The sequence below is a fragment of the Arachis ipaensis genome, chromosome B4 (assembly GCF_059453495.1).
Source record: "Arachis ipaensis isolate K30076 ecotype BB chromosome B4, ASM5945349v1, whole genome shotgun sequence".
Taxonomy (NCBI): domain Eukaryota; kingdom Viridiplantae; phylum Streptophyta; class Magnoliopsida; order Fabales; family Fabaceae; genus Arachis; species Arachis ipaensis.
Window position 1 is genome coordinate 17,052,333 of NC_142439.1, and position 72,089 is coordinate 17,124,421.

General features: G+C 33.4%; 1 protein-coding gene, 1 long non-coding RNA gene, 1 other non-coding gene and 1 pseudogene across 3 annotated transcripts; 2 read left to right on the plus strand and 2 right to left on the minus strand.

Annotated features, from left to right (window-relative positions):
* The first annotated feature begins 9,282 nt into the window (after positions 1–9,282).
* Positions 9,283–9,888, plus strand: LOC148566788 (uncharacterized). The gene is made up of 2 exons (XM_088484431.1): positions 9,283–9,684; positions 9,781–9,888. The coding sequence occupies exons 1-2, from the start codon at positions 9,283–9,285 to the stop codon at positions 9,886–9,888; spliced, it is 510 nt and encodes a 169-aa protein (XP_088340557.1).
* Positions 9,889–36,133: 26,245 nt separating this feature from the next.
* LOC148566789 (small nucleolar RNA R71) lies at positions 36,134–36,241 on the minus strand. Its single transcript, XR_015882471.1, has one exon. It is a non-coding gene; the product is annotated as a small nucleolar RNA R71 (small nucleolar RNA).
* Positions 36,242–40,462: 4,221 nt separating this feature from the next.
* Positions 40,463–45,519, plus strand: LOC107639025 (S-adenosylmethionine carrier 1, chloroplastic/mitochondrial-like; annotated as a pseudogene).
* Positions 45,520–65,777: 20,258 nt separating this feature from the next.
* LOC107637631 (uncharacterized) lies at positions 65,778–68,452 on the minus strand. The gene is made up of 4 exons (XR_001619433.3): positions 68,313–68,452; positions 68,166–68,219; positions 67,932–68,088; positions 65,778–65,796 (listed from the first exon to the last, which is right to left on the minus strand). It is a non-coding gene; the product is annotated as an uncharacterized LOC107637631 (long non-coding RNA).
* Between the last annotated feature and the right edge of the window lie 3,637 nt (positions 68,453–72,089).

Here is a 72,089-nt window from a genome sequence, read left to right on the forward strand (position 1 = left end):
CTTTAATCACTGCTGTTGTCCTATCTCTCCTCTGCGTCTCTGATATGAATTTTGGAGAAGAAAAACAAGTCAACGATGTTCAATCAAGCTCAAGTTTTGGAAGCTTTACTCTTCTTTAAAAAGGGTAAACAAACAGAAATTAAACCAAGGAGAGTGAGCACACTGTTTGAAACTTTATAGCTTTCAAGTTATCCCTTCTTCTCCTTCATGACTTTACAATGAATATTTTGTTCTTTAGTTTTATCTTTCTTTGTTTCTTATCAATAGAAAAATGACATTATGTGAGGTATTAAAAAAAGTCATTGAGAGAAAAGGCAAAGAGAGTAATCTTGGAGAAAAGTCATAAAATTATTTCAAATTCTTTTGTTTATATTTCTGTTTTGTATTCATGATTCTGAGAAGATTTTTTTGCTAAGTTGGGTGAGCACTTAGTGGTTGAAAGTTTAGGGAGTGAACCTAGCCAAATCAAGGTTGGGTAATTTGTCCCAGATAGGATTGGGTAGAATCCTAGAAAATTGATGATTGTAATCTTCGTGAAAGATAGTAAAAATTTCACCACAATTGTGGTGGAGACTGGATATAGGCAACATTATATATGGTGGTTGAATCAGGATATATAGCTGTGTCATTTTCTCTTTGTATACTCAAAAGTAATGTGTTTTTTCTATTCTGTTTCTGGTTTTATTCAATATGAGACAAAATAAAATTATTTTCTGCAATATTACAGACTCAACATCAACACTGAGATTGAAGTTAAAGTGTACAAATTTTAAAAGAACTCATAAATTTAACCTCTTTTCTTTAGGCCATAGAGAACTTTTATACATAAAAGTTTTTAAATCATTAAAGTTAAATACTCTAGTAATCCCTACAATTACGCTGAATTTATAATTATATTTTTATATTTTAAAAGTTTTTAATATGATCTCTACAATAAATTTAAATTTGTAATTACATTCTTATCGTTCTAAAAATGTTTAACTTAAGGAAAAATGTTGAGACATATTTGCTAATGGTGTAAGATAAATGAAAATAATAAATAACGTTTTGTATTAATAGAGATCTAATTATAAATTTAAAATCAGAATAAATGGTCAAATTAGTCCCGTAAAGATCACTCATTCTTCAAATTAGTCTTTGAAATATTTTTTTAATCAAATTCATCATTCAAATATTTTTAGTTTAGTCATTTTAGTCTTTTGGTCACTTTCGTTACTAATGGAATCAAAAATTTGTTAATATGACACGTTAAGGAACACCACAACACACACTTAATAGTCTTAATTAATTAGTGATTAATATGATAAATTTATGAAATTAGATCAAATCAACTCTAAATTAAGAAATTCTAATGATTAAGTTCTTCTCTCAATTAGGTTTTGATATGATCTAATTTCATAAACTTATCATACTAATAATCAATTAAAATTTCTATGTGTGTTGTAATATCACTTAACGTGCCACTTAATAAATTTTGGCACCATCAACAAAGAAAATGACAGAAAGATTAATGTGATTAATTTAAAATCTTTAAGGGATAAATTTGATTAAAAAAAATTTTGATGACTAATTTGAAGAACAAGTGGTCTTTTAGAGACAAATTTGACGATTTATCCTTTAAGATTAGTATAAAAATTTAAATTTTTAAAATATAAAAACTAAAAAAGTAAGTTAACGAATCATTAATTATTTAATATCATATAGTGAATTAGTGATTACTATCTTCAGTGAACTGAAAAGAGTGATAATGATCTTAAACCAACTAAGCTCACGAATTAACTGTAATGAGTTTGAATAATGAGTGCGTCTTCACTTCTTAGTTCTTAATATCCAAGTTTTTTATCTAGGTTCAAGTCAACATATTTAAAGAACAAGATGCAGTCATTGTTACGTATTTTATGTCTCTTTTTATTTTTAGAAAAAATCTAGGGGCCAGCAATTTTTGTGTTTTCTGGTCAGCACTTAACCATCAAAATAAAAGTGAGTGATCTCCCACTATTAGATATAATCTCACACCATTAAAAATATTATTGATGGCCAATTGATGGTTATAAAATACCAAAATTGCTGGCTCCTAGCATTTCTCTTATTTTTATTTTATTATAAAGGAATTTTTATTTTTGATTGAAATTGTAAAATAATTAAGATAACTTATGAAAAAAACTAGTCCATACGTACTCTTTTTTTCTATTGGATATCATAAAATTATCATGTCCAAAGCAAAAATAATAAAATAATAAAATCATCTTAATACAAATAATAATAATAATCATAATTATAATAAAGAAAAAGATATACTCACGAACTAAACTGGCCATATAACTAGCCGACTAAAAAGGAAAAGGGAGGTTAATTTATGCAAATAAAAAAAAATTATATAGCAAATTTCATAGTTAGTTTAAAAAGAAAAAATTCAACAAATAAAGTAGAGTAAAGAGACAAAATAAAAATCATAAAATAAGATAAAAACACCAATTTTTTTTTATCTTTTATATTACCATCAATAATTAAAAGAATCAGTATAATTCCAATTTCTGTAATTTCTGTCTAAAGATACAATAGTTTCAGCAATACTTAGCACCTTATTCTAAAATTTTTTTGTTGATTTTTTTTAACCAAATATTCTAAATAATATAATAGAATAAATTGATCACAAGCTATCCAAGCAGGGGCGGAGACTCACTATGGAAAAGGGAATAACGGTCTCCCTAAATTTTAATTTTTTTTCATATAATTATATATAAATTTTAATTTATCTCTCCTAAAATTTTTATTTTAGTTTTATTTTATTATAAAATTATCTCCTTTTTAATGTTCGATCTAGTTCTACCCCTGTATCCAAGTCTCAAAATTCAAGGACGCCGGCTTTAGAGGCCAAACAATACCACACATGCCAAGATAATACTCACAAGTAACAAACAATTACCGAATATTTTTAACATTTTTACTACATAATACACATACATAAGTTGTCATTAAGAATAAAAAACATTCAATCTACTCAACTTATTCTTAGTATTAATTCTATTAATTAAGACAAATTAAACCAAATAAAAATTTCAATTCAAAATGTAACTATTCTTTTTCAAATGATTTTAGTAAAATTATAACTTGATATATCTTTTAGAACTGTTTCTACTTGTAAAATCTGCATAAAATAATTAATAATAAAAATTTTATTTTTATCAAATTTTTATACAAGTCTTTTTTTTCTCGTGTCAATTTAGTTAATTGTAATACACTACGAAATGAACTCAACAATTCTAATTTTCATTTATAGAAATCTTTCTTTCGTTAAAAATTTCAAAACCACTCTAATTGATCTCAAAATTTACATTTTTGTACGGTTGATTTTTTTGGTTTGAAACTAAAAAAAACCTTTAAAGAATACATTGTAACTAATTATCCTTCTAAAATAGGGGCGTTCTAGCGTACAGACGCAAGTTGGGGAAGGTGTACAGAGAATTTGTTTTTTGTGCTGGAAAGAGGACGCGTGTGAGGTTGGATTTTGTAACGGAAAAGAGTTCGACGGTGCGGGATTTGATGTTGGCTTAGAAGGCTTACAAGAGGTGAGCCTAGCCGATGCTATTAATTAAAGAGGGATATGGAATCAGGAATGGATTGATGGGTGGGTCATTCTGGATGTGGGCTTTGGGAGAAAAATAATTTTGGGTCAATTTCGGAAGAAAAAAAAATTGAGTTAGGGTGGGAAAAGGGAAACAGTATGCAGGAGTAGTTTCCTAACCAAAGTCCCACCCACTTTCTCCGTTGCAAAGGTGGATGTGGCCAATGCTTCCCTGATTTGAAGAGTGGTCGTCCCCGGCGGCACTTGCGCAGGTCTGGGCACCGTGTTAGGGTCGCAGCGCAGGCATGAGGTTGTGTTCGAGTCGTTGTCTCCAGTGCTGAACGCGGCTCCCCACGCTGAAGGATGGAGTGAGCCGTACTTCGCACCGGCTGATTTTAATAAATAGTTGTCGTATATATTAGTATAATAGATATAAATTTATTAATAAATTATTAAAATTTGAGAATAATTATTACTTTAACATAAAGATAAAATAAAATATTTATGATAGAGTAAAATTAACATAATACTTATTATTCCTGTTTCATATTATTTTAGAATAACTGGATATTCTTAAATTGTTAGTAAAAATATGCATTTTAAATTTTAATTTTAATTTTTTTACTTTTTTTTATTTCTTATTTACATAGAACCGGGTTAACCAGTTCAATCAGTTATCCACCAGTTCAATGAATAATCCAGTAACCTACTAAATTAGTAGGTTTGATCACCAGTTCGGTTCTGACAACTATGATCAATAGAACTCGATTTTACCCCATGGGTGTTATATTTTTGGAAGAGTCAGAGACGCAGGAGGAGTGGATTAGAACTGGTTCTAACAGTGATAGCGAAGAAAGATAAAGGTCATTTCAGAAACCCAAATTCTTGGACTTCCACAATCATTATTTTTCCTTAAAATCGCTCGACGGAAAACTGCCGAACTAGGCCAGGAATCGGCCAGTTGGGCCATACCTGCCGATAAAGTCCCGGCTGGGCCGAGCCGGTAGCCTGCCGGTTAGGATATAACTACGTTGTTTGGTAATTTGAAGAAAAAAAAAAAAGAGAAAACGTATCCACTCGTGAACCAACCCCGCTCTTCCCCCAATCATTCACTCATTTGTCACTACTCACTCCCTGCACTGGACAACTCTGATAGCAAAGGAAAACCCTACCCCTTCATCGCCGCCGCTGTCCCCAGGTCCTCAGCGTCGCCGCTTCTACCTCTTCCCCGTGTGGTTTTAATCTTGGCTGGCACATCATTTTCATCTTCCTCTTTCCCGGGTAGTTCGGCACGTCGTGTTTTTCTTCGCTGGCTTCTCGGTACGGATTCTAACTTAGTGGCACTGCTTTCAATTCTTCGCCTCCGCTTCTTCCTTCTACTTTCTAAATGTTCGGTCTTCTTCTTCGTCGGAAGTTCAGAAATTATTGTACAACTTTTGTTCCATTTCTCCTTTAATGTTTTGTGTTTGGCTAATTTTTCTCTCTACAAACAGAAAAGTGATTTTGTTCATAAAACCACTTTTACAACAAGCAATAATTTCTAGCTTCTCCGTTGCACTAACGTGCGTCTAACCACTACCTTCAACATTTATGTTTGTTATACCCTACTTTCTCCTTTATACAAGATATTGCATTATTTATAGAATTCTTATTATTTTTCTCTAACTGAAATCTTTTTTTATTATTTATTATTTATATTTTTTGTTAATTTTTTTATTTGACATTATATATTTTTAAAGTTATAATCTTTGTGTATTATATTTATTATTATCTTTTTATAATACAATTTATTGATCTCATTAGGTCAATTAAATTAAGCAAAAAAATTTAACCATAAAAAGTTAGTAAATGGGAGTTTGCGTAAAATTGATTTTGCAAACTTGATTTTGATAAAAATAGTTACTTTGTGTTAAAGTGATTTATGTTTGGTAATTTTTGTATCAAATTGATTATAGTAAAATAAATGTTATTTGGCTTATACCATTGCAAATCACTTTTAGATAAAAATTTCCTAAAATAGATCTCAACTTAAATAATTTTTTTATATTATCCTATCATTCTAATTTACATATTTAAATAGATCTTATTAATTAATTTTATAATCGAATTTGTATTTACTTACTAAAATAAAAATAATATATAAAAATAGATAAAATATATTTAAAAATAAAAATAAAACAATATTAATTTTAGATATATAAATTTTAAAACAATATATTTTTATTTTATTTTTTTATAAGAATCATAATCTATGTTATAAAAAATTACACTAACACATAGTATATGAGAATTACAATTATAAAAGAGAGTACTAAAAATAATAAAAAAAATTAAATTTTTACTTTATAGTAACTGAAACAACTCTGAAAATTTTTTATGATCTTTTTATATAGTATATTTTAAGTATTTTTAATATGCTATAATTTTTTACTATTTTTATTATTTATAGTTAATTTTTTGTTTAATTTACTTTACCTAATAGAATCAACAAATCATATCATACAAACATAATACACAAAATTCAGAATTATAAAAGTGTATAATATCAAACAAACAGTTAAAAAAAATAAGAATAATAAATAATAAAAAAATAGAGCTCCTATAAATAGAAATAAAACGAATTTTATAAATAATATAACAACATACATGAAGGATGAAGTTGGTAAAAGATAAATAAATAGTTAGTATCCATAGCTAAAAACTCGTTAGGAATAGTTGCTTCTTGTAAACTTCGATTTTGGTAGCAAAATCACTTCTGCCTTCATGAAAAAAATTTTACCAAACCAAAAATTAAAGCTTTTAAAAAGTCTAAACGTGTTTCTTCTCTTCCAACAACTTCTCAAAACACACCCTATCTTCAGTGTTAAAAAAATAATTAGTGTGATTGCATTCCTTCTTTCACTTCCTTAATTTTGTTCGACTTTATTTGGGTCATACAAAGTTTTCTTTTGTTTGGTCAACCTTCAAACAACACAAGTAATTAATGTTCCAATATGCTTGTAACTCATGCCACCCTTACAAAAATGATGACACCACGGCCCACCCATATCCAAGGCCACACATGGAGCCCATCCAAGCACGGCCCAATGCTCCACATCTTACCGCAGCTACTTCTACCCAAACGGAGCCAATTCTCTTCCCTCACATCAGCTAATCGGCTACATGGTGGCTTCACATTACACCGTTTTCCATGGACACCTGTCAGCACCACATAGTCCCAAAAGGAATATCTGTATCCTCACATCTGTATACTATAACCCGCCTCTAGAATATGAAAATTACTTCTAATGATTAAAAATAAGAGATACTATGTATCACATCATTTAACTTACACCAAAATTAAAGTTAATGAATTTACGACCCTTTAGTTTATAGACCCGCAAGCATTAACAATAATTAGATTTTTTAATTTATAATATCAACATATATTCTTAAGATACAAGATAAATAAGATTTATTAATAATTATCCTTTTTAAAAGAAGTTAATGTATGTTGACCTCTTAATAACAATCTCAACAAATATGAAACCTATAAACTTAGGCATCTCTCCTATAAAAATGATAAAAAGTAATTTTTCTAAAGTTGTTTTTCTGGTCACATTTAAAAAATATACTCTAAAAGCCGTAAATTAATAATAAAAATATAAATTATGAATAAAATTAAAGATGTAAGAGAAAAATAATTATATTAATAATTTTAACTAATATTAATTTAAATGATACTAATTTTTTTAAAATAATACAAAATAATTTTTTCAAAATCTTAATTTCATAATAATATCAATATATATTCTTAGAACACAGGATAAATAAATTTTATTAATAATTCTTCTTTTTTCAATATTTGACGTAGTATTACGTTAAATATTTTTGAGATAATACTCAATTTGGTCCCTAAACTTACACGCGAGTCTCAATTTAATCCATGAAGTTTCAATTGCTTCTATTTAGTCTCTAAACTTTGTGAACATAACTCATGTTAGTCCTTGAAACAATTTTCAACGTACAAACGTTAACAAAACACTGTCGTGACAGCTGGATGCCACACTAAACTTTGTAAAATGATGTCGTTTTGGTTTTGGCACTCAAATAACCTAAAAACAACATCCTAAATGGTGTTTATTAAAATTTTACCTAACAAAATAAGTAATACGATGCCGTTTTGAGCTATTTAAATGTCAAAACCAAAATTGCATCATTTTACAAGTTTTAACGTGACATGTGATAGTCTACAACAGCACTCTATTAACGTTTTTATACTAAAAATAGTCTCAGGGACTAATATGAGGCACATTTATAAACTTTAGAGACTAAATAGAGATAATTGAAACCTCAGAAACTAAATTAAAACTCACATGTAAGTTCAGGACCAAATTAAGTATTATCTCAATATTTTTTCTTTCACTTATATTAATTCCTTTAAAAGACGTGAATGAATTGTATCCCTTAATAAAAATATCAACAAATGTGAAACCTATAAATTTAGGGCATCACTCATATGAACATGGCAAAAATAACTTTTTTTTAAAATTGTTTATTGGATCACACTTAAAAAATTACTCTAAAAAATGTAAATTAATAATTAAAGTATAAATTATTAATAAAGTTGAAGATGTAAGAACAAAAATAATTATATTAACCATTTTAACTAATATTAATTCAAACGATACTAAATTTTTAAATTAATATAAAATATTTTTTTAAAATTTTAATTTTACAATAAATTTATTGGGTGATGATTGAGAGTTTTTAATTTATTCTCTTAATATTTAAATAGATAAAAATTTAAATATATGTGTTATTTTTAAAATATTAAAATGCAAAAAATTTAAAATATTTTATTTAGAAATTAAAAAGATAATTATTAGGAGAATGATTTAGAAATCTTAATTGATTTTCAAACTTATATATGTGCGAAATAACACATGTAAATATAATAAGTACATAGTGATTAATTTTGGTATTAATAAAATATTTTTTATTATCTAATATTTATTTTTATCATTATTTATTTTTATTTTATGTGTCAATCTTAAATTGTTTTTTATTTGATTTTAAAATAAAAATTAAAATTAACAAAGTGAAATATTTACTGATTTATAATAGAGTGTTAGTGGTACTCCTTCAAAAACTTATTAAGCGAAAAGATAAATAGTGCCAAGAAAGAGCAAGGATTTTTCTATTAAAAGTAAATCTAACATTGAGATATTTTCATTTGTGATATTTTAATAACATTATTTTTCTCCTTTTATTTATACATAATTGTTTTTAAATCATTAAAGTTAAATATTCTGTTAATCCCTATATATAATTACATAAAATTTATAATTATATTTTATATTTTAAAAAATTTTAGTTGGATTTGTACATTAGTTTAAAATTTGTAATGACATTCTGGTCGTTCCAAAAATATTTAACTTAACAGAAAGTATTGAGACATATTCACTAATAGTGTAAAATAAATAAAAATGATAAATAATATTTTTTATTAATAAAGATCTAACTATAAAATTAAAATTGTTAACTCGACAGGAGTGGCAGGAGGACTTGTGCTAGTTTGGAAGGATAGTATCAATGTTCAAATTATTAGCAGTGAAAAATTTTTTGTGGCAGTCGAAATTAAGGAAGTCGGAAGCAGTGAGGTATGGACGTTCATTGGTGTCCATTTGAGTTGTTCGGAACAAATTTGATCCTTACAGTTTGAGGAGCTTACAACAATGAGCCAACACCTGGAAGGAAAAGTGATAATAGCAGGCGATTTTAATGCTATAACAAGCCAAGCGAAAAAGGAGGGTGGAGGCCAAAAATCAGCAACCACCATTGCAACATTCACTAATTTTATTGACAGTAACGAATTAGTGGATATTGGAATGGTGGGGCGCCCTTTCACGTGGACAAATCGAAGACAAGGAGAGGATTTGGTGAAGGAGAAGCTTGACCGCTATTTAGTTGGGATGAAATGGAAGTTGAAGTTTCCGAATGCAGTGGTGCACAGGCTCACAGAGTCAGGCTCGGATCATGCTCCAATTTTGATGGAAACCGAACCTCAATTCTGGCAAAGTAAAAGGCGGTTTAAATACCAGGAATGTTGGTGTGGAGAAGAGGATGTCAAGAGAATTGTCAGTGAAGTGTGGAGAATGGAAGTTATAGGCTCGGCTATGTTTTCCTTGGCCCAAAAGTTAAAAGTTTGTAGACATAGACTAGTTTAATGGCAGAAAACTCACAAAGCAAACTCCGGGAAAGAAATTGAGGATCTTCAAGCTAAACTAGAGGAGTTGCGGGTGGCTGGAATCAATGGGGGAGAGGAGGTTACCAGTTTATAGGAGAAGTTGGAGCTGGCATATTTGAAAGAAGAGAGCTATTGGCGAGAAAAATCTAGAGTCAAGTGGTTAAAAGAAGGAGATCAGAACACTAGATTCTTTCACCAGAAATTTCAATCAAGGATGCGAAGGAACAGAATTTGGAGATTAGTGGGGAGGGACAATGAGATTGCATCGAAACCGGAGGATATTGCAAAGGTAGCTGAAGACTACTTTTGCGATATTTTTACTTCTTCTTATTCGGCTGATCCGAATCCATACTTAGAGGATTTGGAGCCTAAGGTTACAGCTTCCATGAACCGTAGGCTCCAAAGGCCAGTAACTATGGACGAGGTCAAAAGAGCTACATTTAGTGTTTATGCTTAGAGTGCTCCTGGTGATGACGGGTTTACAGCTAAGTTTTTTCACTTTTTCTGGGATATAGTTGGAGGTGATGTTTTTAAGGCAGTGAGAAGTTTCTTTCACAGTGGTAGAATTTTAAAAAGCTTCAATCATACTCAAATTTGTTTGATTCCAAAGGTGCCAGATGCTAGTGACATGACTCAGGTACGACCGATCAGTTTGTCTTCAGTTATGTATAAAATTATTTCTAAAGTTATGGTGCACCGATTACAAGGTATTATGAATAAAATTATAAGCCCAAATCAGAGTGCGTTTCTCAAAGGTAGACTCATTTCAGATAATATTCTAATTGCCCACAAATGTATGCACTATTTGAAAAATAAGAGAAGTGGGGCAGAGCATGAGATGGCTATTAAACTAGACATGAGCAAGGCTTATGATATGGTTGAATGGCATTTTTTATGGTATATTATGGATAAGTTGGGGTTTGATGCTAAATGGATTAACTGGACTAAGGAATTGGTAACGACTGTTTCTTACTCTGTCGTTGTGGAAGGTCAACCTTTTGGCTATTTTAGGCCAAATAGGAGCATCCGACAGGGTAACCCCCTATCTCCATATCTCTTTCTTTTTTGTGCAGAAGGGCTTTCCTTCTTGCTACACAAGGCAGAGCAAAACAGATTAATTTAAGGAGTTCAAGTTAATCGGAGATGCCAAACAGTTAATCACCTTTTGTTTGCTGATGATTCAATCCTTTTTTGCAAGAGCGCACCTAATACAAGCCAAAGTATTCTAGAATTGCTAGAGATCTATGAGGGTTTCAGTGGGCAAAAAGTCAATTTGAATAAGTCGGCTATCTTTTTCAGTCACAACACACCTCAGAACACAAGACTAGCAGTTGCTCAGACACTAAATATTGAACATATCGGAGCACAAGACAAATACCTGGGACTGCCCTCTATAGTTCAAAAATCAAAGAAAGCAACCTTTGGAGCTATCAAGGATAAAGTTCAGAAGAGGATTATGGGTTGGAAAAGAAGTCTATTGTCATCAGGTGGCATGCACACGCTATTGAGAGCGGTGGGAGAGGCGATTCCTATTTATACACTCTCTTGTTTCAAGCTCCCGGACATGCTGTTGACTGAGATTCATAGCATGCTCTCGCAATTTTGGTGGGGTCAAAAAGGCGCAGAACGAAGAATGGTTTGGATTAAATGGGACACAATGACGAGACCGAAGAAAGATGGAGGGCTGGGGATCAAGGACCTAAGGGCGCAAAATTTGGCTTTATTGGGCAAGCAATGTTGGCATCTAATGAAATACCCTAATTCTACTCTATCAAGAATGATCAAAGCTAAATATTTCAGATATACAGATTTTCTACATACAGAGATAGGAAGCGTACCGTCGTGGGGCTGGAGAAGTGTCCTTGAAGGGCGTAAGGTGATCGAGAAAGGCTTGTTATGGAAAATAGGCTCTGGCACTAATGTTCGCATCCTCCATGACCCCTAGCTCCCACCACCAGTGCCCCTTAATGTCCCTCAAAATGCACTTACAATCCCGCCAAATCTGTAAGTGTATTACGTTAGTGTGTTACTAAATCCTGATAGAAACTGGAATAGAAATCTGATTGAGTCGATTTTTTCAGTTGATATATGCAATAAAATTTTTTCAATCAAACCAACAGAGGAGGAGGATGAAGTTAATTGGTGTTGGACAAAATTTGGTATATATGAAGTTGGGTCAGGATACAAAATTGCTTATAGATTTTTTCATTTTCCTACTTCATTGAGGCCCCAGAACATACACAACAGAGTCTGGAATAGCATTTGGGAGTTAAAATTACCACATAAAATTAAAATTTTTCTATAGAAAAGTCTTCATGAAAAGCTTCCGGTGTTGCAATAAGTTCACAGCCGGTTCGCATCCACTCCTGCCACTTGTCCAAGATGCATGTTGAAGGCTGAATAAATTTCTCATGCTTTGTTCCAATGCCCCTGTCTTCAATAATATGGAGCCTAAACTTAATAACCCCTGACCTATGGATGAGAGAAGAAGAAACTTTTTTCAATTGGTGGCAATGAGGCTTATCCTGAGCAGCGGCTCAATTCGATGGTAGACAAAAGACCCTCCTCATAGCGGCGCTGTGTTGGAGCACTTGGAAAGCGAGGAATCGGTGTGTTTTTGAGAAGGTAATAAGCCCGGCACCAGAGATAGTGAAAGAAGCCAGCAATTTAGTGCGTGAACTCGTGAGCCATACTTGATAGATGCTATTAATTTTCTTTACTCTTACTTTACTCTTCTTTAAACTCTTAGTCTTTCAGTCACAATTAGTGATAAATAAAAATACTCAATTCTTTTGTACTTCCTTATGGAAACACTTTTATTTTATATTAATAAAATAACATTTATCTTTAAAAAAATTATAAAATTAAAATTAATATAAAAATTTAATTAAAAATTTTTAAAATATAAGAGCCTATTTATAAATTTTAAAAAATATAGAAAATAAAAAAATTTAACTAATCATTAATTATTTAATATCATATAATAAATTAGTGATTAGTACAATAATATTCTACAATCAACAGAAAAGAGTTTGAATAATGAGTTCGTCTTCACTTCTTAATTCTTAATATCCAGGTTTTACTTTTAGGTTATAGCCAAGCCAACATATTCAGAGAACAAGACACAACTATTGTCACACTCTTTTGTTTTCTGTTTTATTATAAAAAAGTTTTATGGTATGGATAGCATTAAATATCTACACCTATAAATATTATGTGGATATCGTAATTGATGAATACGTTTGGGGTTGTCTATATTTATAGGTTCAGTTGATAAGACAACATATCAAGCACTATCAGTATTTTTACAGATTTACTGCACAATATACGAAAAATTAATAAGACTAATGAGATGCTAATTATTTTTGACAAGTTAAAACTAATGAACAAGTTGTATTTTTTTTTTTTTTTGTCTATGTGACTATGACTGGTTTTTAAGTTTGGATCACCATATTTGGTGCAGTTGTGCAAAAATTGTTGGGTTTTTTTCTCTTCTTTGTGAAGCTCAAGCGCAACATTTTGAGGGTGTCTCTTGCACCTATTGTGCCACAACCCTAGTTCAGATTTTTGGGGGTCATTGAGAGTAAGAGAGAGTAGCCACCAAGTGAGAGAGAAAGGGAAAAACAGAATTTCCGTTTTTGCCCAAAGTAGTAAATTTCAAATGTCAGTTTCTTAGTTGTTCACCGTTGGATCGGCTTTAAATTTAAACTGCATGTTCTTATCATATTGTTCTTCATTTTGGTCAGTGGAGATGTTGATTGGAGATTTGCAGTGAGAGAAATTGGCTTCGCAAGAGAGAAATTAGGTTTCCCGTTTTTACACAGAGCAGCAATTTTGGAACGACAGTTTCTCATTTTTTCACCGTTGGATCGACGTGAAATTTGAACTGTAGATTCTTCACATCTTGTTCTTCATTTTGGACGGTGGAGATTTTAATTGGAGATCTGCAGAGGGAGAAATTGGCTTCGACAGTAGCTCTGTTTTTTGGGTATATTTCATCTTCTTGCTTTTCATTTGTGAGCTTTGGTGCTTTGATGTTTTGGCTGGTTATATGCACATTTTTGTGCTTTGTTTGAGACTCTCTTGTACCTCATTTGATTATAGTGGAGCTATTTCATTGGTCTGGACGACTCGTGGTTTTTACCTCTCACATTGAGGGGGTTTTCCACGTTAAAATCTTGGTGTGTTCTTATTATTGCTTTACTTGCTATATTTGCTTGTTATAGTTGCTGCCATATTGTGTTGTGAGTGCTTCCATATTGTTCTTGTGTTGGACATTTGTGTCGTTTCCGCTGCTAGGCTCTTTCATACTGGCATCAGAGCTTGTTGGTATTTTTCTGGGCTTGTGATTTTGTGAACAATGAAAGCTAATACTAATACTAGTAGGATGATCACTCTTAATGGTCCTAATTATGATTTGTGGAAGTCAAAAATGGAAGATTTGCTTTATGTCAAGAATTTTTATCAACCAGTTTTTGGTACAGAGAAGCCTAATGATAAATCTGATGATGATTGGACTTTGTTGCATAGACAAGTCTGTGGATATATTAGGCAGTGGGTTGACGATAATGTGTTGAACCATATTATTGGAGAGACACATGCTCGGACTCTTTGGATTAAGCTTGAACAGTTGTATGCTCGAAAAACTGGGAATAACAAGATGTTTTTGATCAAGCAGTTGTTGGCTTTGAAGTATACAGATGGGACATCAATGACAGATCACTTGAATAATTTCCAAGGAATTATGAATCAGTTATCTTCCATGGGTATCAAGTTTGATGAAGAGGTTCAAGGATTGTTACTTCTTGGCTCCTTACCAGACTCGTGGGAAATTCTCAGAATGTCATTGTCCAATTCTGCTCCTGATGGTGTAATCTCTATGGATCTTGCCAAGAGCAGTGTTTTGAATGAAGAGATGAGAAGAAAGTCACAAGGTACATCGACTATACATTCAGATGTTCTTGTTTCTGAGTCTAGGGGGAGAAGCAAAAGTCGAGGTCCTAAAGGTAGAGATCAAAGCAGAAGCAAGTCTCGAGGAAAGTATAAGAATATTGAGTGTCATCATCGTGGTCAAAAGGGACATGTGAAGAAATTTTGTTGGCAGCTAAAGAAGGAGAAAGCCAAGGCAAGTAAAGACAAGAGCACAAATAAAGATGATGGTAGCAAGGAAGGCAAGGTTAATGTAACTCATGATGATTTTCTTGTTGTTGAGGAGTTTGAATCTGTTAACCTTGTTGATAATAGCACTAGTTGGGTGATTGATAGCGGTGCTTCTATTCATGTTACATCTAGGAGGGATTTGTTTACGTCCTATACTCCTGGTGATTTTGGTGATGTAAAAATGGCTCATCAAGGTGTTGCAAAATGTGCCGGTGTTGGACAGGTTTGCTTGGAAACCTCCAACGGTACCAAGTTGACTTTGAAGCGTGTGAAGCATGTTCCAGATATTCGGTTGAACTTACTTTCTGTTGGTAAGTTGTGTGATGAAGACTTGGATAGCTCATTCTCTCGTGATAGTTGGAAGCTCACCAAGGGTTCCATGGTTGTTGCTAGAGGTACTCGACACTCTACTCTTTATTTAACTCAAGCAAAGATTGTGAAAGATGTTGTTAATGCTGCTGAGTTTGTTGATGAAACTGATTTATGGCATAAGAGACTATGTCATATGAGTGAGAAGGGCATGAATATGTTATCCAAGAGGAATCTTTTATCTGGTTGTAAGGTTTCTTTGCAAAAGTGCAACCATTGCTTTGCTGGGAAACAAAACAGGGTTTCTTTCAAGAGCCACCCACCTTCAAGGAAGTCAGAGATACTTGACTTGGTGCATTCTGATGTATGTGGGCCGATGAAGACAAGAACACTTGGAGGGTCTATCTATTTTGTAACCTTTATTGATGATAATTCTAGGAAATTATGGGTTTACACTTTGAAGACCAAAGATCAAGTTTTGAATGTGTTCAAGCAATTTCAAGCTTCTGTTGAAAGAGAAACTGGGAAGAAGTTGAAATGCATTCGTACTGACAATGGTGGTGAGTACTCAGGTCCATTTGATGCTTATTGTAAAGAGCATGGTATAAGACATCAGAAGACTCCTCCGAAGAGTCCTCAGTTGAATGGCTTGGCTGAAAGGATGAACAGAACATTGGTTGAAAGAGTTAGGTGCTTATTGTCACAGTCTGGATTGGCAAAATCCTTTTGGGGTGAAGCTTTGAGCACTGTTGTTCATGTCTTGAACTGGACACCGTGTGTTCCCTTGCAATTTGAAGTGCCAGAGAAGGTATGGTCAGGTAAAGATGTTTCTTATGATCATTTAAGAGTCTTTGGATGTAAAGCTTTTGTTCATATTCCTAAAGATGAGAGATCTAAGCTTGATGTAAAAACTAGGCAATGGATTTTTATTGGCTATGGCATGGATGAGTTTGGTTACAGGTTTTATGATCCTGTTAACAAGAAGGTGATTCGGAGTAGAGATGTTGTCTTTGTTGAAGACCAAACATTGAAGGATGTTGATAATGCGGAAAAGCCAATGGTTCAGCCTAGTGATGCTTTTTCTGACTTGGATATTACTCCCTCTATGCCTATGGTAGAAGATGGTAGAGTTGAAGCTCAAAATAATGAGCATGATACAAGTGCAGGTGAAGATGGAACAGTTGATCCAATACTTGATGAAGTTGGTGATGATGATCAAGATGAAGAACCAGCTTTAGAAATTCCTGCAAATGCACTTAGAAGGTCTACAAGAGAGAGAAAGCCTTCGTCAAGGTATTCTCCACATGAGTTTGTTTTGTTGACTGATGGGGGAGAACCTGAATGCTTTGGAGAGGCTGTTGAAGATGAAAGCAAAGCTCAATGGCTTGAAGCTATGCAAGAAGAAATGAAGTCCTTGCTTGAGAATGATACCTATGAGTTGGTGAAGCTACCGAAGGGTATGCGAGTTTTGAAGAACAAATGGGTATTCAGAATCAAGAATGAAGAACACAATTCTAAGCCTCGGTATAAGGCTAGATTGGTTGTTAGAGGCTTTAGCCAGAGAAAAGGTGTTGATTATGAGGAGATCTTTTCTCCTGTTGTGAGGATGTCATCCATTCGTGCTGTGCTTGGATTAGCAGCGTCTCTTGATTTGGAGATTGAGCAAATAGATGTGAAGACAGCTTTTCTTCATGGTGATTTAGACAAGGAGATCTACATGGAGCAACCGGAGGGCTTTGTTGTTAAAGGAAAGGAAGATTTTGTGTGCAAGCTTAAGAAGAGTCTTTATGGGTTGAAGCAAGCTCCAAGACAGTGGTACAAGAAGTTTGAATCTGTTATGGGGAAGCATGGTTACCGTAAGACAACTTCAGATCATTGTGTATTTGTGCAAAAATTTTCTGATGATGATTTTATCATTCTTTTGCTTTATGTGGATGATATTTTGATTGTGGGCAAGAATGCTTTGAGGATTAATGAGTTGAAGAAACAGTTGAGTAAGTTCTTTGCTATGAAGGACTTGGGTCCTGCCAAACAAATTTTGGGCATGACTATTACTCGTTATAGAGATTCCAAGAAGCTTTATTTGTCACAGGAGAAGTACATAAAAGAAGGTGCTTCAAAGGTTTGGCATGAATGATGCCAAATGTGTTGCTAGTTCTTTTGCTCCTCCTTTTAAGTTAAGTACCAAGCAGTGTCCAACCACTGATGAGGAGAAACAAGCAATGGATGAAATTCCTTATGCCTCAGCTGTTGGAAGCTTGATGTATGCTATGGTGTGTACTAGACCAGACATTACTCATGCAGTTGGTACTGTGAGTCGTTTTCTCTCTAATCCAGGTAAAGAACATTGGAATGCTGTTAAATGGATTATGAGATATCTCAAAGGTACAACTAACTTGAGTTTGAGTTTTGGTGGTGAGAAACCTTTGCTAGTTGGCTTTACTGATGCAGACATGGCAGGAGATATTGATTCTCGAAAGTCTACTTCAGGTTATTTGGTCAAGTTTGCAGGGGGAGCTATTTCATGGCAGTCAAGGCTACAAAAGTGTGTTGCACTTTCTACCACAGAGGCAGAGTTTATTGCAGCAACTGAAGCATGTAAAGAGTTGTTGTGGATGAAGAAGTTTCTTGCAGCACTTGGTTTCAAGCAAGACCGTTATGTGTTGTTGTGTGATAGCCAAAGTGCTATTCATCTTGCCAAGAATTCTACTTTTCATCCAAGATCTAAACATATTGATGTTAGGTATCACTGGATACGGGATGTGTTAGATTCAAAGTTGTTGGAACTTGAGAAAGTTCACACTGATGACAATGGTGCTGATATGATGACAAAAGCATTGTCAAGAGAAAAGTTTGAAACATGTTGTTTGATCGCCGGAATGGCGAGAGCCTCCACCTAGTCGAGAAGGGGGAGATTTGTTGGGTTTTTTTCTCTCCTTTGTGAGGCCCAAGCCCAACATTTTGAGGGTGTCTCTTGCACCCATTGTGCCACAACCCTAGTTCAGATTTTTGGGGGTCATTGAGAGTAAGAGAGAGTAGCCACCAAGTGAGAGAGAAAGGGAAAAACAGAATTCCCGTTTTTGCCCAAAGTAGTAAATTTCAAATGTCAGTTTCTTAGTTGTTCACCGTTGGATCGGCTTGAAATTTAAACTGCATGTTTTTATCATCTTGTTCTTCATTCTGGTCGGTGGAGATGTTGATTGGAGATTTGCAGTGAGAGAAATTGGCTTCGCAAGAGAGAAATTAGGTTTCCCGTTTTTACACAGAGCAGCAATTTTGGAACGACAGTTTCTCATTCTTTCACCGTTGGATCGACGTGAAATTTGAACTGTAGATTCTTCACATCTTGTTTTTCATTTTGGACGGTGGAGATTTTAATTGAAGATCTGCAGAGGGAGAAATTGGCTTCGACAGTAGCTCTATTTTTTGGGTATATTTCATCTTCTTGCTTTTCATTTGTGAGCTTTGGTGCTTTGATGTTTTGGCCGGTTATATGCACATTTTTGTGCTTTGTTTGAGACTCTCTTGTACCTCATTTGATTATAGTGGAGCTATTTCATTGGTCTGGACGACTTGTGATTTTTACCTCTCACATTGAGGGGGTTTTCCACGTTAAAATCTTGGTGTGTTCTTATTATTGCTTTACTTGCTATATTTGCTTGTTATAGTTGCTGCCATATTGTGTTGTGAGTGCTTCCATATTGTTCTTGTGTTGGACATTTGTGTCGTTTCCGCTGCTAGGCTCTTTCAAAAATAACTTTCTTTGTGCATAAAAATAAGTCAAAAAAAGCATTAAAAAAAATAGACTAATATGTTTTTGAATTTGTTTAGGGTAATCCAATTTTTTATTTTTCAGAGAATGTGATTATGCTTTTTTATGTTTTTATTTTTTGTTATGGTGTTCTCATAAAATGGAAGAGATTTTATATTATTAACCAGATAAAGAAAATAAGAGGATGCGATGCATGGTTTTGATATTTGACCAAAAAAAAAAAAATAAATAAATATGTAATGTATGTTAATAATAATAATAATGTATAATGTATATCTAATATTGCTACAGTCAAATTAATAATTCATAAAACTTAATATGTTAACTTAATACGATGATAATGATTATGTAATATAAAATATTTTAATCTTCTCCTCAAACATTAAGTGTAAAAATTGGATATATTTCGATGTTAAAGTAAACCATAAAATAAATTAAATTTATTACACTCAAATTATTAAAGAATGACTTTAAAACTAATTTGAAGATTATAAAGCATAAATTGTATATCAAAAATCATAGCCGCTAAAAATCTTTTTGTTTCCTATATCTAAAACAAAAAATTAAGACAGAAAAATATTATTTTTATTATTTTTTTAATGATATTCTTTATTATGTTGTTATTTATAATTATTAATATAGCTTAAATTTTTATAGTTTCAGTATACTATAAAAATAGAGAATTTCTTCTAAACATCACATATATAGTATTAATAATGTAAATCAAATCTTTAAGAGTATACAATTTATTATAATATTTATGAAAGATGTTAAAAATAAATAAATAAAGATATTTAACATTTTTTTTTCATTTATATTTTTATTCATCCGAATAAAGATATTAGTTTGTTTATTATTATTTTTGTTATTGTTCTTATTTTTATTAATATTTTTAATATTTACAAATAAAAAATTTGCTTACCCTCAACAAATCCAAAAACACATCAAACCATTTCTTTTTTAATGCTATCTTTAACTTGTTTTTATCCACAAGAAAAGTTATTTCTGCACAACTACACCAAATATGATGATCCAAGCGCAAAAATCAGTCATAGTCACATACAAAAAAAAAAAAACCTTGACCATTAGTCCCAACTTGTTAAAAATAATTAGCATCTCATTAGTCTTATTAATTTCCCGTATATTGTACAGTAAATCTGTCCCATCAACTGAAACTGTAAGTATAGACAATCTCAAACGTATTCATCAACTACAGTGTCTACATAATACCTACAGGTGTAGATATTTAATGCCATCCACACACTATAGAACTTCCCTTATTATAAAGGAATTCTTTGTTTTTGGTCAGAATTGTAAAACAATTAAGATAACTTGTGAACAAAAATTAGTCCATATGTAATTTTTTTAAGATATGCTATATATCCAAGTTTTATTATCATCCAAGTTTAACATACTAAGCAAGCCCAACATCAATAAAAATCACTCTCATTAAAAGAGTGTGTACACGCGCTCGAAATCTCCCAAACAAATATTATTCTTTGCGCTCTAATATAAAAAACCGTTGTTTTTCTTTTTCTTCTTTTTCTCCTTTTTCGTTATCTTTTTTTTCGTTATTATCATCATCAACAATGACAATATTTTGCTAATATCTTTATTGATTCAGATTTTTCTGGTGCCATCATTAAATAATTTCATTTCAGTTGGATTCAGAAATAAATTCGATGTGTTTTTGTTGATAATTGAGTCTTTTTTACTACTTGTTTAAATCTGAACTAATTTTGATTTATTTGTGTAAAAATTAGGTTCACTTGATGCTGTTGATAAGTATTGACCAAATTTTTATTCCTTATGTAATTTTGGTCCATTTCTTAGTTTAATTGATGTTTATTTAGATCCAGAAATGAATTTGGTGTATTTTTGTTGATGATTTAGTCTTTTTGACTACTTGTTTAAATCTGAACTAATTTCAATTCATTTGTGTGTTAATTGAGGTTCACTTGATGCTGCTGTTAAGTATTGATCAAATTTTTTATTTATTAAGCAATTTCGATTCATTTCTTAGTTTAATTGATGTTCATTTGGATCCAGAAATGAATTCGATGCGTGTTGTTGATGATTTAGTATTTTTGACTGCTTGTTCAAATCTGAACTAATTTCGGTTCATTTATGTGTTAATCGAGGTTCACTTGATACTACTAATAAGTATTGACCAAATTTTTTATTCCTTAAGTAATTTTGGTTCATTTCTTAGTTTAATTAATGTTCATTTGGATTCAAAAATAAATTCGGTGTGTTTTTGTTGATGATTTAGTTTTTTTGACTAGTTCAAATATGAACTAATTTCGATTCATTTGTGTATTAATTGAGGTTCACTTGATGCTACTAATAAGTATTGACAAAATTTTTTAACAAAAAAGAATAAAATTATTCTTTATCACTTTATTCAATTACATTAGATTTCATTCAATTTATGTTAAAAATCATCCCAATCTTTAAAACAAATTATTTATTGACAACGCACCTAAAACGATAACTGATGAGTGCAACAAATTCACATTCACGTTCACATTCACACTATTCTTGAATCTTTGATAATGCAATGGCCCATACATACAACCTCACTGCTGCCACATCCAACCAATCATTCCACCTGTAATTCTTCTAATCTTCCTTAATTGCAGCTTAAAATATGATTTATCTATTCATCTTATAATTAAATACAATCAACTTTGACATATGATATATCATGTGTAATTGATAAAGACCATGAAAGTTGAAAGAGACCGTTTTAATCTCCAGTACAAGAAATAACTGCACATTCTTTAAGTTAACTGTAGCCAAACATATTTTATAAATTAACAAATGAACCGAAATATTATTATAACAATACTATTATGTAATAATAAATAAACTAAAAATTGTGTATGCTATAAATTCAGAAACTCTTGTATTCTATCTAAATTCATAAACAACACTAATTTTAGTAAAGAATGATAAAATTATTCATTATCACTTTATTTAATTGCATTCCACTCCTATAAATTCAAAATTGTTAAAAAATGAACTGAAATATTATCATAACAATATCATTTTGTAATAACAAATAAACTAAAAATCATGCATTCTATAAATTCAGAAACTTTTGCATTTTATCCAAATTTAAATTCATAAACAATACTGATTTTATAAAAAAAGAATGAAATTATTCATTATCACTTTAATCAATTACATTAGATTTCATTCTATTCCATTCAATTCAAAATTGTTAAAGATGATAACGAAAAAGAAAGATAACAAAAAAGAACGTACGTGCGCAAATTTAAAAGAAAAAGAAAAAAAAAAGCAACGACTGCGCACATAAATTTAAATTACTTAGATAAACTTTGTTAGAGAAATCACTTGGATGCAAAATATTATTGAACTTTTTTTCTATTGTAAATCATAAAATTATCATGTCCAAAGTAAAAATAATATAATAATAAAAATGTCTTAATACAAATAATAATAATGATAATAATCATAATAATAATAAAGAAAGATATGCTCACGGACTAAACTGGCCATATAACCAGCCGGCTAAAAAGAAAAAGGAGGTTAATTTATGCAAATGGAAAAAAATTATATAGCAAATTTTATAGTTAGTTTAAAAAAAAAACTCAACAAATAAAATAAGAGTAAGAGAGACAAAATAAGAACTATAAAACAAGATAAAAACACCAATTTTTTTTCATTTTTAACATTATCATCAATAACTAAAGAAATTAGTATAATTCCAATGTCCGTAGCTTTTATTTGAAGATGCAATAATATCCGCAACACCCAAATCTTATTCTAAAATTTCTTCTGATTTGTTTGGTCCAGATATTTTAAATAATATGGTAGAAAACAAAAAAAAAATAGACAGAACTTGTCTTATTTAGCATTAATTAATTGTCGTAACAATTAATGAATACTAAATAAGGCAAGTTATGGCTGTTTTTGGCTGATTTTCTTTGGTTACCAAACATTTTCGCGGGCATAAAGGAGCGAGTGGAGGCCTCTCTCAGTTTTTTTTTAAATTAATAATAATAAATTATTAAATATAATTTAATTTTTTAAATTTATTTAATATTTAGTCTAGTATAAATAAAAGTCTAATTCAATCTAAATATTAATAGTTTTTAATATTTAAAAAATAAATAATAATATTAAAAAAATTTTTAAAAAAATATTATTACTAATATTTTTTAATTAAATAAAATTTTTAAAATTTTATAAAGTAGATTTTTTTTTCTTCTTGTGACCATCTTTCTTGATTCATTTAATATTAATTATCTCTGTTTCAACTGCTACAATTAAGAGATCTTTTTCAGCTATGAACATTGTGAAGAATAACTCAGAAATAAAATAAAAGATGAAATTCTTACTAATTGTCTGTTAATTATATTGAAAAAAATTGGTGAAAAATTTGACACAAATTCTATTATCAATGAATTTAATGATACGAAAAATCGAATACTTCGTTAGTAAAAAGTACACACATTTTTTATACTTTAAAATATATTCTCTATCGATATATTTTTGTAAACATCTGACATTATATAATTTTTTATATAATTTTTTAATATTATATATATAATTATTCCCCCATAATAATATTTCTAGATCTATCCCAATTTACAAGTAACAAACAAATAGTAAACACTTTCAATATCTTTATTATATAACACACACAAGTTATTATTAAGAATCAATAACACTCAATTTGCTCAATTTATCCTTAGTATTAACTATACTAATTAAGACAAACCAAATAAAAATTTTAACTAGAGGTGGAACCAGTCTCTTTCAAATGACTTTAATGAAACTATAATTTAATATATTTTCTAGAACTATTTATGCTTGCAAAACTAGCATAACAAAATTAGTAGTAAAAACTTTATTTTTATCAAATTTTCATACAATAAAATTTTCTTTTTTCGTGAATTTAATTAATTGTAATACACTATGAAATTGACTCAACAGTTTCAATTTTCATTTATAAAGATCTCTCCTTCGATAGAAATTCCAAATCACTCTAACCAAACTCAAAACTTATGTTTTCGTATGATAGATTCTTTTTGGCTTAAAACTAAAAAAAAAGCTTTAAAAAAAATCTCTAAATTATCACATTGCAACTAATTATCCTTCTAGAATATGAAAATTACTCCTAATGATTAAAAATAAGAAATACTATGTATAATATCGTTTAACTTACGCAGTTACGCAAAAGTTAATGAATTTGCCCTTTAGTCTATAGATTCGCAAGCATTAATAATAATTAGATTTTTTAATTTGTAATATCAACATGTGTTTTTATGACATAAAATTGTTGAGTTTAGAAAACAATTTTATTATTGACGATGACAAATATATAAGCATTTAGTTGGGTTAAAAGTCCAAAAGTTATTTGATGCTTATTTTAATATTGTAAGCCCATGTTAGTCTTTGTTTGAGAAGCTCAAATACAAATAAGATATGCAACATGGCTCATTACATGATGGAAAAAATAAATCTTGTTGACGCTGAAGCTTTATCCAAATTGATAAAGTAAATCAAAGAAAAAATGATTCATTTTTTTTTTGACAATAAAGTATTTCATCAAACAAGCTTTAGAGATAAAAAAGTCAATTAATGGAGCAAATAATCAAATCCAAATGTTGTTGTGTTACCATTCTTGTGCAAGCAAATAGCTTGTTAAAGCTATTACATTTCTGCTGCAATATTTTAGGAAAGAAGAAGAAAAAGGCATTCTTCACTTTTTAGATAAAATAAAAAGTAAAGGATGAAACTTGGGCCAAAGTTTAGGGATCAAGGATATTGATTTTACAAGTATTTTGAAGATTTCCTCCGCTATAGAATCATCTAGCAACTATGACCCTGCTGCTACTATCTATCTACTCTGCATTTTTGCTCTAATTTTTTGGAGAAGATAAGCTCAAAATTGTTCCAATCTTTAAAAGTTGACTATACACACTAGCTTTAGTTTTGGAGGTATTATCTTTATACAAAAGGGAATAATCAGCCAAAATTGAAGTAAAAAGAGTGAACCAAAAATATGAATTTTCATAACATCTCTATTACTCAAAATTTGAAGTTTTGGAAGCAATGCACCTACATTAAAAGGGACATTCCGCCAAGATAAAAGGCAAATAGAGAGAAGCTTAAATCTAATTATCTCATAATTTTGATGTTATCATATTTCTTCTCATTCATGTTGTTACATTAAATATTTTACTTTCTCAGTTTATCTTTCTTTGATTTCTCATGGTAAAAAGTAATAATTTATGAGGTATATGAAAAAGTCATTTGAGAAAAAAGACAAAGAGAATTAAACTTGGAGAAAAAAATAATTGAATATGTCAATCTCTTTTGATGTATTTTTGTTTTGTGTAATGAGCCTGAGGTTTTCTTGTTAAGTTAGGTTAGCACTTAGTATTGAGAGTTTAGAGAGTGAATCTAGCCAAAGCAAGCTTGGTTAGAAGTTTGGGTCACCCGGATAGGATTAGAAAGAATCCTAAGAAATTGGTGTTTGTAATATTTGAAAAAAATAGTGAAAATTCTCCCATAGATGTGGTAAAGACTGGATGTAGGCGTGTTTGTAATATTTGAAAAAAATAGTGAAAATTCTCCCATAGATGTGGTGAAGACTGGATGTAGGCCACATTGCACAAGGTGGTTGGGGAGACTTCGGGGAGGAATCAAGCAAGAGAACATAAGATAAGATGACACCACATCCAACTCAAAACCTTAAGGTGTCAAGTAAATGGGTCTCTCATCTTATAAACTCCTCACTCTTCCTTGCTTTCTTTGATGTGGGACTAACTTCAACACTCCTCACACTTGCAACACTAACAATCTCCCCCTCAAGTGTGAGCCTCCACATCAAGCATCAACTCCCCCTTTTTTTCTAGCTCCTCCACCACGGGTATTCGTCCATCACACCGCCGCAAAACACTGCGGGACACGCCACCCGGACCACCTTTGTCGGGAAGACTTTTGATGCTTCACCTTGAATACCCCTTAAAACCAGACCGATTAAACCATCGGCTCTGATACCACTTGTTAGGCCAACCGTGGGGAGCTCTCGACCACTGGGGAGACTTCGGGGAGGAATCAAGCAAGAGAACATAAGATAAGATGACACCACATCCAACTCAAAACCTTAAGGTGTTAAGTTAATGGGTCTCTCATCTTATAAACTCCTCACTCTTCCTTGCTTTCTTTGATGTGGGACTAACTTCAACACTCCTCACACTTGCAACACTTGCAACACTAACAATTATGAGACAAATTAAAAATAAATTGTCTCCTACATAATCATTATCACAGATACATCAATAACAAAAATACAGAATCTATTTTGGAGTTTAAGCTTGTAAAGATAAAAGGTGACCCTAGATTCAAACCCTCATTCTCTAGGCAATTGAAAACCTTCAATTAGTATCAAAGCCAAGGTCTCAAGTATCAAGCATAATAACTTGGAGGAAAGATCCAAATGGCCAAGATGGGAGCAAATGTAATTGCTTACGCTTTTATCAAAGGGCAGTCCAATAACAGACAACCATTCTTCAACAGCAAAAACTACACCTACTGAAAAGAAAGAATGAGAATCTTTATACAGTCCGTGGACTACAACATATAGAAGATAATCAAAATGGACCGGATGTTCCAACAAAGACTAATAACGAAGGTGAAGTTGTTTCAAAAGAAAATGTTGAATGGAATGATGAAGACAAAAAGAAAGTGGAGTTCAATGCCAATGTTATCAACATGATGCACTGCATCATTGGCTTTGAGAAACTTCAAAAAGTATATATCAAGATGAAAAACAGCAAAAGAGATTTGGGATAAACTCCAAATCACATATGAAGACACATAACAAGTAAAAGAGACAAGGATAGATATGCTTCGAAAGGAGTATGAAATATTCTCCATGAAGGAAGAAGAACCCATTAATGAAATATTTAAGAGATTTTCAATCATCATCAACAGTTTAGATGTTATAAAAATCACTCATACCGAACTAGTTATTGTGAGAAAAATACTTAAGAGTTTAATAAAAGAGTGAAAAACCAAGAGTAATATCATAGTCTAAAGTAACAATTTAGATAAGATGACATATGATGAGTTGAGAGGAAAGTTACTAGCCTATGAAACCATACACTTTACCCGTGATTCAAAAAAGAAAGCAGTGACTTTTAAAATAAAAAATAGAATCATTGGAAGATGATTTCAATGATAGTTTTTCAAATGACAAATTTGTATTTTTTGTTAGGAGATTGAAAAGATTGATGAAGAGTAAAGACAAAAATAGAAGCTCAAACTTGAAGGACTACATGAAGGATCTTAGTAAAGTCATTTGTCATCATTGCAAAGAAGCTGACTACTACAAATATGATTATCCTAAACTCAAGAAGGGGGACAAAGTAAAGAGGAAAAAGAAGAAAGTGTTAATGGCTTTATGGGAAGACCTTCAAAATGATTTTAATGAAGAAGAAGAATCTGAACATGAAACTCAAGTATATTTAATGGCTGGACATGACTAATTAGATGAGGTAGATTACTTTGACTTATCTAAAGAGGATTTGCATATTATCATAGATAATTTAACTACTCATGCTAATAAACTTATGGTTAAGTATGATAAATGCAAACTGAAAAATGAATCCTTGAAAGTTGAAAATATTTTTCTCAAAGAAAAATTGATGAAAACCAAAAGTGTTGTGAATTTAATTGAAGAAAATAGATTTCTAAAATCTTAAATTGAAAAAATTAAAAAAAGCACACAGTTAATACTTTATTGGATCTCATTGCTGAAAATAAGAGGTTACATAAGGTGATTAGAGGCTTAAATCAAGATTTAGCACAATTTGCTCAAAGTTTTAGCAGCTTAAATAAATTGTTAGCTTGTCAAAAATTCTTGTTTGAAAAATCTAGTTTAGGTTATGTTGATAAAAGTGAAGCTATTTTTAAAAAAATATTATGTTAAAATCGAAGCTTCAACTTTAAAAATAAAAAACCACCAAACCTCATATCACTCTCAAAAACCAGCAAATATTGTGCAGATTTGCCTTGTATCCAAGAAAAAGAAAGACATGTGGTACTTCGATAGTGGATGTTCAAGATATATGACTGGAAAGTCAACGTTCTTCATCAAGCTCAACAAATATGATGGAGGATTTGTGACATTCGGTGATAATGGAAATGAAAAAATCATTGCCATTGAAAAATTTGGTAAATATTTTCTACCTTCATTGATAATGTATTTTTGGTTGATGGTTTGAAACATAATCTTTTAAGCACAAATCAACTTTGCAATTTGGGCTTTTGGGTTACTTTCAAAAAGTCAGAATGTTTGATGGTAAATGAAAAATCTGGTGATGTATTATTTGTTGTTAATAGATGTGATAATGTATATATTCTTACTCTAGATGAACTAAAAGGACAAAATGTAACTTGCTTTACTTTAATGGATTCCGAAAAATGGCTTTAGCACAAGAGATTGGGACATATAAGTATGTTTTAAATATCTAAACTTGTGAAAAAGGATTTAGTAAGAGGTCTTCCTAAGATTAAGTTTAACAAGGATATCACTTATGAGGCGTGTCAAATGGAAAAACAAACTAAAAGTTCTTTTAAGTCAAAGGAAGATATCTCAACTAAAAGATCTTTAGAGTTGCTATATATATTGATATTTTCGGTCCTACTAGAACTCAAAGTCTTGAGAAAAATATTATAACTTAGTTGGCATCGGATTCGATGGTCCCAGAACGTTTGGACCATTAAATGGTCCTATAACAAAACATATTTTTAAAATTTTTTAATAACTGCTAAATAGTTCTTATTTAATTTTAATTACAAATTAATACTTTATATATTATTTAATTATAAAATCTGTTTTTTTATTTATAAATTATTATTTTATCATTCATCTATCAACTTTATTAATAATCAAGAACAAAAAGAATAACGAATTAAATCTTTCATTAATCGTAATAAATATTTTGGCAATCCTAATCAATTAGAATTTTATCCTTGATCAGTTATATCCGTGAACGTCGGTGAAATCGTGTTTCTTGAAAATTCAATCGATTGGACATACAACACAATCAATTGAATATCTGTGTTTCCCAAAATTCAATCGATTGAAATTGCTACACAATCAATTGAGTTTTGCAAGGCATGTAATTCAATCGATTGTTCGTGTTACTCAATCGATTGAAGTCATCAAAGCAATATGAATTTTTACAATTCAATCGATTGTTTGTGTTATCTAATCAATTTAAGTTTTCTAATTCTATCATTAATTACTCAATCCTACCATTAAAATAGTTTATCTTGATTATCAATTGTTTGTTTTATGATCACCCTCACCACCATCTTCAATCAAACTCGACTCTTCTTCATCGCTTAATGAGTTTTTGTTTCTATCTCCCTAACTAAACTCAGCCATTGACAATTTGACATAGTCTGACCACACATGGTTCCCATTGTGAGTGGAAAATTCGAGGACTTCCCCGAAGACCCATGGCAAGGAAGATTTTGATTCTGGGTCATGGTATGCGGCACATGCTGTGATTGGTGATGAAGCCGCATTGAAGCAGGAAAATCAAAACCACCAGAGGAAACTACCGTACCAACCTGTGGCGAATTCCCTTCCATTGCTTCACAAAGAAACCAGCCACCAGAATCAAACCAATGAACTCATTCCACTTTAAATCCTATAAATGCTGTTCATCAAACCTACAGATTAAAATCAACAATCCAATTTCAATGAAATCCACCAAGGTCCAAGCAAACCCTTTTCAATCCCACCTACAATCTTTTAGAATTTCAGCTAAAAACACACCACCTAAAATCCACCCCCCATAAAAAAAGGAACCCTTTTCCAAAACACCATTTCATATACCAATATTTGCAGCCAACAAGAACTTAAATTTCATAAGCCAACACCATTTCCACAAACACCCAGAAACAAAAATTAGAAGAAAATCGATTTGGTAACACAAACAATCCATTGAATTGTGAAAATTTATATTGTTTTGATGACTTCAGTCGATTGAGTAACACGTACAATCGATTGAATTAGAAAAAATCCACATGCCTTGCAAAATTCAATCAATTGTGTAGCAATTTCAATCGATTGAATTTTGAGAAACACAGACATTCAATCGATTGTGTTGTATGTCCAATCGATTAAATTTTCAAGAAACACGATTTTACCGACGTTCACGGATATAACTGATCAAGGATAAAATTCTAATTGATTAGGATTGCCAAAATATTTATTACGATTAATAGAAGATCTAATTCGTTGTTGTTTTTGTTCTTGATTATTAATAAAGTTGATAGATGAATGATAAAATAATAATTTATAAAATAAAAAATAGATTTTATAATTAAATAATATATAAAGTATTAATTTGTAATTAAAATTAAATAAGGACTATTTAGCAGTTATTAAAAAATTTAAAAAATATGTTTTGTTATAGGACCATTTAATGATCCAAACGTTTTGGGACCATCGAATCCGATGCCAACTTAGTTATTGTTGATGACATTACTAGATTTGGTTGGATTAAGTTTCTTGCTCATAAGAATGATGCATTTCCAGCCTTTGAAATTTTTAGCAAAAATATTCAAAACTAAACGGATTTAAAGATTGCTTATATTAGAAGTGATCATGAAAAATAATTTGAAAATCAATGTTTTGAATTTTTTATGATGAATTTGTTATTTCACACAATTTCTCTTGTCCTAGGACACCTCAACAAAATAGTGTTGAGAAAAGAAGAAATAGAAGCCTTCAAAAAATGGCTAGAGCAATATTTTATGAAAGTGACGAACCAAAATTTCTTTGAGCTAAAGTTATAAATACAACATGTTATATTTTAAATAGAACTATTATTAGGATGTTTTTAAAGAAAACTCCTTATGAGTTTTGGAAGGGAACTCCTCCCAATCTTAAATACTTTTATATTTTTGGATGTAAATACTTTGTTTTGAATACAAAAGATAATATAGAAAGGTTTGATCCAAAGATTTATGAATGTATTTTTGTTGGACACTCAACTTATAACAAAGCCTATGGAATATATCACAAAGACTTTAGGATTGTTGAGAAAACCATATACGTTTCATTTTGTGATGCTAATGTTGTTCCAAATATTTTGGAAGATGATGATGCAGGTAATCAAGCTGAGAATACCAAAACTGACGCCCAAGTTCATGAAAAGTCAAAATTACTGCAGTCTGTCCCTAAAACTGATGTAATAGACAATTCTACAGGAGACAATTCCATTTTATCTCTTACAACTGCTGAATTTCCTGGAAGTACCAGCAACTCTGACCCATGTCATTCAAAATATGTTCTTAAATCTCTCAAACCTCGAGAACAGAGATTTCTGAAGAATTAACCACAAGATTTTATCATTGGAGTTCCATCACAAGGTGTTACCCCAAGAACCTCTTTCAGAAGAAGGATAGAGAAAAATAATTTGGCACTAATTTCTCAAATTGAGCCTAAAAAAAATCTTCTTCTACTACTGAGTTTTCAAAACTCACTGAGGCAGAGAGAAGAGAAGAGAATGGAGATTGACAAAACTCTAAGTTCTCTACCATTGGTGTAGCTGTCATTGCAGTCGCCGGTTCTGCCGCCATTGCCGTTGTTGTTGCAATTGCCGGTTCCGCTGCCATTGCCGCCACAGTTGTTGTAAGAAGCTTCTCAATCGAGCTACTTCCTCTATCAACATTATGGTTTTAGATCTATTTGCTCTGTAGCTTCGGTTTCTGCTGCAGTTTTTGCCATCGTTGTCGCTGTAGTTTTTGCAGTCAAAAGCTTCTGAATCGAGCCATTGTTTCAGATCTATTTTCTCCTTCGAGCTGCCGCTGGCGTTCTTATTTTTCTTCATATTTTACTTGTCTCTATTTTTCTGCTTCTTTGAAGTTCCAATTGATCAACCAGTGTGCCAACTTTTCTTTCATGCTATTTTACCGTACCTCATCAACTAGCTTAGGGTAATCATTCAAATGTGTTAAATCGGTATCTAATAACGTACTTGTTTTGACAATGAAGCAATTGCCATTGGTTATTACATTAACTGGACTCATGATTATGGAATTTTACCATTGTGCGGTATCCTGCAAATTGAAATGGAAATAGTTGTCTTGTCTGAATATGCTTGCATGCCTTTACTTGTTCATTCTTGCCACAATTTCATGTTTCATTGGGATATTCTGCATTTCTGTATTATTCAATTGCTTTGTGATTTATGTGATAATATTTTGTTTTCTCGCTCTTTAATTTTGTGAAATACAAGCATCTTATCAATGGATTGTACACTACCCCAAAGGTTTTCCCTTTAGGGTTTGACTATATATTATCCTTGTGAAATGTATATTTTTGCTAGTATGGGATATGATATCTAGTGTTTTTTCCTTGATAATATTTTGGTATTGAAATCTGTTAGAATGACTATTAACTGTATTTCTTACACTACTAGAAAATTAGTTATTACAGATGGATATTTCCGACGAATTTTATCCCACGGAAATACAGACGGAATTTCAGAGGAATTTTTTGTCGGAAAACAAAAAAATGAATTAGCATAAATTAAAGACGGAAAAGAGAATCCGTCGATAATTCTGTCGGAAAAATTAATTTCTTTTCATAGGAAATGGTTACAGACGGAAAATCCATCTGTAATTAAATGGACAAAAAATTGTATTTTATTAAATTATTACAGACGGAAAATACGTCTGTAATTTAAAAGTTTCCGTCAGAAAATATATTGAAATTAGGGTTGTCACCGATAGCTCCTCCATTTAATCACGATCCTTCTACTTCTCCACACTTATCTCCTCCAGATGCTCCATCAGCGACGCCTCTCAGCCTTGCATCGCCGTCGCACCGAACCTCCATTGTACTGAACTTCTGTCGCACTGAAGCTCCGTTGCATATAGGGACCAGTGCGCACACCTCCTCATCCCTCTCAACAAGTGCCGCCAAGCCGAGCTTTACCTTCCATGGAAGTGCGAGAATGAGCGTCACTCCTACGAGAAGTGCCAGTACGAGCTCCTCATGGAGCGCATGCTTTAGATGCAGAAGATCAAGGAACGAGCCTCCCTTAATCACTCCCAATCCAAGGGCGCCGCCTTTCCCGTCATCCCTAAAACCACCAATGCCTGATTCATTCCAGGTTTCTGCTTCTCCCTGATCTAGGATTTTCAGATTCATTCCTCATTCCTGATTGATTAATTGCTCTCGTTATCAATATTCTCATGTTCGGATTTATTAGGGTTATGGGATTGTTCACACTTTTACTTGATTAGGATTAGAGAATGTTAGTTTGCGTAGGTGTCTCTTTGTGGATTAAATTGGGTTTGCTGTTACCATAGGACCATAATTTTTGTTCACATTAGCTGCACAGACAGAAAAGTTTCATGCTTGTAGCTCGTAGTGTTAATCTTATCTTCAATTGAGCCTCCTCTTGTTATACAACTTCTTCCATGTGTCTCTTCACTGACCTTTTTCTTCCACAGTAATCCTTTTAATCATAAAACACTGGCATATAAGAACCTGTGTTGATCCTACTGAATTGAGTAAATTGCCATATTTGAAGTTATAACAATCCAGTGATCCACTTGCTTCCAACAAGAATAGAGATGATAACAACAAGAAGAACAATAGCATAAGCAACAAGTTTTTGCTTCCAAGAAAGCCTGTAAGTTTATGCATTATTTGCATTCCCTCAAAGTTGAATAATTGAATCTTATTATATAAAGCATCAAGAACTGTACCACTAAATATTTTTTGATTAGGTAAGGTAGCAATAGTTGACTTTTTGTTTCACTGACTTCTTCATTTTAGTTTGCAATATTGATAAACCATTATTTTATGATTTATATTGTGTTTAATTGTGTGGTTTTATCAAATCTTTACCCACTTATTCATATGATTAGCATGTATTTACAATTCCTTCCCAAAATTGTTTATGATTGAAAACTTGCTTCCTAGAGATTTTTAATTATGTATTTTAATTCTCCTTTATCCCATTCGATGCCATGATCCGTGTGTTAAGTGTTTCAGGCTTCACAGGGCACGAATGATTTGGAAATTAGAGAGGAGGCTTGCAAAAATGGAAGGAACACAAGAAACTAAGGAGATGACCAGCGAGCAATGACGCGAGCGCATGGCCCACGCGAATGCGCGAAATGGAGAATTCGCAACGATGCGGACGTGTGCCTGACATAAACGCGTGGATTGGAGTCTGCACGAATGACGCGAACACGTGAACGACGCGAACGCGTGGCAAGGAAAAATGCCGAATGACGCGAACGCGTGGACGACGCGTACGCGTGACCTGCGCGATCTGCAGAAATAACAGAATATGCTGGGGGCGATTTTGGGCCGCATTTTGACCCAGTTTTCGGCCCAAAAACACAGACTAAACCTAGGGAACATGCAAAAACTCAAGGGAGGCATCCACACACATTCAGATTCTACACATTAGGATTACTCTTAGTTTTAGATCTGAATCTAGATTAGTGTTACGTTGATAGTTTATGCTTTTGCTTTGGATTGTGGATGCTGAAGAGCCATTACCTCCATTGAAGACATTACTTTAGTTTGTTTCTTTACTCCCTTATTTTTAATTAGTTACTCATTGACTCTATTCAGATAATTATGTTGCGTTTTGAATTTATTAATATATGAAGTTATTTTTATTTTAATTAATTTTAATTCTCTATTTTATTTTATTTAATTATGTCTTCTCATATTTTTATGATTATTTCTTTCATGTCAATGGAGTAAAATTTCTACTTGACATGGGGTTGATTAAAAGGAGATACTTGAGTTGGAATGCTCAAGTGCTTGGTTGAATTAGACGTTGTTAGCTAATTCCATACCTACTAACACTAGACCTCCCTAAGGGAGAGGACTAGGAATTGAAGGTAAGAGTTAGTTTAATCACCATACTTTTTCTTATTTAGTAAGGGGTAACCGAGTGAGAACAACAACCTTTTTACACTACACTACACTTGAGAAGATTCCAACAAGGATAGAGATTCCATTTAATTATTTCCCCGGTCAAGGCCTTTTATTCAGAGTATCAATAACTATTCTTAGTTTATTTTTATTACTTTAATTTTTAATCATTTTAATTACTTGTTATCAAAACTCAATTTTTCTGAAAACCCCTAGTTGATAAAATAGCACTCTTTCCTGCAACTCATTGGGAGACGACCTGGGACTCATACTCCCAGTATTTTATTTCTAAAATTTGTGACAACCCTTTTTTAAATTGGTGAGGCAGATCTGAGCCGGTTAAGAGCTATACGTGCAACGCTGTCCTCTTAATTGAAATCTCTAAATTGGTTAACTTCTGCCACGCATCAATTTTTGGCGCCGTTGCCGGGGAGTTGCAATAGTGTGCTAAATTATTAATTAGTGTATATATTTTATTTTTATTTGCATATTTTATTTTTATTTCTATTACCATGAGTTACATGTCTTTCTCATTGAATGACGCGTTCATTGCCTGATCCGAGTTTAGTCCCATTCGATCTTAAAATTGAAAGAACTCTTTCATATATTAGACGAACTCGACGTCGGTTAGCCTCTGAGGGTGGTGAAGTGATTATTATCAATTCACCAGTCTCATTTGAGGGCGAATCTGAACCGCAATCTGAGAGCGAGACAAGCTCATTTACTACTGATCTAGTTGATTTACGTGCAAGAAACATGGCAGCACCTAGGAGGATTACTCTCCAGGAGGCAGGAGCCCCATATTTTACACTACAGCCGTATCAAGTGCATCACCCGAGTGCAGCTGCAGATTTTGAACTAAAAACCGCACTGATCAACTTGATGCCCAAGTTTCATGGCTTACCTGCTCAAGAGCCTATCAAGCACCTTAGGGATTTCCAGACAGCCTGTTCTACTGTTAGGCGTCATGGTGCAAATGAAACTTCTATTTTGTTAACCGCTTTTCTGTTTTCTCTTGAGGGAAAGGCGAGGGAGTGGTACTACTCCCAACCTGAAGCAATTGTTACCAACTGGGATACACTCAGGAGAGAATTTTTGGAAAAATACTTCCCAGCTGAAGTCACAGATAGACTGAGAAAAGAGATCTCCTGCATTGGTCAAGGTGAATCAGAGACTCTCTATGAATATTGGGAGCGCTTCAACAATCTCCTGGACGCATGTCCCCATCACATGATTGGTAAACTAGTATTGATCAGCTACTTCACCCAAGGCATGAACCCCCAGGATAAGACTACACTGGAAGGTGCTAGTAATGGTTCTTTGAAAAAGTACAAAACCGCAGATGAAGCATGGCAACTGATCAGCGACTTAGCTGAGTCCACTAGGAATCACAGACAGAGGCACAACCCCAAAGCTGTTGCAGAGATTTCCTCTAGCAAAGAAACTACTGCTCTGACACAGAGTATATGTGAAATGACCAACCTACTGAAACAGATACAGTTGAACCAAAAACAAGCACAACAAGCTCAGCCTTCACCACAACAAAGCCAACAGTTGGTTCCACAAAGAGTATGCGGAATCTGTGCTGATTATAGTCATTATACTGATGAATGCCCGCAGCTCTAGGAAGACAACACTGTGGCAGCCACTCACAACTTTTATGACCGCTCGAATCAAGGATACAATCAACAAGGTGGCAACTACAACCAAGGTGGCAACAATAACCATGGATGGCAGGACAACTCCAACCAAGGCTGGAGAGATAATTCTAACCATGGCTGGAGGGATAACTTTAATAGAGGAGGCAGAGACAATAATAGAAACCAGAGGTGGAATAACAATAACAACAGACAGCAGAATCAGAACCAACCTTATAGGGCACCTCACCTAAGACAATCACAAGGACCCCAGCAAACCCAACAACAAGTTTCTCAGACTGCTTATTCTAATTCATCATCAAATGACGAGATGCTCCGTTCTCTTGCGCAAGGACAACAAGACATGCAGGCGCAGCTGAACTCTAGTCTGAATGGCTTGACTGCCACTTTATAAGCTCTCGTCTCCCGGATGGATTCCTCACTTAATTCCACACATCAACCTTCAAGCTCTAATGGAATTCCTTCTCAACCACTGCCTAATCCCAAAGGTGGCATCAACGCCATCACTTTGAGGTCCGGAACCATATTACAGGAGAGGAACCATAAGGAGCCAAACCCACCAGAAAATGTGCCAGCCGAGGATGTTCTGGAAGTGGAAGATGCTGAAGAGGAAGAGAACGTACAAGACATAGTTGAAGAAGAGGAAACTTAACCACAGAATGAATCCCCAAGGGATGCTGAAGCTACAAATCACGCCCCTCCTATTCTATTTCCACAACTTCCAAGGAAGCCCAGAAAACAGATGGAACTTGACCCCAAAATGGTGGAAATATTCAAAAAGGTCGAGGTAACTGTTCTCCTCTTTGATGTTATTCAACAGGTACCTAAATACGCAAAGTTTCTAAAGGATTTGTGCATACATAAAGATAAAATTAATGAATTAGAAACTATTCCTTTAGGTAGTTCTATATCTGCTTTAATGGGGGGAATACCTGAAAAATGTAGTGATCCAGGTCCATGTATGGTTAGCTGTACCATTGGAGGTGTGATATTTTCTGACTGTATGTGTGATTTAGGATCATGTGTTAGTATAATGCCTTTGTCTATATATGATACTTTGAGGCTCCCTCCCTTAAAAAGGTCGGCAGCTCATTTTGTGTTAGCAGATAAAAGCATTATTACAGTAGTTGGAATTGTTGAAGATGTATTAGTGAGCATTAAGGGGCTCACATTTCCCATTGATTTCTATATCCTGGAAATTCCCCCTAATGACTCAGGAAGACCATCATCAATCCTGCTTGGAAGACCATTCCTGAAAACTTCAAAGTTCAAGCTGGATGCATTCTCAGGAACTTACTCCTTTGAGATAGATGGCAGAACAGTGAGTTTCAGTTTAAATGAAGCTATGAAGCATCCTCCGGAAGATCATTCTATCTTCCAGTGTGACATTATTGATGAAACTGTAGCTGAAGTTCACCAGGAAGAATTAGAAGAGAAGTACATGGAGCAAGGTCCAAGTGTGGAGACACTTTCTGAAAACAATGAGAACACTTTACCATTATTACCAGTCCCGGATGATCCAGAGCCTAGCTATGAGCAGAAATTAAAGCTAAAGCCCCTTCCTCCACACCTCAAGTATGCTTACCTTGAGGACAAGCTGAAGTTTCCAGTTATCATTGCACAGGAACTCACTTCTCAACAAGAAGAACAACTACTCAGTGTGCTGAGAAAACATAAGAAAGTAATTGGATGGAACTTGGTGGATATAGTAGGCATCAGCCCCCAAGTTTGTGAACATAGAATATTCTTAGAAGAGGGAGCAAAGCCTGTCCGTCAGTGAGGGTTCAGTGCTTAATTCTATGTTCCCTGCTTTCATGAGCTGTCTTCTTACAATGTTACCTGTATTTACTATATGAATTGAGTTAGTGAAATCTAATTTATATTTGTCTTGAAGAGCTTATTTACTTTTAACCAAGTAGACAAAAAGCATATAGTTGCATATATATATATATAGGTTGCATTGCATTTCATGAGTTTTACATTTTCCTACTCATTTATATTATCTCCTTCAACTAAGCATGAAGACATGCTAATGTTTAAGTGTGGGGAGGTTGATAAACCATTATTTTATGATTTATATTGTGTTTAATTGTGTGGTTTTATCAAATCTTTACCCACTTATTCATATGATTAGCATGTATTTACAATTCCTTCCCAAAATTGTTTATGATTGAAAACTTGCTTCCTAGAGACTTTTAATTATGTATTTTAATTCTCCTTTATCCCATTCGATGCCATGATCCGTGTGTTAAGTGTTTCAGGCTTCACAGGGCACGAATGATTTGGAAATTAGATAGGAGACTTGCAAAAATGGAAGGAACACAAGAAACTAAGGAGATGACCAGCGAGCAATGACGCGAGCGCATGGCCCACGCAAACGCGTGAAATGGAGAATTCGCAACGACGCGGATGCGTGCCTGACGTAAACGCGTGGATTGGAGTCTGCACGAATGACGCAAACCCGTGAACGATGCAAACGCGTGGCAAGGAAAAATGCCGAATGACGCGAACGCGTGGACGACGTGTACGCGTGACCTGCGCGATCTGCAGAAATAACAGAATACGCTGGGGGCGATTTTGGGCCGTATTTGACCCAGTTTTTGGCCCAGAAACACAGACTAAACCTAGGGAACATGCAGAAACTCAAGGGAGGCATCCACACACATTCAGAGTATCAATAACTATTCTTAGTTTATTTTTATTGCTTTAATTTTTAATCATTTTAATTACTCGTTATCAAAACTCAATTTTTCTGAAAACCCCTAGTTGATAAAATAGCACTCTTTCCTGCAACTTGTTGGGAGACGACCTGGGACTCATACTCCCAGTATTTTATTTCTAAAATTTGTGACAACCCTTTTTTAAATTGGTGAGGCAGATCTTATCTGATTAAGAGCTATACGTGCAACGCTGTCCTCTTAATTGACATCTCTAAATTGGTAAATTTCTGCCACGCATCAAATATCTTGAAACAACAAAGGCAAGACAACCAAATCCAATCATATACAGGAGATTGAGCCGCGGATCAGTGGCGGCGAGAATTTCAGGCAAACAAACTGAGGCAAGACACTGCTTGATTCTTCCTTTTTATTCTTTTTGTTATTGACATACATGTTTTCTGTGTTTGAATTTGCAGTACCCTACAAATAAGGAGTTATTGAAAACTATTACATACGTGAGAAATGCTACATTAGTATTTATGAGGCGAGAGATTGATTATCTTCATCATTTTTTAATCTTTTGTTCAAAATTTTAAAAGAATGTCAAAACAAAGTTCTTTATATAATTTTGTATCTGTCTGGATGTGAATCTAATAAAGGCCATGCCTAATTGTGCTTATGCGATTATAGGTTCATGCTGATTGAATTCATATTTCTTATGCTTGGTCACTTGGTGTAGAAGGTTCTTTCTTTAGAAAAGAAAAATGTGATGTAATATTGACATAGTTGTGTTACATAGTGCGCTCTGCTTTCTTGTTTGAACCACTAATTTGGTTTTGCAGGTGGTTGCACTAAGAGAAAACAGAACGTGCGGCTGAGAAATCCTTTTGCTTCAGTTAGCATGGAAGAGGAGAAGCCATTTGATTTATTACACACTTTATTTGGTAACTACAATACCTCCTTTGGTATTATCAAAAAGAGTTAATAAATGAAGATCTCCTTTGTTGTTCCTAACAATTAAATCATATCAGTTTTATCGTTTGATTTTAGAAAAGTATAATTGGGCATTGTTTGCAACAACACTACTGGTATTTCATGTCCTAATTTTATGTGTAAGTGCAACTATAAGTTTGCACAAAATGGATACGTCAACTTTTTATGATTCAGTTGCATATAAGAGTCCTTTTAGTAGAGACATGGATTCAAATAAGCATTGCCAGTAAACTGTGATATCATTCAATTTTTCACTTAGCTTTCAAGATTTTTTGTTGTCTACTTATCAAGGTATGAATTCATAAAATTTTCTTTAACACCTTGGTGTTGCTTTTAAATGTTTAGGGCATCAGCTTTATCTGTTGGAGTTTATGAACCTATGAAGCAGAAACTGTTGAGGATGTTTCCTGAAAACCTGAGTGCTTTTTCTCATCTGGTAAGATGTTACTTACATAAACCTTGATCTGAAAATATAGGCATATGAAGATTTATGTTGTTTAAACACCTGTTACCAATTTTTTAAGTATCATGCTCAAAATGTTTCAATAAATATGTATAGCTAGCTTTAAAACAAGCCATGTACCAAGTACATTACCTTTAAGTTTGAAGTTTGGCCAGTTGTGATTGACTTATGTACAATAGTTGATGCTATGGTATAACTTCATCTTCTTTAATGCTTCTCAGGTTGTTAAGCAACGAATTGGGATAAACCAAATCTTGATTGAATCTTATTTTTCCATTAGACGGAGCTCGCACGTGTTCTGCAGTACCTCCTGTGAATACTCCACCTGTATGAAAAGTTCTTAATGTTAGTTGAGTACCAGGTTCTCCAATCGATTGGCCCGCAATAATACCTACAGCTTCGCCTAATTCCACCAAGTTTCCATGAGTAGGACTCCGCCCATAACACAATCGACAGATCCAAGATGTATTCCTACAAGTAAAAGGGGTTCGAATAGATATTGATTGTGTTTGAAAATTTATTAAACGATTGATTAGTCCAATCCCAATATCTTGATTTCGAATGGCAATACATCGCTGCAAATTGGACAGTTTACTTCAGCTGCTGGTGCTGTCCGTTTCATTGCTGCTAATGAAGGTTTTAAAGGACTTTATGCTGTATGAAACTCCTCACTATGTCTTCCTTTTGAGAAACATTTGACAATCCTATTTTCCATGTGTGATTGTATGCTAAAATGTTTCTTTGACATTAATCTTTGAAACCAAGGGGTATGGATCTTTTTTATTGCGGGATTTGCCCTTTGATGCTATTCAGTTTTGCATCTATGAGCAGATTAGGATGGGTTATATGGCTGTGGTAAATTTCTCAAGCTCTATAGTTATATGTTTTGTTGCACTGTATTTCTTGATAGAGGATGTGACTGCCATTCCATTTTTAGGCCCGAAGAAATTTGAATGATCCAAAAAATGCAATTATTGGTGCATTTGCAGGTAATTAAATATTTAAATGACATCAGAAGACTACTCCTATATATATATATATATATATATATATATATATATATATATATATACACATACTAAGTTGTAGGCTTGTATGTGTGATTGCTGCTAGCACAGTAGCACTTAAAGCATTATGCCAGTGTTAAAATGTGATTAACAATCTTGTTTTTCTAGGTGCACTAACTGGAGCTATAACAACTCCCCTTGATGTCATCAAGACAAGATTAATGGTTCAGGTTAAATAATCGTGTTTCCTACTACTTTTCTTTTGCTGTATTCTTCATTTTCAATCTCGTTTTCACATGAAACTCATATAACGCCATATGTAGATGATTCCATGTTATGTACTGTAATCCGCATGCAAATCAGTAAGAATATCCAGTTTCAATTATCAATCCATTAATAACAAAGTTCTCATTTTCCTCCTAAAAGGATCTGCAAACCAATATAATGGAATCTAGATTGTGTTCAAACAATTATCAAGGAAGAAGGACCTAGTGCACTTTTGAAGGTATGGGTTTTTTGCTTTCTTGGAAACACCAGCTTGAGTGGTAACTTTTAGCATGGTCCAAATTCTCACCAAATTATGAACTATACCTTAATCGCTCAGAGCAGGTTCAGAAAGCTATTACCAAAATTGGTTTGCTGATCAGCCAAAATTGAATGCTTCCATTAGTTTGCTGATAAAAAAATTGGTTTGCTGATCAGCCAAAATTGAATGCTATGAACTTGAAATTGAAATACTCATTGTTCAGTAGGTAGTTTAGAGCAAAGTTTTACAATAAAAGGAGATAATTAACAGAAGAGACATACTCACACTGTAGAGAGACCTACTATTAAGAACATTAGAATCATCTTATTTTTACTTATTGCGGTTAAGGGTGCTTTATTTTTTTTAGCAGCAAAGTGTTAAGAATGATCATTACTTTGCTTTGCATTTGAATGTGAAGATGTGTTTGTACATTACAATACTGTTTGATAGTGATTACTATTAGCATTTTGAAGATTTTCTGTTAATAGTAGATGGATCACCTTGGTTTACTATCACCCCCAACTAAATATGGTTGATTTCGTGCACTTATAGAGCTAGGAACAGTGACATAATGAACTGTACATTTGACATTGCATTAAGCAATCATTGCAAACTTCATGGTTGGATTTTTCTACTTATCATGTACTTGCTACTTAGTAATAGTATCTCTAGCAATAGCTGTTTGGTTTTTTACTATTAACTAGATTATATTTGAAACAGCCATGTTTGTGGTGTGAGTTGAGATTTTGTTCACTATTGACTATGCAACATATATTCTAGATTTTGTGCATTATTTGCATCATGGTGTTACATTCTCGATCCTTTATTGGTCAACATCTAATTATTTTAATTTTTTCAAGTACCACTATTTCAGCACATGAATGATCTGGTCTTAGAGAATATTTGTGATCGTGTGAGAAAAGCTGGGATGATGAAGAAGAAGCAGCAGCAGCAGAAAGAGCAAGTGAAGTGAATTTTGCAGATGAGATAAGTGAAATTAATACAGGACCTCCTTCACCAACTTCATCTAATGAATCCTCTATTACAAGTTAATTATTAGAGCAGCGAAAATTGTTCAAATGAGTTAGAAAATTGAATAGGAGTTGCTTGCAGCATAGTTCTTTTAATTTACTAATATGAGAAAAATTATTTAGAGCCCTTTGGATACCCATTAACAACTTTTAATTTACTCAATACACTTTATTGATGTATGGTTGTTATTTATTATTATAGTTGATGTATCAATACACTTTGTTTATGTTTTGAATTATATTGACTTGTTTGTTTATAGTATTTTTCTTTTAGTTTAATAATACAATGAATTTATTTATTTTTTGAAATATTATAAATATTTGAATACAAATTAGATAAAAAATTGTATTTATTAAATTTATATTTATTTTGTATGAAAACAAGTTTATTTTGTAATGAAAAAAAAAATAGTTTACCTTACCGACGGATTTACAGACGAATTTTCTGTCTGTATTTAGAGTTTAGAATGGTTTTTTATGGTTCCAATTACCGACGAAAAATTCGTCTGTAATTATAGAAAAAAATCTGTCTGAAAATCTATCTGTAATTACAGATGGAAAATCCGTCAGAAAATATGTCTGTAATTACCAACGGAAAATCCGTCGAAAAGTTTGTCATCTTCGGGAAATGGATGGAGAATTTACAGAGGTAAAATCCGTCGGTAACTGGTAAAAATCCGTTGTAATTTTCTGACAGAAAAAATCCGTCGGTAAATAATTTTCGACGGGGCTTTTATAGAGGGACAAAATCCGTCGATAATTTCGTCGATAACCAAAAATCTGTTTGTAAAGACTAAATCTGTCTGTATTAATCTATTTTCTAGTTGTGTTATTTGGAAGAGTTTGTTTGAGATATTATGATTGTAAGATATTATAAATTGATGGTAGTGTAGTTTTCCAAGTTCATCTTGGACTAAGATTTTGAGAATAGTAAAGGTTTCATATAATATACGAGTGTTGCATTGTCTTTTTTGTTATCAATTTTGTTTTTTATTACTTGCAATTATTCTTAGCTGCTCAAGAATGCTTAGTCAATTCTTCAATTAACAATTTATTTTGACGTTACTGATTGAAGTATCTTTTAGAAATAGGAGATCTTGTGATCCATACAAATCACAAGTTGAACTTTTTTTTTCATTTCTTCTATCACCTTAGATCCTCATTTCTCATTACTTATTGCAAATGATGCTGATGTTTCATTTTAAAAGGAACGTTCTTGATTTTTTTTAGGGAGTTTTCCCCTTTTGATCAAAGATTTGGTAGCTAGTGATTTATCAATGGATAGTCATTTCCTTTTTCAGCATTAGTTTATAGAAATTAGTTTTAGCAATATCATTATGCATTTGAGTCATTTATGTTGATATTTTTCAACATGTGTAATTTTTAAGTTTTGCAATTAGCAACTCTCTCTACTTTCAGTTTCAGCATCTGCTTCCTCTACGCCAACTACAAAATGAGTGAGTACTTTAAGCGAGCCTTTATCTTTCTTATATTGGTTTTGGTCAAAATTAATTTCTTTGCTTTAATCTTTTTTCAGTTGCATATTCTAGTTTGGTCTTGGTCAATCAAAAATGGCTCCCACATCTGCAGAGTCTATAAAGATTTTGTGACACATTAGTGTTGTTTGCCATCGTCATAAAAATAGAGATTTTCTTTGCATATTTTATGATGCGACATATGTATGATTGCATCAAAAGTGACAAAAATATGTCTCTTCCATATGGCATATTTTTAACCTAAATACTTGAATATTTTGGTATTGACCTAAGCATTGAGTCATGAAAATAGAAACTCTTATTTAAAAGGGGGTGGTGTAGTTAAGCAATAAAAGAAAGGATCCACTAGGACCGAAAAGGTGGTCATTGATGAAGACGATGATATTGAGGATATTCCTCCTCGTTCAACGGCTGGTACATCAGCCTCATCAAGTCAAATATGCCTTTTAACCGGCGTTGTTAAAGATTTGCTCCAAGAATTCGTCAACATGTCCAATCATCTCATTTCTTCAAGCCAACAAGAAAGGAAGCTCGCGGTTCTAAATAAGAATGTTGTGCATAAGTCAAGAGATCGTGTTGCAGTTCTCTTGAAATATGTAGACAATCTTAATGATGATGAAATTATGCAGAATGATCATGAAGAGCCGTTGGAATTGAAGGATGAAGGCTCGGATACCTAGAAATGCCTCTTGTTGAAGACCTTGAAATGTTTTCTTTTTCATTAAGATTTATGATAGTTTTCAGTTCTAACTATTGTTTTTATCTTGCTAGATGACTGTATTAACTACTAGTACTTTAATAATATTCTGATGCTATTTTAAACTTTAGCCTCTAACCTATCTTTTTGTAGGATTATCTTTTACCCTCCTTGATGACAAAAGGGAGAGTGAAGGATTGATTTATTATTCATACTAGTAGATGGTTGAATGTTTGAATATTTTTTCTTTAGATGATAGATGTATGTTGATGATTATTTTTAAATTTTTTAATGAACTTTATAGTTTGACTCATAATCATGCATGTAAAGCACACACTTTGGTTTGTCTAGTTGAAATTTTGTGTTTTACGTATTCTCACAAGTCCAACAATTAGGAGTATTTATTACAAAAGAAAGGGAGAGTTTTTTATGTAATTCAAATTGGTATCACCAAATAAAAGTCTATAATCTTCACTCTTTTTCAATCTCTTTAGTTCCTTTACAAATTATGTTTGTCATCAAGGAGGAGATTGTTGAGTTTAGAAAACAATTTCATATAAGCATTTGGTTGGGTTAAAAGCCTAAAAGTTATTTGATGCATGTTTTAATGTTGTAGGCCCAAGTTAGTCTTTGTTTAAGAAGTCCAAATGCAAACAAGGTCAGCAACATGGCTCATTACATGATGAAAACAAAATCTTACTGATGCTGCTAAAGCTTTACCCAAAATTAGTAAAGTAAATCAAAGGAGTAGTGGCTCACTTTTTTATGGCAACAAAATGTTTCATCAAACAAATTTTGGAGGAAAAAATCAGTTAATGGAGCAAAGAATCAAATCCAAATGTTGATGTAGTTCAGAAGAAAAGAGTTACTGTTGTGTTACCATTCTTGTGCAAACAAATAGCTTGTTGAAGCTACCACATTTCTGTTGGAACATGATGCGAAATGTTTTCAAAACTACAACTCGGCAAGTGTACCGAATCGTATCAAGTAATATCATGGTGAGCGAGTTATTGTTCCCACGAGGATTAAAGGACTAAGCAACAATGATTAATTGACTAGTCTAATTAGACAAATCAAGAAACAGAGGAATGAATGAGGAATTAAAGCAAACGTGTAAACAGAGGACAATAAAAGTAGCAAAAGTGAATGTGAAGACAATGATGGTGAGAATGTTAAGATTTCAAAGATGTTCACTCTCTAGGAAAAAAAATCCTTGTATTCATTTATTTAAGGCATGCAGAGATTAATCACGACCAATAATAAATAATCAAATTCCAATTCCTTGGCAATTCATTTTCTCTTTAACCTAATTAATCGCTAATTCTTTAGTCAATCATTTGAGAAAAAATATGAAGCATAAATTTGATTTAGTTTCAAATAAGATTCAAGAATAGTCCTTAGGTTGATTTTTATGTCACTTATCCAAGCTAGTCCTAAACAATTGAAACTTACAAGAAAGAATGATTTTCAAAAGTTTTCTAATCCGAATTTTTAATCACTTATTCAAACTAGAGAAATTGAAAGTCACAAAGCGTCGCACACTCTTTGAAACACTATTCCTAGTTAAATAAAAAAGTTGTGAGAAAGAGTTTTTAAAATAATTTCAATATTACTTTTTCCAAAACAATATTTAGAATTCAAAACGGAGTTAGAATATTTTCCAACAATTCTAAATCTTTATGGATGAAGAACAAAAACTCAATCATGAAATAGATCAAAACATAAACCTCAAATAAAATAAAACACTTAGATTTATAATCCATAAAAAGGTGAACAGAGCTCCTAACCTTAACACAGGAGATTAGTTGCTCATGGTGTGCTGAAACAAAAACTATCAATTCCAAAACGACTGGGAGAGAAGAGGGCGCACGTAAGTATTTTTTCTTCTTAAATACTAACCCTAAACCTAATTATTTTAGAATTCAAACCAAATCAAATTAAAACAAAATTAAATCTAAACTAATTAATGTTCCTTCAATAGTTTTTTTCATCCCAAGTCAAGTTGCTGATAATTCTTCATAATTGTCAATCAGTGCTTTAAATCATGGGCCTTGTGTTCAATTTTAATCATCAACTCAAGTGCTTCAAAGGATTGGAGACTAAGAAGGATTTATCAAGAAATCACAATCCCTAGGAATGGCCCAATTTAGTACATGAGGTGCCACATTCCCTACGTGAAGCATAAGCCCAAAAGAGGAGGGATTGGAAGCCTCTGTTTGGTTGCGTGAGGTGTACCAAGTGGTGAGTGAGTGCATGAAGGAGAGGCAACCCCTAGAGGTGAAAGTGATGGCTGCATGAGGCGCAAGTGCTGGGGACATGAGGCGCAGTAGAGGGGACGTGAGGCGCCTGAGTAAGGGTGACCCTTGGGAGTTGGCTTGGAGGCTTGGTTGTCCTAGGAGCTCTTTGTGATGAACATAAACTCCTCTGCTTTGTCCACTATAGACTATTATATATCGTTAGAAAGTTCTGGAAGTTGGCTTTCTAATGCTACTAGAACTGCTTCATTTGGATCTCTATAGCTTAGGTTATGCTTGTTGGAGTATGAAAGTATCAGGGTTGGCATCTCACTAAAGTTTACTGGAAGTGTTCATTCAATCTTGATTGGCTTTCTTATCCTTCTCTTTTTCTTTGTTCTTTGCTAACTTTCAACACTTTCCTACACATACCAAAACTCAAAACAACTTCAAGAAATATTGATTAAAATTACTAAAATCTCAATTAAGAATAAGGAAATTTAGTAACTTTATTGAAAAAAACTAAAGAAAATAACTATAGATGTTCATGCATTACAACATTTTCGAAAAGAAGAAGAAAAAGGGGGTTCTTTACTTTTTATATCAAATTAAAGGTAAAGGATGAAACTTAGGGGCAAAGCTTAAGAATCAAGGATGTTGATTTTACAAGTACTTTGAAAACTTCTTCTGCTACAAAATCATCTAACAACCATGACCCTATTGCTGATACTACCTATTTACTCTGCATTTCTGCTCTGATTTTTTAGGAGAAGAAGACAAACTCAAAGATGTTCCAACCTCAGAAGATACTCTACACACTAGCTCAAGTTTTAGAGGCATTATCCTATACAAAAAGGAGTAATTGGCCAAAAAGTGAAGCAAGGAGAGTGAACAAAAATTTTGAGTTTTCATAGCATCTCTATTAATCAAAGTTTGAAGTTTTAGAAGCAATACATCTATACTAAAGGAAGCATTCTGCCAAGATGGAAGGCAAATAAAGAGGCTTAAATCTGGTTATCTCATAGCTTTCAAGCTATAATATTTCTTCCCCTTCATTTTGTTATATTGAATATCTTGCTTTCTCATATTATTTTCTTTGATTTCTCATGGTAAAAGGCAATTTTTGAGGTATATAAAAAAGCCATTTGAGAGAAAAGTTAAAGAGAGTTGAACTTGGAGAAAAAGTCATTGAATATGTCAATCTCTTTTGATGTATTTTTATTGTGTCATGAGTCTGAGAGGTTTTTCTTACCAAGTTGGGTTAGCACTTAGTGTTCCAAGTCTAGGGAGTGAACCTAGCCGAGACAATCTTAGTTAGAAGCTTAATTGGGTTGTCCCGAATATGATTAGAAAGAATCCTAAGGAATTGGTGTTTGTAATCTTTAAAAAAAATAGTTAAAATTCTACTATAATTATGGTAAAGACTGGATGTAGGCCACATTGTACAAAGTGGTTGAACCAGGATATATGTCTGTGTACTCTTCTCTATTCTATTTTTATTCTGTTTGTTATAAGACAAAAATAAATTGTCTCCTGCATCATCACTATCACAGACACAACAATAACAAAGATGTAGAATTTGTTTTGGAGTTTAAGTTTGTAAAGATAAAAAGTGATCCTAGATTCAACCATCTTGTCTGTGCCATTGAAAACTTTCAATGATAAATAAACTTTATTAATAATTATCCTTTTTATAATATTTGACATAGTATTGCATTTTTTTCTCACTTATATTAATTCTTTTAAAAGAAGTTAATGTATTGTTGACCCCTTAATAACAATCTCAACCAATATGAAGCCTATAAATTTAGGACACCACTCATATAAATATGGTAAAAATAATCTTTTTTCTAAAGTTATTTATCTGATCATACTTAAAAAATGTATTAAAAAATATAAATTAATAATAAAAGTATAAATTATTAATAAAATTAAAGATGTAAGAGCAGAAATAATCATATTAATGATTTAATTAATATTAGTTCAAACGACATTGAATTTCTTAAATTAATACAAAATAATTTTTTTTAAATCTCAATTTCACAATAAAATTATTGAGTGATGATTGATAGTTTTAATTTATTCTCTTAATATTTAAATAAATATAAAAATATTAAAAATGCAAAAAATTGAAAATATATTATTTAAAAATTAAAAAGATAATTATTAGGAGGATGATTTAGAAATCTTAATCGTTTTTCATACTTATATATGTGCAAAATAACACATGTAAATATAATAAATACTTAGTGATTAATTTCGGTATTCATAAAGTATTTTTTATTATCTAATATTTATTTTTATCATCATTTGTTTTTATTTTAAGTGTCAATCTTAAATTGTTTTTTATTTGATTTTGAAATAAAAATTAAAATTAACAAAGTGAAATGTTTTATGTAACAACCTAATTTTCAGTATGATATGCTCATATTAAAACATCGAGTGTTACCAACTTGAAACTAAACTGAAACTATTATTAATAATATCAAGCCTGTAATCGGGTTAATAAAACTGATTTTTATGAAAAACCTTTTTTTTAAAAAATTTATTGCAACTAAAGAGAAATGCGAGATTACGCAAACCAAAATGATAAACAGATACATATATAAATAGGATAATAAACTATATATATAGGGAGTGGAGCTAACCCACTTCAATGCCCAATTTGCAGTTTGGGCTATTTGGTATCTGCGATGGGGCTGCTAAATTCGCAAGCAAGTTAGTGTTTAAATTTTAGTGGAGGCCAATTTTATATCCTGATCCATGGTTCTTGCTCTTTTTAGTATATAAAATATTACTAATTTTTTTCAAATTTTCCTTTTCAGACTTTTTCCTGAGATAATTGCTAATATATTATTGGATTCATAAAAAAGGGAGCAGATTTTATCACTTCATGATGCTTCAGAAATTCTAAGAGATGCATTTTCTCAAACAGAAGCATGCTTGAATCATTACTGAGGTATTATGTGCTCCACTGTTATCTTGGATAGTCCTTAACCAGATAAATTTTTTTTATATGCTAATACTGGAAAATAACATACAAATTGCAAAATTAATCTCTTATATCAATAAGCATTTTGTGGTACAGATTGAAGTCACCATCAGGGTCTGCTGTACCTATTGCAGAGTACATTCTAGGTCAGGAATCAGGAGTTAGGGTCAAATTGATGTCCTATATCCTATATGTTAGCATGAGTTTTTTTTGGTAATTTTTTATTAACTTTTTTATTTTAGAGGAATTTGATCCTTCAACTATAATAGTTAATTTTTGTAATAATGATTCTTTTAAAGTTTTGTAGTTTAATATATTAGTGCTTTCGTTAAGAATTAAATTGACTAAAAAAAGGGTTATTGTGAAAATTTATCTCGTCTTAAGTCATAGTTAGAGGATTATTTATTATTTTAATAAGTTTGTAAATTTATTATCTAATATTTAATATAAATTTTGTTTTTATATTTAAAAGTTTATTCGTCTTGTTATCTAATATTCTATATAAATTTTATTTCTATATTTAAAAGTTTATTTGTATTAATTGTTTACTATTTTTCAAATAGAAAAAATAATTAAAAAAATATAGCTATTAAAATCGACGGTAACGTTGTCGCTTTTTAAATTTAAAATAGACAAAAAAATATAGACAAAAAATTTGTCGATATCTAAATAATTAAATCGACGGCACTTATGTCTATTTTATTGAATCAAATATCGACAGTAACGACGACAATTTTATATAATAATATCGACGACAATGATGTCGATTTTATTGAATCAAATATCGACAAAACAGACGTCGATTTTATATAATAATATTATCGACGGCAATGATGTCGATTTTATTGAATCGAATATCGACAAAAAAGGCGTCGATTTTATATAATAATATCGACGGCAGCGTTGTTGTAACAGCCCAGACCACCCACTAGCACGATATTGTCCGCTTTGGCACACAAGGCCTCACGGTTTTGCCTTTAACGATAGGGATGATAGCCTAAGCCCCCCACACTCACTCGTCAAAACGCGTCATGCTAGGGAGAGGTATCCACACCCTTATAAGGCATGCTTCGTTCCCCTCTCCAACCGATGTGGGCCTTACAATCCACCCCCCTAAGGGAGCCCAGCGCCCTCGCTGGCACATCGATCCGGGTTCTGGCTCGGATACCATCTGTAACAGCCCAGACCACCCGCTAACACGATATTGTCCGCTTTGGCACACAAGGCCTCACGGTTTTGCCTTTGACGATAGGGATGATAGCCTAAGCCCCCCACACTCACTCGTCAAAACGCGTCATGCTAGGGAGAGGTATCCACACCCTTATAAGGCATGCTTCGTTCCCCTCTCCAACCGATGTGGGCCTTACAGTTGTCGATTTTAGTAAGAAGGTAAAGTTATCAAACTCATATTATAGACAGAAATGATGTCGATTTTATTAAATTATTATCGACGGCTAGGCAAGCCGTCGATTTTATTCGAATTTTGAAAAATCGACAAGCTTAATAGCGACCACCTCCACCGTTCATTTTGCCGTCGATTTTTAATATTATCGACGGCTTAGCCGTCGATTTTGCCAGTATTTTATGATAAATTGTATGATAAATTGTATCTCTTATTAGTATTTCTGTATCTTTTCTGTTAAAATAAACACAAAATACACTAATTTAGTGTTTTTAGACACGATATTTCTATCTATGTTTATCTGTCAAATATAATTTTATATTTCTATCTCAATATTTTGTCTCTGTAAATAAACGCAGTCTTATAATTCCTAAAAAGGTTTAAGGATATGTCCAACTTCAAAAACCCAAAAATACTACACCTGCCAAAAATGCTCACAAACTAAGTAACAAATAAATGGTGAATATTGTCAACATTTTTACTACGCACAAGTTTTCATTAGGAATTAATAACTCTCAATCTGTTCAATTTATCTTTCATATTAATTTTACTAATTAAGACAATTAAATAAAAATTTTAACTCAAGATAAAATTAGCAGTCTCTTTCAAATGACTTTAGTAAAACTACAACTTAATATATTTTTTAGAATTGTTTTTACCTATAAAATCTATATAAAAATTAAAAATTAAAAATTAAAAATTTATTTTTATCAAATTTTCATACAACAAATTTTTTTTTTCGTGTTAATTTAGTTAATTGTAACATACTATAAAATTGACTTAACAGTTTTGATTTTTATTTATAGAAATTTTTTTATTAAAAATTTTAAATTCACTCTAACCAATTTCAAATTATTGTATGATAGATTTTTTTAGTTGAAAATAAAAAAAAAACTTTGAATTTTTTTTTTAAAATTATCGCATTACAATCACTTATCCTTTTAGAATATAAAAATTATTTTTAATAATTAAAAATAAAAAATACTATGTATAATATCATTTAACTTACGCAAAAGTTAATGAATTTACCCTTTAGTTTTTAGACTCGCAAGTATTAATAATAATCAGATGTTTCTTTCTTTTTATATTTATGAGATACATTATCCTAATATAGTTTCTTTAGCCGAGTTTTCTATAGTAGTGAGTGCTAGGAGTTGATTTCAATGGTCTATGGTCTTGGTTTTAACACGTTTAAACTTATGGTAACCTTAGCTTAGACAAAAAGAAATAATGGAGAGAAAACTAAAAGTAAATTTTACTAATGATCTTGTAAGAAAGGTGAAAAAGCTAAGACAATTGATCTAAGGGTGAGTAGGATAGAATTTAGATCAAATCTTGATTTTATTTATAAGTTGAGTTTTTTATATAAACTCAATTTTATTTTATTTGTGAGTTGAGAATATTCTAACTTTAATTTTATTTGTATTTAATTCGTAGGTATCCGATTTTATTTAAGGGTTATCAAAATGATGTAATATTATTATATACCTTGATGATAATTATTTAAAATAAAATTGATTTTTATGTAAAAAAAATTATATTAAATTATCAATTAATGATTTTTTTAATGATTAGAAATTATTTACATTTAGTGAGAGAATTTTGGTTCAAGATCCATTTGAAACATATTTTTTATATAAATAGATAATATACACATAGATAGGGTGTGGATTGGTCGGATAAGATTGAGATTCAACCTGCACTCTACCCGACCTGCATGAGAATCCTACTCAGCTCGCACCCTACACTACTCGTTGTGGATCAGGTTAGCAATCCAACCCAACCCAACTAGGGTTGAGTCGAGTTGGATACCCGCGGATAGGATGCATGTTGCTATTCTTAAATGATTTGCAAACCTTATATTATTGTATGCTAGGACATAGGTCACTATATCTTAATGCAATTCCAATTCTACATATTTTAGAATATTCTTTAACCACTCTATCATCATAAACCGTTGCTTATAAATAACAATTAACTTTATTTTAACACTTGACACATATATAGGGTGTGGATTGATCGGGTAGGATTGAGACTCAACTCGCACTACCCTATTCGATCCGCATGAGAATTCTACCTACACCCTATACTATTAGTTACGGATTGGATTAACAACTCTGCCCGATCAGGTTGAGTCGGGTTAGATATCCACGAGTAAGGTGTATGTTGTCACCTCTAATTGATTTGCAAGTCTTATATTATTGTATGCTAGAACATAAGTCACTATATCCTAATGCAATTCCAATTTTACGTATGTTAGAGTATTCATTAACCATTTTATTATCATAAACCGTTGCTGGTAAATAACAATTAACTTTATTTTAGCACTTGCAAATTATGCACTACTTATAATTAACTCACAATTATTGACTGTAGGATGGTTTAAACTTTTGTCTATTTCATTTTATTTTCCGGCTAAGGTGGCTTTTAAGTGTTAGTTTGGATTAGTTTTTTAAGTAAAAAAAGTATTTTTTTAAAAAAAACTTTTATTAAATTTAAAATCTATATGGATACGTCTTTTAAAAAATATATATTTTTATTAAAAATGTAAATTTTTTTTTTAAAGAAGAAGCAAAAGATGTTTTTAATATTTGAAATTTTATTTTAAAAATTTATTTAAATATAAAATAATTTTTGTCTATTAAAAAAATATTTTTTAAAAAAATAAATATTTTTTCAAAAATCAATTTACACTGATGCTAAAAGGCTTAAAAGGCTTTATTGACGACAACAAGAAAGACTTATACTATTAAATGATAATATAAATCAAAATATAGATCAAATATTATTGTATCTTATCATATATTATTTTTATAGAGAAATTATTTTTAACCACTTTATATATAATTTTTAATTTTTTTATTTATCTTTTGCTATATATTTGTAGATTTTTTATATTCATCTTTTTAATAGGATGTTTTATAGGTTTTTTTTTACTCATATCCAAATCACCTAATATGAAATTTTGTAATTTTTTTCTCGATAATAAGCGCTATTCTAATTTTTTTCTCTTATATCACTATTCACTATAAAAAAGTCGTCAAATACCGTCGAATTCATACCGGCAGATTCATTAGAAAAAATTCATCGGTAATCTATTTACTGTCGGATTTAGCGACGGACCAAATTAGACAATAAAAACTTCAATAGTAACTATTTACTGACAGATTTTTTTGTCCGTCACTAATTGCCAACAGATTTAGCAGCCAGTATAAATTTTTAATTGACGAATTTTTTGAGCTTGTTGCCGTCGGATTTATCTCCTGGTAAATCCGACAGTAAATTCAATGGTAATATATTATTTATTAATAATTAAATTAATAACTATTGGCTGATTTAACCCATGGTAAAATTTAATTTTAATTTTTTAAAATATTCAATATATATTTAAATATTAAAAATTCAATAATTTCTAAATTAAAAAAATCAAAGTTTTATAATTTTTCATACTAATTTTTCATTAAAAATTCTCAAACAAATTCAAACATCAAAGTTTATGACTAAAGAAAAAAAAATAAAATCACTTGTGTGAGAAAAAGATAGCAAAACTTAATAATTAACAATGCTTGTGTTACATTGATACACGAGATAGAGCTTCACATATAACTAATTCAGATAATTCTAAAACAAGGAGATATACACTTAGCCACATTTGGTTCATGTCATAAATCAAAACATATTATTTATTACATAAGTGACAAATACTTCGTCAGAATTATAAAAAAATTCACAAAAGTTGCTAAAAAAAAGTTTCTTTTTTAGTGCAAAGCAATTACTATTGTGACGTATTATCGAAGAATTTGATTAGTAGGATTAAAAAAATAAATCAAAATTTATATATTTAAATGAGTAAATTGCAACCATGAAAATAACAACCATGAAGAAGAATGCGCCTGCTGTGTTCATGGATTATATGAACAAAGTATTTCGTCCATTTTTGGATAAGTTTGTAGTGGTGTTCATACATGATATCTTAATTTATTCAAAGATGATAAAAGAGCAAGAGGAGCATCTGAGGATAGTGTTGCGAATTCTGAAGGAGAGGAAGCTTTATGCAAAATTGTCTAAGTGTGAGTTTTGGAAGGAGGAGGTAAAGTTGTTAGGCCATGTCTTGAGTAAAGGATAAATAGCAGTAGATCCTTCAAAGGTGAGGGGCCATGATGGAATGGGAAGACCGACTTCAGTGATTGAGATTAGAAATTTCTTGGGATTAGCTAGGTACTACTGTAAGAACCGTAATTAATCAACCGATTAATTAAGTGATTAATTGCCCAAATTAGATTCTAAAAAGTTAGAGTGAGAATTTGAGGATTTAAAGGTGATTTTAGGACTCAGTAGGTTTTTCTGAGTCAGAAAATGTGCCTTCTGCGAAAAACTGCGAACCGGTTCGAGTCTGCCCGGTACCGCATGAGAAAAAGTAAAAACCGGCGAAAACCTTAGAAAAACGTTAGAAATGAAAAACCGGGCGTTAATTTTAAAGGTTTGGTCCAAAGTTAGGCCAAACGGGCTAAAAACGCTAACGGGTTGGACCAGGCCCAAGTTGGGCCCAAGCCCAACATATAAAAGGCTCATTAAATGAACCAAATCAGCACACACACACATAAACACAACACTCACGCTGAATTGAAGAGAGGAAGGAGAAACCCTTTGGTTACTATTCATCATCTTCTTTCAAAGTTCATATCTTGAGCTAGAGAGCTCCGATTTGCGTGCCGTCAGCGGCTATACATTTCTTGCGAAGAGCTCTACACATCCCATATAAAAAACTGGTAAGAAAAACTCGAATCCCTCTCAGTTTTGCTCTTCAAAATTTCGGGTATATAGGGTTTTTGGTTGAATGAGTTTTTGTGATTTTGGATGTTTAGGTTTACTCTAATCCTAGCTTAGCCTTGGATTGTGGCCATCAAATCTGTTGGGAGAGAGGTAAGAGATACTAAACTCTTGTGAGATTTGATTTATGTTAAGCCCTAGGTTGATTGGTGGTGATTTATATGTATATAGTTTGATTGTTGTGGCTCTGGGAGCTCTTGGAACTAATTGTGCTTATTGGAGTGGATTTAAAAGCTTGGATTGTGGTTGGAAGATTAATTGTGCTAAGTTGGAAGTTGGGTGCATAAAGGAGAATCGGCCAAGGTATGGTTTCGGTTTCCTCTATGTAGTATATAATATTCATGGACACATAGGCTAGTGACCAATAAGATAGGTTGAACTAAAATGATGGTTGATGTGCTAAATGTTGATGAATTGATGAATGTTGGGTTGATTGTGATGAATTGTAATAATATGATATTGTTGAATAATTGTATGGAATGAAAGTTGATTCCTTATGATAATTGTAGTATGATGATTTATGAATTGGTGAGTGTGATGGTGATTTTGATCATAAGTGTTATATGGTCGATGTTGGAAGTGGAAATAAGGAACTAAGAAGGAGAATGTGGTAAGGTTGGTGTATTATGATACAACAGGTACATTTTGATGAAAAAAAATGGAGTTTTGGAATGGTATAGTAAAGGTTGGAATGTGTATGATAATAAATTGTGTAAGTTATGAAGTTTGGTAAAATTGAGTTTTTGATGAATTTTGTATGATCATAACTTTTGCCTCTGTTTTCGAAATTGACTGAAATTTGTTTATGATTAAAGATCTTTGAAAACTCTTTAAATCGATATAAAATTTGTGAAAATTGGAATTTTGTAAAGGAAGTTATGATCCTTCAAAGTTGGTGTTAAAAATCTGAAATTCTGCAAAGTTGCAGAATTTCAAGATTTGCTGATGTGTGCAGGCGCACACTCTCGTGCGGGCGCACACCCCTGCCAGTATGTCGACCTGTGCAGACACACACACCTGTGCGCACGCACAGGTAGGGAAGTGCATTCTGTTCGCAGCATCAGCACAGCCTGTGCGCGCACACATCTATGGAAAAACTTCAACCTGTGCGGACGCACACGTCGGGAAGGTTGGTCTGTTGGGGGCGCTGGCACAGGTTGTGTAAGTGCACAGACCCTTGTAAAAATTGACACCTGTGCATACGCACACCCCTGTGCATACGCACACATTTCAAAACTCTCAGGAGTGTGCGCACGCACAGACCCTTGTGCGGCCGCACACATCCTGTTTCTCAAAATTTTAATTGTTTTCAACTATTCTACCTTTCCAACATGGTTGTGAGCTTCTAAAACACCATTTTAAAATGTATGGGCTTAACTTTGAGTATTGGAACAGGGGATGTAACCTAAGGTTTCTAGAACACGGTTTTATGATGAATTCGAAAACGGAGGTCTAGGTTTCTGGCGTGCTGAGAATGATTTGACGTTGGGTGGAGGATAAGTGATGTATGAGATACGGAATGATGAACTTTTGACTTTGGAAACTGAGTTATGAATGGACAATGGTTGAGATGAGTCGAGGACTCGGATTGAGGCGATGGATCTCTGTATATTGAAAATGTTTTTCTGAAAACCACTGAGATATTATTTTTACTGAGAATATGAGACGCTATGCGCCCGGCAGGGACGGCGGTTAGATTCCACCTGTCGAGGTAGCGGTGGCGGCGTAAGGGCGGTGGTTCGTCCCGCTTGCGTTGAGATATGAGGTCTGTGGCAAGAGTATCCCGCTCGCATCCCTTCGGACCATAGGCGAGCAGGCGCCGGTACCTGGACAGTGGTCTGGGCACTATATCTCGGGGGTTCCCATATGAGAAATCTGAAGGGCGACGTCTCCATGGAGATGTATCGGGTTGGCAGTTGAACCGACAATGTGATATCACAGCCAGTAGGACAGGCATTCATCATATGCATTTTCTATCTGCTTGTTTGCTTTGCTGACTTGTAATTGTATGCCTACTTGAATAACATGCCTATTTGCTTACTTGATCTACTTGAATTGTATGCTTTTACTTGTGAATTACTTGCATTGTTATTAATTGTGCTTTCTACTGGGATTGAGGAGCTTCGGAAGACGGTGGCGATGGGATCGCATGTAGGATAGGTTGGTGAAGGCTGTGGGACAGCGGTGTTTGGTTAGAATAGAAATCCCTTAAGATAGATCACCCAGTTTACTTATGATAAAGTTTATATTTATGGTTATTTGTTTTAGAATGCTTTAAGCTTGAATCTTGTGATGGATATGGAGCTTAGCATTGCCTTTGGCGTCCCGGGGTCTTATATCCTACATCACTAGGAACTATTACCATACTGAGAACCTCCAGTTCTCATACCATATCTTTGTTGTGTTTTTCAGATGCAGGTCACAACCCACCTCGATGAGTTGTTTTGGATGGTGACAGGAGCGGAGGATCTTGAATTCCGTTGGAATCTTTTTGGTTTATTTTGTTTTTATGTCTCTTTTGTATTTTGTTTAGCCTAGAGGCTTGTATTATGAGAGAAAAACTTGTATAAGCTGTTTTAAAACTGTCAAGTTTCTATATGATCTGTATATGGCTAGCCGGCTTAAACTCTGCAAGTCGAGGCTAGTTTCTTATGGTATTATACTATTATACTATTACCTTGTTTATATCACTTCTGTTTCTTAAGCCTTATGATAGTACGCTTTACGCTTTTCAAATCCAATATTTGAGCTATAGTTTTCATCGGGCTTCTAGATTATATTATTTCTTCTATATATTATACTTATGAGCTTTAGAATTGTCGTAACCTCTGATTAACCTTTGCTTTACAGTGCGAGGTAAAGCTTAGGCTAATTAGGGTGTTACAACTACCAAAGATTCATTCATGGATTTTTGCAAATCGCATTGCCGATGACAAAGCTAACTCGGAAAGATGCACCGTTTGTGTGGACTGATAAACCACTATTTTATGATTTATCTTGTGCTCAATTGAGTGTTTTTATCAATTCTTCACCCACTTATTCATATAAATTGCATGGTTTTATAATTCCTTCCTTATTCTATCATATGTGTAAAAACATGTTTCCTATGCTTTGAAAATATTTATTTTAATTATCCTTTATTACCATTCGATGCCATGATCTGTGTGTTAAGTAATTTCAGGCCTCAAAGGCCAGGAATGACTTAGAGGACAGAAAGAAAACGTGCAAAAATAGAAGGAACGCACAAAATGGAATTTTGAAGAAAATGGCAGCGACGCGCACGCATGGACGACGCGGACGCGTGCCTAGCGCAAAACGCAAGCGACGCGTACGCGTGACTGACGCGTATGTGTGGAAAGGAAAATCTCCAAATGACGCGCACGCGTGACCCACGCACACGCGTGACGGACGCCACGTGCAGAAAATTACAGAAGTCGCCCCCAGCGATTTCTGGACCCTTTTTCGGCCCAAATCCAAGCCCAGAAACACAGAATAGAAGCCAGAGAATGGGGGAATCAAGAGAGACAATTCATACAACTCATGACTTGGAATTGGCGGCGATTGTGTTTGCGTTGAATATTTGGAGGCACTATATGTACGGAGTTAAGTTCAGAGTTTTTCTGATCACAAGAATCTCAAGTACATCTTTGATCAAAAAGAGCTTAACATGCGCCAAAGGAGATGGATGGAGTTACTGAAGGATTATGACTTTGAATTATGTTATCACCCCGGAAAGGCTAACGTTGTAGTAGATGCCTTGAGTAGAAAGTCGTTGACAGTTATTTGAATGAGAATCAAAGAAGATGAGTTGGTAGATAAGTTTTCAGAACTTAAGTTAGGCATTGGAGAGGTAGACGGAAAGGCTTGTCTAAATCAGTTACACATCTCGAGTACATTTAAAATAGAAATTCAGAAGGCCCAACAGGATCAGCAAGAACTTTAGAGAATGTTACAACCGATTAGGAAAGAAAGGCAAGGAGAGCTCGCCAAGGATGGAGAAGGTATATGGAGATATAAGGGGAGGATTTGTGTGCCGAACTTTGGGGGTTTGAGACAAGAATTATTGGTTGAGGCTCATACGAGCGGATTCTCTATTCATCCTAGAACTACGAAGATGTACCATGACTTAAAGAAGATATTCTGGTGGCCTGAATGAAAAGTGATGTAGCATCACTTATTCTAAGTATCTGACATATCAGAAGGTGAAGATAGAGTATCAAAGACCATTGAGAATGCTACAACCAGTTGAGATTCTCCAATGGAAGTGGGAAGGTGTTACTATGAATTTCGTAATAGGTTTGTCGAGGACTCAAGCAGGATTTGATGTGGTTTGGGTGATTGTGGATCGATTGACCAAGTCCACATTTCTGCCTATTCGAATGAACTATTCATTGGAGGAATTGGTGAGACTGTACAACAAAGAGGTAGTGAGGTTTCAAAATGTGCCAATGACTATAGTATCAGATCGAGATCCCCAATTCACGTCAAGGTTTTGGGGAGCTTTTCAAAAGATTTTCAGTACAAGACTATGTCTCATCACAATGTATTAGCCACAAACTGATGGTCAATAGTTAGAGAGGACTATTCAGACGTTGGAGGATATGCTAAGGGCGTGTGTGTTAGATCAGGCAGGATGTTGGGACTATTAGATGCTATTAGTGGAGTTTTCTATAACAATAGCATTCGTGTGAGTATTGGGATGGCTCCGTATGAAACTTTGTATGGTAGGATGTGCTAGTCTCTACTGTGTTAGTATGAAGCGGGTGAATCAAGTGTGTTGGGACTGGAATTAGTAGCTGAAACCACTGAACAAATCAAGCAAATTCAAGCTAGAATTTTAACTGCGCAAAGCCGACAAAAGAGTTATGCGGATCAGAGAAGAAAGCTTTTAGAGTTTGAAGAAGGAAGTCATGTATTCTTGAAGGTTACTCCAACAACTGGGATTGGAAGAGCAATCAAAATAAAGAAGTTAAACCCGAGATACATTAGACCGTTTTAGGTGTTGAGGCAAATCGAACCAGTGGCTTATCAAGTGGCCTTATCGTCACATCTGTCTAACTTACATGACGTATTCCATGTCTCACAACTCCGTAAGTACACACCAGATATGTCTCATGTGTTAGAACTCGAATCGGTTCAGCTCAAGGAGAACCTGATATTTTGAGTCATACCGATGAGGATTGATGACACTAGTGTAAAAAGGTTGCACATAAAAGAAGTTATGTTGGTGAAAGTAGTATGGAGTAGAGCCAGAATGGAAGAACACACTTGGGAGTTAAAGTCAGAGATGCGAAAGGACTATCCCAAGTTATTCTCAGGTAAATCCTAAATTTTGAGGACAAAATTTCTAATTAGGTAGGGAGGATGTAAGAATCGGAAAAGTAATTAGCCAATAATTAAAATAAAATAGAAATAAATTTAAAAAATTAAAATTTATAATTTGAAAAGATAAAAATAATTTAAAATTGGAAACCGGTTACTTATTCTAAAGATTTTGGTCCAAGGTTGGGCCAAACGAACCACAAACTCAATAGGGCCCAAGTTGAGCCCAAGCCCAACATATATAAGCCTCATTATCTGGCATTTGAGCCTCATTATTCAGAAAAAGACAGGAAGAGGCGCTAAGTAGAGAAGAAGGGAAGAGAGATTTTAGTTACCATTCATCATCTTCTTCCTTTGGCCATATCTTTCTCTCTGGAGCTTGATTGGCATGCCATTTGTGGTCATGCGATCCTCTTGTCGAGCTTTTCAATTCTGAAAAAAGTGGTAAAAACTCAAATCCATGCTCCAGCATTATGTTCTATGTCAAATTCAAAATTTGGCTTTGAGATGTTATGATTCTTCATGCTTTCAATGTTCAGGTATTATCTAGCTTGGGTGATTAGTAGGTTTCACCTCAAGTTTTAGTGGGTAATGTAAAACCCAGTTAATTAATGGCTAATTAACCCATAAATAAGAATTTATTCTAGAAAGCCAAAAATGTGATTTTTATGGCTAAATATGATAGAAGAGATTGAGACGAGAATTTTGGTACCAATTTTATAGAAATCGAACCAAGATTGGACCGAACGGGCCAAACCGGGCCAACCGGACCCATAGTGGGACCTTGGCCCAACATAACTAAACCCTAAAACACTCATTTCATTACTCTCTCTCCTCACAACACTCTAATTCACGCTGAAATGGTGGAGAGGAAGGGAAGAACACTCTCTCAAGTTTTTTCTCTCATTTAATCTTCAAACCACCGTAACTTTTGATCTAGAGCTCCGATTGTCGCACCGTTTACGGCCACGTGTTCACCGTGGAGAGCTCTACAAAACTCATACAATCAATCTTGAGGTAAGCCACAGTTTGCTCTTCGAATTTCCAGCTTTGATTTCAAGTTTCATGAGCAAAAATGTTGAGGTTTTGAGCTCCCTTGTGTTATAAGATCACAATAGCTTGAGGGGAAGGCTTGTTCTATGATATTTGGGTATTAAGATATTGTGTGTGGGTATGATGATTGTGGCATAGGTTGTGTATATGTGGGTGTTGAAGCTTGATTGAGACTTTAAAAGCTTGAAAAGGGATTTTTGGTGGTAAAAATCTGTTTTTAGAGGTGTTGAGGCCTTGAGAGCTTATGGACAAGTGATTCGGAAGTGCTCCGGTTGAGCTTGGAAAATCGGCTAAGGTATGGTCTCGGTTTCTCGTATCTAAAATGTAATGTGGTAGGAAATACTTAGGCTAGAGGCCCTAAGATAGACATTGAATTGTTGATGTTATTGAATGGTTGAGATATATGATGTGGTCATATATGTGATTATGAATATTGATGCCTTGATTGTGTGATATATGAGAAAGTGCATGTTGTGATATATGCTTGATGAATGATTGAGGTTGAATTGGTGGGTGGAACCATGTTGATGGTGAGTATGATATTGATTATGTATAATGATGGTTGATTGGAAATGGTATTATTGGAAATTGGGATGAGGAAGGATGTATGACATGTTATTGTGTTTGTCCTTTAGCCATTTGATTGAGAAGTGTTAAAATAGTTGGATGGTGGTTTTGGGAATTTTGGTAAAATGTTAATGTGTGAGTTGAGGATAGCTTGATGTTGATTTTGGTATATTTTGATTGATTTCAAAAAGGAATGAAATTGGCATGTTTTGCTTGATTTAAAAAGGGTTGCAATTTGCAAATGGCTTGTTTTGAAAATGGTACTTTGTGGTTTTGAATGAAAATGTGGTTTTTGGGCATACTTTGATGGGACGTAACTTGAAATCCGGATCTCCGTTTTATGCCAAATCTGTTTAAAACTGAAATTGGATTCGGGGTGGTTATGTCGTTCGAAGAACGGGTGAAAAATATTTTAAAACGATGAAGTTATGTCCGTTGGAAAATTGGGGGTTGAATCTGTGAATTCTGCAGCTTTTAACTTAGAAAAATTTTTAGCTGAATACCCTTCCACGCGTAGGCGTGCTTGATGCGTGCCCGTCATTTTTCTGAAAAATGACATCCACGCGTGTGCGTGGCTCACGCGTACGCATCGATGTGCGGAAATGGTTGCCCAGCCAAATTTTCCGAGAGTTGCGCGAGCACTGTGCGAGTTGTGTGCGTGGGGCACAAACGCAACCACGCATACGTGTGGTTGACGCGTAGGCGTCCCTTGACTGTTTTCCCATTCACGCGTGCGCGTCGATGCAACTTTTTTGCCATCCACGCGTGCGCGTGGAGGACGCGTACGCGTGGCCCTGTTTTCATCCCAAGTTGATTTTTGAGTTTTAAAAGCCAAATTTCATACTTCTAAGCCTCAGATCTCACCACTTATATCTTAAATCATTATGATATGCCTAACAATGAGAAGAAGAGCTAGGGGATGTGGTAACTTGCGCATGAAGCAAGGGAAAAATGAATGATCAATGAGGATCAAAGATGACTATATGAGATGCGGAGGATGGCGGTGGAAGTGCTGTATGTGCCATGAGCCTAAGGGCTACAATTGTTATGAATTGGCTGGTTATAGATTTAACCGTGATCTGGATGGCTGGATTATGGCCGTGTTACGGCGGTGCCATTATTGATTATGGCCGTGTATAAATGCATATATGCTATTGAATGAAATGTGAATGTTGCACTTCCACTATCTAAGACACGAGTTTCCCTGGAAGAAAGCAGTGGCTAGCCACCACGTGCTCCAGGTGGGGACTCGAGACTCTGTTGACCCTATGTCATAAGGGTGGCCGGGCACTGTGAAAGCCCCGGATGAGCTTGTAACACCCTACCATACTTAATCTTATGCTTAAGTCATAAGACTGAGTTAGTAAGGTATTACGACCTCTAAGAATAGTAATATATATATAATAATAGAGAAAAGATACTTAACTAGGAGCCTTGAAAAATGGGTAAAACAAAAATGCAAAACAAAAAGCGCAACGCTCAGGAAATGATTACTTGTGTGCTAAGAAACCTAATAGGAACATGATAAAGTTAAGCAAAAGAATAAAGGAAAGCCAAGGAAACAGCATAACTAGCCCCTGACTTAGCCTGCAAAGCTAAGGCTGGCCAGAGGATATATATATATATATATATATATATATACATATAAACATACATAGGTATCCCCAAAATATACCAAAATACCAAAATAAACTCCTATCTCTCCCTCAACCTCTAAGAGGAGCAGCATACACAAGTTACTTGGAGAGTAAGCTAAACAAATATATACATATATACAACCAAAAAAAAACCAAAATACACCCAAGGACTACTTCGCTTCCCAAGATCCAGACGTCTAGCAAGGAGCCTCTCGACCTGCATCTAAAAAACAACAATACAATATGGAATGAGAACCGGAGGTTCTCAGCATGGTAAAAGTGCCACGCGCATAAGAAATACGGTCCTGAGAATGCCATAGGCAATCCTAGAACTCCGTTATTCAATTATCCAACTTAAGTACTAAACAGAAGCCATAAACAGAGGTAGGTATTCTAAATCTGCCTAACTTACTCAAGTTCAAGCTTAACCTAACACCAAACCATTTCCTCCGTTTCCTCCATCCTTTCATCATTCAGAATGCAACAGAAACAAGCAACCAAACAAGTTCACGCACAAGTAATGATCAAATAGTACAAATAGCAAGTATAACAAATAGCGGGTAATATATATCAATTAGGCATACCCAGAAAATGCATAGCAATCAATACAAACAAATGCATATGATGCATGCCTGTCCTATGGCTGATGGGGCCCATCTGTCGGTTATCCAGCCAACCCGACAAGTCTGAAAACCTTAGACTGTCCCCCGTCGCGCATCCCCAAGAGTCTATGCATAGAGTTCACATTCATATTTCATAAAATCACTCAATGGGGGATATCCATACCCGGGAATTTATACGTGCCCGGTCACCCTTACGACGTAGGGTCAACAGAGTATCGAGATTCAACCTGGAACACGTGATGGCAAGCCACGGCTCTTACCCAGGGAACTCGTATCTCAGATAGCATTATTCATAAGTCATTTCATAGTCATAATCATTATTTAATCATTCATCAAGCCATGGCATATTAACTCCTTTTATTAACAACCTCCCTTTCACATTTTTCATCGTCATTCCCTTATAATTCATCTTGATTACCCTTTCCGGGTCCTGACCAAACTTTTTATCAAACTCTTCTCGTCCTTCTTAATATCGAATACTCTTAAAATCAACCCAACTCTAACATTAAATCAATCACATCACACGAGGATTGAACTTTAACTTCTCGAACTCATGACTATCACTAAGACATCCTCGACACTCTATTTTCTTTTCTATTTCTAATATAGCAAATGAACTCAGAATTGCACAAACTTTATGTCCAGGCGTTCATATTGAAATAAGATTTCTAAAAAACTAAATATCATAATTTTCTGATTTTTCTAGCCTCAGGAATAAAGGAAAAACCGTGACTGCTCTGCAGTGCATAAAACCAGAAAAACAGCAGCAGCATGTGATATTCAAAATTCAATATAAAATCCAAGTTAAATCCAATGACTTTGAAAATTAATGTAGTTAAACTTTACTCATCCAGGTTTCTTTCTCAATTGGTTCTGAGTCAATACCATTTTTAATGAAAAAGTTACATTACCTGGAAGTTAAGTAAAAATGAGACAAAATCTGTTTTAAAAACCAACAAGCTTAGTACCTTTCAATTGGAATAACTTTAATTACAAAACTCCAATTAAGCTAAATTTTGATTTGAGAACCCCTAGCTCATCCAGAAACAAGTGTGTCTTGGTTGCAACCCAATTTCTATTTAATTCTAAGAGTTACAAGCATTGGAAGTTGATGCATAGCTTGCTGAAATATGTTTCTTTTCAGTTTTGCCCACCAATATTCAAAAATTCACAGCTCCCAATCCTCAACTCTTAAAATTCTGAAATTTTAGAGCAATAAATCAAGTTAATTTTATAACAAAATTGGTTTCGCTCCAAAACTCAACTCGTAGAAGTCGCAGCAAGACAAACAAGTTGCTGCCCTGTTTGATCTTTTCTGCTGCTGGACAGATTTAACAACCTAACTTTAAAAATTTGCCATAAATTGTATATTTAACAAAAAGGTCCCAAATTTTCCAGTTTAGTTCCTTATATTCCCAAGTTTAGCCCAAACTTGGTCTCATACAATTCCGATCATTACATAATTAGTTACAGTATATACAATACCACCACAACACAACTCTACATCCTTATTAACAAACACCAATTCTAATCCATCATAAATAAATATAAGAGCACACCATTAATAACTTTCACACCTCATAATTTTAATATATAAATTCACTAACAAATCTATTCTAACAACATTACAAGGCTAATCATTAAATACAACAAACAATCCAACTTATTCTATGGTTCCTCTAACCTAAATTTTCATAACACCGTAAATATTAAACGTGTGAAACTTAAACCATACCTTGGCCGATCACTTAATTCACCCAAGGCAGCCTCTCAACACAAAATCACAGCCCCTCCAAGCTCAATCAAACAGCCCCAAAGTAAGCCTTGTCACCAACAAAGCTCCAAGTAATCCAAATTCAAGTCCAATGCATAAACACCCTCTTAAACTACACCTAATACACATATATATGTTCCAATTCAGTTTTCTATTACCAAAAACAAGATTGAGCTAGGGTTAGGGTATTCTTACCATACCCATATGCTCAATAGCTTGAGCCCACAAGTTCCGGAAGCTAACTTGAACCTAGAACATAGAAATTGGACAAGATTCACCATAGGTTTTCCAAGTTTACCAAAGAAAGAGGGATAGGGATTCTGAACTTAATAGGAGGCTTACCAGTAAAATTGTTCGGATAGAAAGGTAGAGCTCGACGCGCTGAGCGCGTGGCCGCAAACGGTGCGGCGATCGGAGCCCGGACGGAAGAGTTATGGTGGATCAAAGGAGGTTAAGGGTTTGGGGGCTCTTCTTCCTCCCCAAATCTGTTTTGCTGCGTTGCATGCAAATGGGGGAAGAAGGAGCTGCTGTCTTCTTTAAGTGTTTGGGTCCGGTTTGGACCCACGGGCTCGGTTGGGCCCCGGTTCAACCGGTTCGGTCCTTCCAGTCCGATTTTGGGCCAAATTTTCGAAATTGGTATCAAAATTCTCGTTTTAACGAGCTCTATCCTATTTTGATACTAGTTTTGCATTTCTTATTTTCCTATTTAAAATTTGATTTATTGACTAATTATTTTCCGATTTTAGCGGGGTTTATAGAGCTCGCCCCCGTGAATATACACCATTGAGGGTGTTGGATATGGATCATGATTATGATCATGATTATGTTGAGTATAACTCGAGTTGGGGATGCAGGACAGAGGGACAGTCCAATGGTTAGCTATCGGGACTTGTCGGGTTGGCTATATAACCGACAGATGATATCATCAGCCATTAGGGATAGGCATTCATCATATTGCATATTATGTGAATTGTTTGAGATTGTCTATTTGCTGCATATTACCTGCTAATTGTCTAAATGCCTTATCTGTTCCTATTTGAATATCTCTCGTCTGATATAACTATGTTTGCTATATTATACTCCTGTTGGTGGTTGGGAGTTCTAAAGGATTTGGAATGGGAAGTATTAGTTAGACTGAAGAATTTTTAGTCAGTTGCCACTTATGGTTTAGCTTGTTTATAAGCTTTGATCTTATCTGGAGGAAGTTTTAGGATTGCCTTCAGCTTTCCTCTGATATTACATGTTATATATGTGGAAACTGTTACCATGCTGGGAACCTCTAGTTCTCACCATGTGGATTTTGTGGTTTTCAGATGCAGGATGTGAGGCTTCTCGCTGAAGCATGCTGGAGACTTCTGGATTAGCGAAGATCCTTATTCTTGGGACTCTATTTTGGTTTATATGTTTTGCTTAGATACTTTTATCTCCACTGAATAATACAAACTGTGATGACTCCTTCTAAAGGGAATTTTGGAGAATAGGTTTTCTTGTATTCATGTCCCTTTGGGTTTCCTTGGAGTTTCCTATTTTATTTACTTGTATATATTGTTATGCTTGGACCGGTTATCTTCGCAACCGGATTATGAGTTTTGATATTCATGTTTTTTACACTCCTTTGTATATATATAATCTCGCGTTGGTTTATCATTGATCGTCACGTTTTCGATCGGAGTGTTGCGCTTTCGAATTGCGATTTTTGTTTTACCCCTTTTTCTCCAAAGGCTCCTAGTTATAATCTTTATTCACACTACTATATGTACTAAATTTTAATTTTTAGAGGTCGTAATACCTTGCCATCTCTGAATTATGACTTAAGCATAAGACTCTGTATGATAGGATGTTACATGTAAGATAAGGATTCACTAAATCCTTGTGGTTTGTTAAATTGTTGAACCCTAGTGTTGATTTTGGTTAATTGTATGAACTAGCTTGAAATTCTCGCTGAATTGGAGTTGAATTTGGCATTGGAGTGCTTGGATTTGAGCTTTGGTGGCTAGAGCTTGTTGGATTAGTTTGGAGGCTTGAGAAGCTTGTGGAAAAGAAGGTTTTTATGGTGTTTTGAGCTTGGAAGAAAATCGGCCAAGGTATGATTTCAGTTTAATTTTCTTTAGGTAATATATAACGTTGTGTGAAACTTAGGCTAGTTGACTTAAGATAGGATTGAATGATTAAGTGTGTGATATATGATTAATTGCATAAGAATGTAGTATGAGCATGTTGAATGAGAATTTGATGCTTGATGATGAGATTGATGAATGATACGAGGATTGGGCTGGAGGCCATGACCGAGTAAGTTGATGAAATGAAATGAATGAATATGGTAAGAGTATGATTGTGTTGATGATTATTATTGAGAATTATGTTTGGGCTGACGATTGTCAGAATTGTGAACTTATGAATGGAAGATTGTTGAAAAGGATTGATAAATGAGATATTGACTTTTGTTTAGGTGTTAGAATGGTTGAGGAGTACTTGAAATGGTGTGGAATTGCTTAGAATTGGGTTTGGTATGGAAAAAATCTGATTTTGGTTAGGAGTTTTGAAAACTAGAGGCTTTGGTAAATTTTGGTAAAAACCTATTTTTTAACCAACTTCAACGGGCCATAACTTGATTTTTCGGACCTTCAAATTTTGTGAAACTTATCTTAAATAAAAGTTAGGTATGTGTAGTTTATGACGTTCAAAGAACGTACGGAAAATCATTTTTAACGAAAAAGTTATTCCCGTTTGAACTTGTGGTTAAAAAAACTGAATTCTGTAGATGTTGCCAAAAACTGAGATCATGCGTACACATGAGGGGTGTTACAAACTGGAAAGAATTTGGTGCGAGTTTTGTGCACATACCATGCGTATGCATAAAACGCAAGTCATGTGTACGGATGACCCATGCGTACGAACAGCTTGCATTTTCAGAATCATATATTTTTTGTGCGCGTAACATGCGGACGCACATAAGGCGACTCGCACGTAAGCACGAGACATGCGTATGCACGAATGAAAGAACCGAAAAATTAATTAGCCAATAATTAAAATAAAATAGAAATAAAGTTAAGAAATTAAAATTTATAATTTGATAAGATAAAAATAATTTAGAATTGGAAACCAGTCACTTATTCAAAAGGTTTTAGCACGAGGTTGGGCCAAACAAACCACAAACTCAATAGGGCCCAAGTTGGGTCCAAGTCCATCATATATAAGCCTCATTAGGAGGCATTTGAGCCTCATTATTCAGAAAAAAGAGAGGGAGAGGCACTAAGTAGAGAAGAAGGGAAGAGAGAGTTTAGTTACTTTTCATCATCTTCTTCCTTTGGCCATATTTTTCTCTCTAGAGCTCCGATTGGCGTGCTATTTGTGGTCATCCGATCCTCTTGTCGAGCTCTTCAATTCTATCTGAAAAAAGTGGTAAGAAACTCAAATTCATGCTCCAGTTTTATGTTCTATGTCAAATTCAAAATTTGGCTTTGAGATGTTAAGATTCTTCATGCTTTCAATGTTCAGGTGTTATCTAGCTTGGGTGATTAGTAGGTTTCACCTCAAGTTTCAGCGGGCAAGATAAGGATTCACTAAATTCTTGTGGTTTGTTAAATTGTTGAAAACTAGTTTTGATTTTGGTTAATTGTATGAACTAGCTTGAAATTCTTGTTGAATTTGGCATTGGAGTGCTTGAATTTGAGCTTTGGTGGCCGGAGCTTGTGGAAAAGAAGGTTTTTATGGTATTTTAAGCTTGGAAAGAAATTGGGCAAGGTATGGTTTCGGTTTTCCTTAGGTAATATATAATGTTGTGTGAAACTTAGGCTAGTTATCTTAAGATAGGATTGAATGATAGAGTGTGTGATATGCGATTAATTGCATGAGAATGTGGTATGGGCATGTTGAATGAGAATTTGATGTTTGATGATGAGATTGATGAATGATAAGAAGGATCAGGCTGGAGGCCATGACTGAGTAAGTTGATGAAATAAAATAAATGAATATGGTAAGAGTATGATTGTGACGATGATTATTATTGTGAATTATGTTTGGGTTGATGATTGTCGGAATTGTGAAATTATGAATGGAAGATTGTTGAAAGGGATTGATAAATGAGAGATTGACTTTTGTTTAGGTGTTAGAATGGTT

Bases quoted from the DNA above. Each gene is read 5' to 3' on its own strand.
- LOC148566788 (XM_088484431.1), top strand. From the start codon at position 9,283: ATGAGCCAACACCTGGAAGGAAAAGTGATAATAGCAGGCGATTTTAAT. The intron at 9,685-9,780 runs GTCAGTGAAGTG...GTTTAATGGCAG, and splicing joins AAGAGGATGTCAAGAGAATT to AAAACTCACAAAGCAAACTC.